Source organism: Triticum urartu, chromosome 3A (assembly GCF_056163025.1).
Source record: "Triticum urartu cultivar PI428250 chromosome 3A, HENAU_Tu73, whole genome shotgun sequence".
NCBI classification, from domain to species: Eukaryota; Viridiplantae; Streptophyta; class Magnoliopsida; order Poales; family Poaceae; genus Triticum; species Triticum urartu.
The window spans coordinates 26,169,255-26,241,343 of NC_141875.1; the positions used below are offsets into that span (position 1 = coordinate 26,169,255).

The following is a 72,089-nucleotide window of genomic DNA, read 5'->3' on the forward strand; positions in this document are numbered from 1 at the left end:
CGGGTGGGCCGTGCCATTGTGCTCTATAAGATTCCTATGCTCGGTGCTAATACGCTATGCGCCGCAGGCGTTAGGGGGGGGGGGGGGGTGGGTGTATTGGATGGCACGATCAATTATCACTGTGGTCAGCGCTTTTGTGAATTTCCTTGAAAATACTTGTATGTATGTAAGTATCGTTGTCTTTCCCCTTGCGTTTAAACTATGCCTCCAACAAAAGTCAAGGACGACTCCATCGCAAGGAAAAACACCGAGCCTTGCATACTTAAGGCCCGTAACCCAGCAACCAATCATGGTGCATCCACAAAAAAAGTAGAACCCATAAAAAAAGAACGGCGCAGCAAAGCGCGCGACAACTTCTAGTACAATGTATGGCTTACCCAAATGGCGATTGCACAAGTTGCTACTGTATGCAGCAGCAAAGCTGCAAAGCAACAAGAAAGTCGCTCCCCGCACTCACCCAATTTCCTACTCCAAGAAATGATGCACAATCTTTCAAGAATGACTCAAGTCTCCGAGTTGAAGAAACAGAGAAACATCAATAAAGTGATGAAGGCAAAATATGGCAGAAGGAAAATATATTATCTTTTCCAGTTCAAAGAAACATCAATGAAGTGATGGATCGCCACGAGCAGAGCTCGGCGAGAAAGAACTTCCCTGACTCAAAAGACGAGGCTGCACCACCACCGGGAAAGTTTGACATCAAAAAAATAAGGTGTCATAACCGCTGCAAAGGGTACTCATTTCCAAAGAAGGCGATGATGAAGGCATGATGTTAATGTGCGAACTGGTGGACAAGGAGACTTAAACAAATGGGTAAATTGTCATGTTTGCGGAATTTTTTTGTCATCATACAGGAACATGTGTCAATGCTACAGACTAACACCAGGTGAAGACGTGTCGTCAAATGTCCATGACACAATGTGTGATGATGTAGTTACGCGAGTAGAGGATGAAGATGCGGCATCAGAAGACCACGACATGAGGCGGATTGGTATAATCGCGTCTGAAAATCATGGCATGCGGTGAGCTGAGTCGCTCGAGAAAGATGAGCGCAATACGAATGCAACGCGTGGCAGTCAGGCAAGGAGTGCTGACGTGGCGCATCACACCATCCAGTCTAGCCACCCGGCGCTCTTGGATTGCATGCAGCTGAGGTGTGTCACGAGCTCCTAGCAGCCAGGGTCCCTCGTTAACAGGAAAGCTGCCAAATCCATTGATTAGATAGGAGAATTACATACGAAAGTCCCAAGTAGGACGCACCCAGCAGACCCTAGCGCAAGAGAGAAACAACAAAAGGAGAAAGAAGAGAACAAAATTATATGTTACAAAGCCTGTTCAGCCGGGATCAAAAGTAGCAGCAGCTCTAGCTAGGTTCCACATGGTGATTTCATATCTCAAAAATCGCTTCAAGCCATTGGAATTTATTTCAGCAAGCTGGAAGACCCGTCTATTGCGTTCGCTCAATATTTCCCAAGAAATTAGCAAGAGAGGAGAGATGACTCCTTTTCTCTTGTCACTTTGTGAGTAGCAGCACCGGACCAGCATGCGCGCAGCCAGTCATTGAGGAAATTCAGATCATCTCATTGATCTTCTCGAAGCGAAGGACAGCCTGTCTTCTCGGCCCAAATTCCTATGCTTTATTGCATAAGAATGTGTAAGGATGTTTCGAGGCTTCGGCGACAGACAGGACAAAAATAATCGTTTGTCTAGCCGTGACGCGTTATTGCATCAGCCGTGAGGATTCCACCAAGAGCAGCCGTCCACAAAAAGAGGCGACATTTTCCAGAAGCCCGGCCGCTCCAAATGGCGTCTCAGCCGCCCCATAGAATTGTAAGCGATATACCGAGCGGGCGGTAATCTCCAATGAATAGCATCTGCCTGATCAGGGTTTAGCACAACATCGGCGAATTTTTAGGCGAGTTGGATGAGCTCTGGCAGCATGTCCTGGGATAGCCCTGTAGCGAGATCAAGCAACCAGTGCTCATTGTTTAGTGCCTCCTGAACCGATATGTTATTCGAGACCTTTTACAGTACATCATATGAATATGGGCTATTTATTTTTTTTGCTTGAATGGCCCAGATGAGGCAATGCAACAGCATATTTTTTGTAGTATATTTTGTGGCCAAGGACATTTCCGGTATACCAATGTTCATCGAATCCGCAAGGCTAGGCTGTCCTCCTCAGCGGATGGCCTGGCCATTTGGTGTGGCCAAGGACATTTCCGGTATACCAATGTTCATTCGGCGACGCGGGAGTCTTTTGTGAAAAATAATTGGTGACGCCAGATGCTCGCCATCGACAGCGGCTGTGCTAGCCGGCAGTCCTCCTCAGCGGATGGCCTGGCCATTTGGTGTTGCCCTCAAACCTACGGGACGTGAAGCGGCTCGCCAAGGCAGACGAATGGCAACCCGTCGCTCCGGCCGCATGCCCCGTCGCCGAGGTGCCGCATGCCCCGTCGCCGAGGTGGTGTTCCTATGTGTTTGCAGCGACGGGGCATAGAGGAATGATAGATGAATTGAGATGAGATAGATGGAATTGTGATTAATTACATTATTTCCTTAATATTTACCTAATAATAAAGCACGGACACACCCGTCACGACATTTTTGCAAAAAAAACCCTGCTATTTTCTGTATTCAACCCGCAGTCCTCACTTAAGTCACTGCCCGAACAGTTATTTTACATGTTTTCGAAAACACCACTGAGCTAATAGATAATTCATCCACGAATCATATTTAAATCAAACAAATGCTTTTCTAAATTATCCATATCTTTTAAACTGTAACTCCTATTTTAACATGTTATATATGAAATTTGATTAGAAAAATATTTAGAATAGGAATATGATGTTATTTTTATCCGTTAAATATTTTTTGAAAGATATTTAGGTTAAACAAATACATTTTTTAATTATTCGTAACCGTAACTTCGATTTGAATATGTTATATATGAAATTTGATTAGAAAAATGTGTAGAATATGAATATGATGTTGTTTTTACATGTTAAATATTTTTAAAATATTATTTTATTTTCAAAGCAAACTTATAATCTATAGCACACAATCCGTTTTTCTTTCGTACCAACGGCGATCCGGATTGCAAATAAACACCCACTAAAACCATATAGGAAAAAGAAAACATCGTTAACTACACGTGCATACCTCTGAAAAATGTCCCAGAGGAAAATAACAGATTTCTCGTCCCAAGATTGAGAGAGAGAGAGAGAGAGAGAGAGAGAGAGAGAGAGAGAGAGAGGAAGGAGAGACGCCTTAGGATTAACAACATTCAAATATGTTTTGGTTTGTGTGAACACTGAAGCCACCGCCGACGAGGGTGAGAAATAGGATAAGAGGCAACACAAATATGATGCCTCGCTGAAATAAAAATGATGGACCTATTGTTTTTGTCTTGAGTGATGGTTGTTAGGTTAAGAGCGTGTGTTATTTTTTCTCCCGTTGTAACGCATGGACTCTTTTGCTAGCGTGTGATTAATTCCCTAACAATTAATTACTGAAATGTCCTACGACAACAAAAATCTGATATTAATACTGTCCATTGGATCAGTTATATACTACCCACTATTTTCGGTAGTATGATATACCGTAAAAACTCTCTATTCCTGATGGAAGTCGCATATAGCGAAGGTTCAATTCCCTTGGGAACCAGCCCCTTAAGCCATTTGTGGTGCCAGAACTTAGCGGTTGCCCAGTCCCCAAGCGAGATATCCGTGGCTGCGTTGAAGAGTTCGCAGTCCACATCATCGCAGGGGAGGTTAGAGCATACCCATGGCCTATTGGGCTCTCTCCATGCGAGCGACTTCCATGCACGCCCAAAGTTGAGGAGGTCTAGGACACCTAGACCACCCAGGCATCTCGGCCGGCACAGTGTGGCCCGTTGTACCCTACAATGGCCGCCGTTGCAGGTTCCTTCACCTCGCCATAACCAAGCACGGCAACATTGTATAATTCTTTTTAGCGCCCAGGCCGGCAGGTTTGTGAATAGTTTGCATATGGGAAAGTAGTGACTGAACCCAGCTCACTGCACCCACGCTACACCCACGCAAAAAAACATACCAAAACATTTCAAAAAAATCTGAAACTTTGTGTAATGATCATCAATAAATGTTAGAGAGGCTTGCCAAGTTTGGTGGTCAAATGACATACAGTGAGAACTATACAAGAAACAAAATTACAAATTTTGGTCAAACAGTGCACATACATTTTGAGTAATTTAGTTTTTTTGTATAGAGCACCTCAGATGTCATTTGACCATCAAATTTTGCAAGACTCTAACATTTGTTGATGATCATTCCCATAAAATTTCAGATTTAAAAAAATGTTTTTGGTATGTTTTTTTTGTGTGGGTGTAGTAGGGGTGCACCGAGTTGGGGTGCAGAAAAACCACTCTCTTTGCATAAAGCTAGAGAGAGCTTTTTTTTGAGCAAGAAGCTAGAGAGAGCTAGCATGACAGTTTTGAGCAGAGTTAGCCTTCCTCCTTTAGGGTGGAGTACCCAGCACGCCACCATGTGAAGGCCTAGTTGAAGGGCTAGAGAGCCCAGCAAGCAGCAGGCATGTGGCTCTAGGAAGCCAGGAAGGCGGCCCATATCCAGGAGGAGAGCGAAGCTCAACTTTGGCAAGTCCACGAGCAAGTGTGTTGTATCCAACAGCCCAGGAGACGACACAGCAATCACCTACATGTTTCTCAAAGAAAAAAGTCGATTTTACTACCCTGAATAAAGTTGGCGATTCACATTACCCCCTCATCTATTTTTATGTTCCTTTCACCCCCTAAACAAACACATGCCGGACGAAAGACCCCCTGGGTGAATTGTCACCACTTGCTGCTGATGTGGCATTGGTCAATGGTGGTTTTGACCTGCGGGTGGGCCTCCCTTGTCATGTGCAACTGAGATTGACGGGTGGGGCCTAGAGGAGGCAAGCCCACCTGGCAGGTCTTATCTCCTTCATCTATCGCTCGCCCGCGGGACAAAGAGGAGCTCGGGCACTCGTCTCGGTGGCACATACCACCCCCGGCGGAGCTACGACCATCCGAGTGACCCCTATGATGCGACGCGTCCTCCCATCCGGTTCATGATGTCTAGGAACAACAGGAGCCACGGCGGGATCGGGCAGGGCGGTTGGCGGCGTCGGCAGATGATGGGCATGGCCGCATCAGCAGAGGCCAAGGGAGGGATGGGGAGATGGCTGGACGACAGAGACGGTGTGGCATCGGAGCATGCCAGTGCACTGGTTGTCATGTTCGACTGCAGCAGCAGGCGGCGGAGCATGGACACGCAGGGAGAGGTCCTCGGGGGCGTGTGGCTCCAAATGGACTAGCCTGTCAGCTTTAGGGGAGCGCCATGGTGACTGGGAACCAGAAGAGGAGAATCAGGTGTCACTGGAGGATGAGATCAAGGAGGCGGCGCTCGATGTCGGGGGCGGGAAAGAAGACATGGCAAGGGCAATTTACAGCGATTCAAACTAATTCCTTTGGCATGAATGTGTATTAGATCAAGGTGAAGCTCTCAGACAAGGTTTCACATCGAGGAGGAGGCACTGGACGCGCGGACAAATAACTACAGCGGGCACCAGAGCTTGGCCATGCAGGAAGAGGTCCTTGGGGACGCGCTGCTCCAGATGGAGGGGATGATTAGCTTCAGGGGAGCACGATGGTGCTCGGGAAGATGAGGAGGAGATTCGGGGGTCACCGGACGAAGATATCGAGGTGGCAGTGGTCGATGCCTGAGGCAGGGAAGAAGACATGGGAGACGGTGATTTGCGGCGACCAGAAGAAATTCATTTTCCAGGAATGTATAGCTGAGCGAGGTGAACCTCTTGGACAAGATTTCAACATGAGGACGAGGCGCTAGCCGCGCAGACGAAGAACGGCAACACCATCAGCATGAACTGAGCGCCGGCTCCGTTCTTCACCTGACCACAGGGCCCCGTTGGTCAACAAACCATTTTGACAATGTCCACGTCAGCAAACCACCCAAGAAAATCCGCCCAAGATTATTTTTAAACGGTACTGGATAGATCAGGGGGTTAAGTGAACCAAAAAAGTTCAAGGGGTTATGCGAACAACCCATTTTCTTCAAGGGAGTAAAATGGACTTTTTTCTTTCTCAAAAAGAAAAAGAAAAATCAGTCACTGTAACACCCACGATGCGGCTATATCTCCCACGTATCGAGGCTAGACTTAGAGGCATAACCTCATGGTGGTTTAGTCGCAAGTGGGCTAATCTTCACACAATCCCATGTACTGAATAAGAAAGGGATAAAGAGTTGGCTTACAATCGCCACTTCACACAAATGACAAATTAAACATACATCATCCAGAGTACAATCAACCTCCGACTACGGAACAAAAATAAAAGAAGACAACCCCACATGTTAGACCCCCGATCGTCCCAACTGGGCTCCACTACTGGTCACTCGGAAAAGACGTATAACAACGATCAAGATCTTCATCGAGCTCCCACTTGAGCTCGGTCGCGTCAGCTGCACTGGTATCATCGGCACCTGCAACTATTTGGAAGTATCCGTGAGTCACGAAGACTCAGCAATCTCACACCCGCGAGATCAAGACTATTTAAGCTTATGGGTAGGATAAGGTAATGACGTGGAGCTGCAACAAGCGCTAAGCAAAATATGATGGCTAACATACGCAAATAAGAGTGAGAAGAGAAGCAACGCAATGGTCGAGAAGTTAGAAATGATCAAGAAGTGATCATGAAACTACTTACGTTCAAGCATAACACAAGACCGTGTTCACTCCCCGAACTCCGCCGAAAAGACACCATCACGGCTACACACGAGGTTGATTCATTTTAATTAAGTTAAGTGTCAAGTTCTCTACAACTGGATATTTATAAATTCCCATCTGCCACATAACCACGAGCATGGCTCTCGAAAGTTTATACCCTGCAGTGGTGTCCCAATTTAGCCCATCACAAGCTCTCATGGTCAACGAAGGATATTCCTTCTCTCGGGAAGACCCGATCAGTCTCGGAATCCCGGTAACAAGACATTTCGACAATGGTAAAACAAGACCAGCAAAGCTGATAACCCACAAGTATAGGGGATCACAACAGTTTTCGATATGTAAGAGTGTCGAACCCAACGAGGAGCTAAAGGCAGAACAAATATTCCCTCAAGTTCTATCAACCACCGATAGAACTCTACGCACGCTTGATGTTTGCTTTACCTAGAACAAGTATGAAACTAGAGGTACTTTGTAGGTGTTGTTGGATAGGTTTGCAATACAATAAAGATTACGTAAACAAAAAGCAGGGGCTGTTTGGGTAAAGACACAACTAAGTTAGTTTTAGTAAAGAGCTTTTTGTTACGAGAAAGTTATTTGTCCCTAGGCAATCTATAACTAGACCGGTAATCATTATTGCAATTTTATATGAGGGAGAGGCATAAGCTAACATACTTTCTCTACTTGGATCATATGCGCTTATGATTGGAACTCTAGCAAGCATTCGCAACTACTAAAGATCATTAAGGTAAATCCCAACCATAGCATTAAAGCATCAAGTCCTCTTTATCCCATACGCAACAACCCCCTTACTCGGGTTTGTGTTTCAGTCACTCATGCAACCCACTATAAGAGAATCATGAACGTATTGCAACACCCTACAGCGGGGATCCGTCACGCTTGTGCGACACGGAGAGCACCATAGGACAGCACCAATAATAAAACATGCAACTCAAACCAATCTTGATCATCAAATAGCCCATAGGACAAAACAGATCTACTCAAACATCATAGGATAGCCATACATCATTGGGAAATAATGTATAGCGTTGAGCACCATGTTTAAGTAGAGATTACAGCGGGTAAGAGAGAGGTTACACCGCTGCATAGAGGGGGGAAGAGTTGGTGATGATGGCGGTGAAGTTGTTGGTGAAGATTGCGGTGATGATGATGGCCACGGTAGCGTTCCGGCGCCACCGGAAGAGAAGGGGAGAGGGGGCCCCTTCGTCTTCTTCTTCCTTGACCTCCTCCCTAGATGGGAGAAGGGTTTCCCCTCTGGTCCTTGGCCTCCATGGTGTGGGAGGGACGAGATCACCAATGAGATTGGATCTGTCTCTCTGTCTCTCTCTCTGTTTCTACGTTCTCAGATTCTACCCTTTCATCGTTTCTTATATTTCCGGAGATCCGTAACTCCGATTGGGCTGAAGTTTTAACACGATCTCTATCCAGATATTAGCTTTCTTGCAGCGAAAGAAGGGCATCAACCGCCTTACGGGGTGGCCACGAGGGTCTGGGGCGCGCTCAGGGGGTGGGGCGTGCCCCCCTGCCTTGTGCCTCCCTCGGGCACCGTCTCGCGTGGATTTTTCTTCCCAAAAATCATATATATTCCAAAAAAAACTCTGTCAATTTTTATCCCATTTGGACTTCATTTGAGATGGATATTCCGCGAAACAAAAAACATGCAATAAACAGGAACTGGCACTGGGCACTCGATCAATATGTTAGTCCCAAAAATAGTATAAAAAGTTGCCAAAAGTATATGAAAGTTGTAGAATATTGGCATGGAACAATAAAAAATTATAGATACGACGGAGACGTATCAGCATCCCCAAGCTTAATTCATGCCCGCCCTCGAGTAGGTAAATGATAAAAAAGATAATTTTTGATGTGGAATACTACCTAGCATAATCTTGATCACATATCTAATCATGGCATAAATATTAAGATACGAGTGATTCAAAGCAATAGTCTATCATTTGACTTAAAAACAATAATACTTCAAGCCTACTAATAAAGCAATCATGTCTTTTCAAAATAACATGGCCAAAGACAGTTATCCCTACAAAATCATATAGTCTGGCTATGCTCCATCTTCACCATGCAAAATATTCACATCATGCACAACCCTGATGACAAGCCAAGCAATTGTTTCATACTTTTGATGTTCTCAAACCTTTTCAACTTTCACGCAATACATGAGCGTGAGCCATGGACATAGCACTATAGGTGGAATAAAATGGTGGTTGTGGAGAAGACAAAAAGGAGAAGATAGTCTCACATCAACTAGGCGTATCAACGGGCTATGGAGATGCCCATCAATAGATATCAATGTGAGTGAGTAGGGATTGCCATGCAACAGATGCACTACGAGCTATAAGTGTATGAAAGCTCAAACTGGAAACTAAGTGGGTGTGCATCCAACTTGCTTGCTCATGAATACCTCGGGCATTTTAGGAAGCCCATCATCGGAATATACAAGCCAAGTTCTATAATGAAAATTACCACTAGTATATGAAAGTGATAACTCAAGAGACTCTCTATATGAAGAACATGGTGCTACTCTGAAGCACAAGTGTGGTAAAAGGATAGTAACATTGTCCCTTCTCTCTTTTTCTTTCATTTTTTTGTTTATTTTGGGCCTTCTCTTTTTTGGCCTTTCTCTTTTTTTTCGTCCGGAGTCTCATCCCGACTTGTGGGGGAACCATAGTCTCCATCATCCTTTCCTCACTGGGACAATGCTCTAATAATGATGATCATAACACTTTTATTTACTTACAACTCATTATTACAACTCGATGCTAGAACAAAGATATGACTCTATATGAATGCCTCCGGTGGTGTACCGTGATGTGCAATGATCTAGCGTAGCAATGACATCAAAAACGGACAAGCCATGAAAACATCACGCTAGCTATCTTACTATCATGCAAAGCAATATGACAATGAATGTTCAAGTCATGTATATGATGATGATGGAAGTTGCATGGCAATATATCTCGGAATGGCTATGGAAATGCCATGATAGGTAGGTATGGTGGTTGTTTTGAGGAAGGTATATGGTGGGTTTAAGGTACCAGCGAAAGTTGCGCGATACTAGAGAGGCTAGCAATGGTGTAAGGGTGAGAGTGCGTATAATCCATGGACTCAACATTAGTCTTTAAGAACTCACATACTTATTGCAAAAATCTATTAGTCATTGAAACAAAGTACTACGTGCATGCTCCTAGGGGGATAGATTGGTAGGAAAAGACCATCGCTTATACCCGACCGCCACTCATAAGGAAGACAATCAATAAATAAATCATGCTCCGACTTCATTACATAACAGTTCACCATACGTGCATGCTACGGGAATCACAAACCTCAACACAAGTATTTCTACTAATCCACAACTACCCACTAGCATGACTCTAATATCACCACCTTTATATCGCAAAACTACTGCAAGGAATCAAACATATCATATTCAGTGATCTACAAGTTTTATGTAGGATTTTATGACTAACCATGTGAATGACCAATTCCTGTCATCTCTCTAAATAAATATAAGTGAAGCAAGAGAGTTTAAATCTTTCTACAAAATATATGCCCACGCTCTAACAAATATAAGTGAAGCAAAAGAACATTCTATAAATGGCGGTTCTCTATGTAAAGAGAAACATGCAATCCAAACTTCAAATGATATAAGTGAAGCACATGAAGCATTCTATAAAGCCATACTCAAAACATATAAGTGAAGTGCAATGAGCATTCTATAAATCAACCAAGTGCTATCTCATACCAGCATGGTGCATCAAAGAAAAGTGAAAACTAAATGCAAAAGACGCTCCAAGATTGCACATATCGCATGAACGAAACGAATTCGAAAACATCCCGATACTTGTTGAAGAAAGAGGGGATGCCTTCCGGGGCATCCCCAAGCTTAGACGCTTAAGTCTCCTTGAATATTTACTTGGGGTGCCTCGGGCATCCACAATATTGAGCTCTTGCCTCTCCTCCTTCTTCTCACATCGAGACCTTCTCGATCAGCGAACACTTCATCCACACAAAACTTCAACAGAAAACTCGGTAAGATCCGTTAATATAATAAAGCAAATCACTACTCTAAGTAATGTTGCAAACCAATTCATATTTTGTTTTTGCATTATAGCTACTGTAATATAACTTTTCCATTGCTTAATCCACTGATATAAATTGAAAGTTTCATCAAAACAAGCAAACTATGCATCAAAAACAGAATCTGTCTAAAACAGAACAGTCTGTAATAATATGAACATTCACCATACATATGTTACTTGAAAAATTCTGCCAAAATTAGGAAAAATAAAAAAAATTGTATATAAAGACAGTGAAAAAGAAACAGAACCATTTGACGTTCCAGTAGAAAATGTAAAATCGCGCACTACGGCCAAAGTTTCTATCCTGCACCGTACAAACCAACAAGCAAAGTAAACATCCTAAAGGCAAATCTTGGCACATTATTTTTACTTTTAAACCTTATAAAAGAACACAACATAAATAAATGACTCTCTAAAACTTCCGGGTTATCTCCCTGACAGCGCTTTCTTTAAAGCCATTAAGCTAGGCATATAGTTCTCGAGTAATGGATCCACTCGGATCCCAAGGTATATCAAAGCCAATTTTAATTAACAATGATTTATAATTTAATAGTGAGCACAAAGTAACATATATCATGCAACAACGAAGTCTAACTCTCTTCCTATGCATCGGCATGTCATAAAAGAACAATTCATGCACACATAGTAAAGGCCAATGCATAGTATAAACAGTTTCTTGCAATTTTATCGTATTGGAAACATAGAGAGGTGGATATATAGTTTCTCTCTCATAATAATTGCAAGTAGGAGCAGCAAGCACATACATATTATATTCATCAAAATCATCATGTGTAATAGTAAAACGCAACCCATCAATATAATCCTTAATAAGTGCAAACTTCTCCGATATAGTGTAGTCGGGAGAATTCAAAAAGATAATAGGACTATCATGCGTGGGTACAATAGCAACAATTTCATGTTTAACATAAGGAACTATAGCAAGTTCATCTCCATAATCATAATTTATATTGGCATCTTGGCCACAAGCATCATCAAAAAGGGATATTTCAAGAGAATCAATGGGATCATAACAGTCATCATAGCAATCATCCTTCGGTAAGCACGAAGGGAAATTAAACAATGTATGAGTTGAAGAGTTACTCTCATTAGAAGGTGGGCACGGGTAGCTAATCCGCTCTTCCTCGTTTTGTTCTTCGCTCTCCTCGTCATCTTTTTTATCCAATGAGCTCACAGTTTCATCAATTTCTTCTTCCATAGACTCCTGCAAAATATTAGTCTCTTCTTTGACAACGGTGGAGTCCTCAATATATGGTTTAACATAGGCATTAGAAGCATAATTATCATAACAATATTCAAGTATGGCAATATTTTCAGACTTGTAAAGAGTAGCATCATACTTTTCAATCAAAGAAGCAATTTCATAAGCACCCTTATAAGCAACAAATTCTTCAATTTGTTGAACATCATAGTAATTATAAACACCCTTAGCATAAGAAGATACGATTCCATTGCCACTAAACAAACATTGGTAGGGAAGATGTTTCTTAGGGTATCCAGAACAACAAGTATAATCATATATTTCGCATAAATTCCAAGCATAGCATTGCAAACGATGAATTTGATCCAGTAAACGTTTCCCTTTTTAAGATATGTGGTGTCGCACATAACAAGCATGCTCATCTAAAGATTTGCCCTCAACTAAGCTAGTTGGGGTTTCAGCACGAGCACATAGGGATCGAAGATGATCCAAGTAATAAGCTTCAGGAGTGTGATAGATTTTGAGTGGTTATTCAACCATTGGTTCAGTAGGTACAACTAAGTTTTTTGGTATTTTGCGTTTCCTACCCATAACTAAAGATAAAAAACAACTAAGAACACTAAATAAAAATTACTTGGTGATAAAGCAAACAAGCACACACGAGAATATTCACCCCACGCTATTGCTCCCCGGCAACGGCGCCAGAAAAAGGTCTTGATAACCCACAAGTATAGCGGATCGCAACAGTTTTCGATCAGTAAGAGTGTCGAACCCAACGAGGGGCTAAAGGCAGAACAAATATTCCCTCAAGTTCTATCGACCACCGATACAACTCTACGCACGCTTGATGTTCGCTTTACCTAGAACAAGTATGAAACTAGAAGTACTTTGTAGGTGTTGTTGGATAGGTTTGCAAGATAATAAAGATTACATAAATAAAAAGTAGGGGCTGTTTATGTAAAGACACAACTAAGTTAGTTTTAGTAAAGAGCTTTTTGTTACGAGAAATTTATTTGTCCCTAGGCAATCGATAACTAGAGCAGTAATCATTATTGCAATTTTATATGAGGGACAGGCATAAGCTAACATACTTTCTCTAATTGGATCATATGCACTTATGATTGGAACTCTAGAAAGCATCCGCAACTACTAAAGATCATTAAGGTAAAACAAAACCATAGCATTAAAGCATCAAGTCCTCTTTATCCCATACGCAACAACCCTCTTACTCGGGTTTGTGTTTCAGTCACTCACGCAACCCACTATAAGAGAATCATGAACGTATTGCAACACCCTACAGCGGGGATCCCTCATGCTTGCGCCACACGGAGAGCACCATAGGACAGCACCAATAATAAAACATGCAACTCAAACCAATCTTGATCATCAAATAGCCCATAGGACAAAACAGATCTACTCAAACATTATAGGATAGCCATACATTATTGGGAAATAATATATAGCGTTGAGCACCATGTTTAAGTAGAGATTACAGTGGGTAAGAGAGATGTTACACCGCTGCATAGAGGGGGGGAGAGTTGGTGATGATGGCGGTGAACTTGTTGGTGAAGATTGCGGTGATGATGATGGCCACGGCAGCGTTCCGGCGCCACCGGAAGAGAAGGGTGTCGGTGTCAAAACCAGCGAATCTCGGGTAGGGGGTCCCGAACTGTGCGTCTAAGGCTGATGGTAACAGGAGGCCGGGGACACAATGTTTACCCAGGTTCGGGCCCTCTCGATGGAGGTAATACCCTACTTCCTGCTTGATTGATCTTGATGATATGAGTATTACAAGAGTTGATCTACCACAAGATCGTAGAGGCTAAACCCTAGAAGCTAGTCTATGATTATGATTGTTGTTGTCCTACGGACTAAACCCTCCGGTTTATATAGACACCAGAGGGGGCTAGGGTTACACAGAGTCGGTTACAGAGAAGGAGATCTACATATCTGAATCGCCAAGCTTGCCTTCCACGCAAAGGAGAGTCCCACCCGGACACGGGACGAAGCCTTCAATCTTGTATCTTCATAGGCCGACAGTCCGGCCAAAGTATATAGTCCAGCTATCTGAGGACCCCCTAATCCAGGACTCCCTCAGTAGCCCCTGAACCAGGGTTCAATGACGATTAGTCCGGTGCGCAAATTGTCTTCAACATTGTAAGGCGGGTTCTTCTCCAAATCCCGAGTACCTGCTGTAACGAGCAGTGTCCGGCTTCCCATGAATGTTGCACTCCTCGGATTCTGTGATTTAATAATGGTTATCTTCCACGTGTCGAGAGAATGCGAGAATTCGGGGCATTTTTACATTTGCCATCCTAACCATGTAGGTAAATCGTCTATTTAAAGAGTCGGGGATTTTCAGATCCAGATCACACCATCCTCCCACAGCGAGTATCCATCGGAGCGCGCCCGAAAAAGTCCATCCCATCATGGCCGGCCCTCGCCGCTCCTCCTCTCGCTCCCGTAGCACTAAGCCAGGCAATTGGGAGAAGTGTTCCATCCCCCACAACCAATTAGTAGAGTTGCAGACCCAGTGGTTTCTCCCTCCTGCGTATATGGTCCCCGTCCGAGCCAGACTAGCCACTTATAATGGTGGGGACCCATCCAGGGGGGCGGGTATGCCTTGTCCCTTACTTATTAAGGGGACTCGGATTTCCAATCCATCCGTTCCTCCGCGGGCTCCTGGAGTTCTATGGCGTCCAGCTGCATAACTTTACTCCCGCCTCCATATTACACATCGCTGGCTACGTCGCCTTTTGCGAGCTGTTTCTGGGCTGCGAAGCTCATTTCGAGCTATGGAAGAGGCTATTCTGCCTCGTACCCCGTACACAGGAGGGGTCGAAATATGGCGCATCGCCGGGACCGGATACCTGTTCGGTACTCCGAAGAAGACATCCGAAGACTGGCCTTCGGAGTGGTTTTATATGGAGGACGTCCCCCTTCCGGACCCTATTCGGATGGGTCTTCCTGAGTTTAATAATGCCCCTTTGAAGAAACGCTGCAACTGGCGCCCTCGGAGCCCCCAGGACAAAGATAATAGAGAGGTCCTTTACCTGATGGGCAGGATAAAAACGCTGGCCAAATCAGGACTGGCAATAATCGAGGTTATGTCAATACGTATAATGCGGGGGGTGCAGCCACTTCAGTACCGGGGGATACCCATGTGGCACTTCAATGGAGAAGACGATGCCACCCGCTGCGGCCATAAAAGTCCGGACTCCGCCGCTGCTCTAGCGAAAATACTGTCCAATTTATACAAAGGAGAGGAAGAGGAGTTCATCTGCATTAAGCCACGGGATGGATTCTCCATGTACAACCCCCCAAACTGGGTGAGCTGCTACCTTTTACTCCAGACCTTCCCGCATTCTTCATCATAAATATCTACCTTTGCTATTTCATAGCAGGAACTGTGAAAAGCTGTGAGGGAGGTCCACAGCCCGTCTCCAGAGCCAGAGGACCCTGACTGGGCCCTCGACCCCGGACTCGAAGAAGATCCGGACATATTTGTGGAGCTCATCGACATGACGTTCTATCAGTTAAGCTGCGACGGTGCCTTGGTGGCCATCATAGCCGATTATCCGGGCCTACTCCCTGCATCACATGTAAGTAAAACCGGAGTCCCAACTTCTGAGAAGGATCCCTTTTTTGCACTTCACCCACCGCACACATATGGTGTCTTACAGGGAAGGCCCTCGGGACGCCATGCCGAACCCGCGGTGACTCACCAACAAGGGGCGCCGAAGACGGCTAGGCTTAAAAGGAAGGCGGTCAGGACTGAGACGCCGTCACAGAGGTATGAAAAAAACCTGCTCCGTGGTTGTTGTCTTTAAAATATAATAACGTCCATGGTTCCTGGCAGAAAAAATGCTCACCGGACCGGGTCCGGAGAGCCCACCGGCCACGCCTCCACCAGCTGGACTTAGGGGCAGATGCTAACATGGGGACAACACTAGATGTTCCTCCTATAGAGGATGCGGATAGGTTGTCCGCTACAAATTCCGAAGTGGAGAGTGGCATGAATCACAGGCGTCGCCGGGCCGTACTCCGTGACACTGGTTTCTCCGAAGAGGCGTTTGATGCCTTCAACTCAGGAGACGCGTCCATCCGAGCTGCTCAAAATGGCCTTGCCAGAGGCACAAACCGGTATGTAAAGGATATACGGGTAAGAAAATCTGATAATTATGTTGGGGAACGTAGTAATTTCAAAAAAATTCCTACGCACACGCAAGTTCATGGTGATGCATAGCAACGAGAGGGGATAGTGTGATCTACAAACCCTTGTAGATCGACAACGGAAGCGTTTGGTTGATGTAGTCATACGTCTCCACAGCCCGACCGATCAAGCACCGAAACTACGGCACCTCCGAGTTCTAGCACACGTTCAGCTCGATGACTATCCCCGGACTCCGATCCAGCAAAGTGTCAGGGAAGAGTTCCGTCAGCACGCGACGTGGTGACGATCTTGATGCACTACTGTCGCAGGGCTTTGCCTAAGCACCGCTACAATATTATCGAGGACTATGGTGGCAGGGGGCGCCGCACACGGCTAAGAATATGATCATGTGGATCAACTTGTGTTCCTCTGGGGTGCCCCTGCCTCCGTATATAAAGGCTCAAAAGGGGGGGGCGGCCGGCCTAGGAGAGGCGCGCCAGGAGGAGTCCTACTCCCTCCGGGAGTAGGATTCCCCCCCCCAATCCTAGTTGGAATAGGATTCGCGGAGGGGGGAAAAGAGGAAGGGGGCCGGCCCCCTCTCCTTGTCCTATTCGGACCAAGGGAGGGGAGGGGCGCGCGGCCCATCTCCGGCTGCCTCTTCTCTTTTCCACTAAAGCCCACTAAGGCCCATATACCTCCCGGGGGGTTCCGGTAACCTCCCGGTACTCCGGTAAAATCCCGATTTCTCTCGGAACACTTCCGATATCCAAACATAGGCTTCCAATATATCAATCTTTATGTCTCGACCATTTCGAGACTCCTCGTCATGTCCGTGATCACATCCGGGCCTCCGAACAACCTTCGGTACATCAAAACGTATAAACTCATAATATAACTGTCATCGAAACCTTAAGCGTGCGGACCATACGGGTTCGAGAACAATGTACACATGACCGAGACACGTCTCCGGTCAATAACCAATAGCGGGACCTGGATGCCCATATTGGCTCCTACATATTCTACGAAGATCTTTATCGGTCAGACCGCATAACAACATACGTTGTTCCCTTTGTCATCGGTATGTTACTTGCCCGAGATTCGATCGTCGGTATCCAATACCTAGTTCAATCTCGTTACCGGCAAGTCTCTTTACTCGTTCCGTAATACATCATCTCGCAACTAACTCATTAGCTGCAATGCTTGCAAGGCTTAAGTGATGTGCATTACCGAGAGGGCCCAGAGATACCTCTCCGAAGATCGGAGTGACAAATCCTAATCTCGAAATACGTCAACCCAACATGTACCTTTGGAGACACCTGTAGAGCACCTTTATGATCACCCAGTTACGTTGTGACGTTTGGTAGCACACAAAGTGTTCCTCCGGCACACGGGAGTTACATAATCTCATAGTCATAGGAACATGTATAAGTCATGAAGAAAGCAATAGCAACATACTAAACGATCGGGTGCTAAGCTAATGGAATGGGTCATGTCAATCAGATCATTCAACTAATGATGTGATCCCGTTAATCAAATGACAACTCTTTGTCCATGGTTAGGAAACATAACCATCTTTGATTAACGAGCTAGTCAAGTAGAGGCATACTAGTGACACTTTGTTTGTCTATATATTAACACATGTATTATGTTTCCGGTTAATACAATTCTAGCATGAATAATAAACCTTTATCATGATATAAGGAAATAAATAATAACTTTATTATTGCCTCTAGGGCATGTTTCCTTCAGTCTCCCACTTGCACTAGAGTCAATAATCTAGATTACACAGTAATGATTCTAACACCCATGGAGCTTTGGTGTTGATCATGTTTTGCTCGTGGAAGAGGCTTAGTCAACGGGTCTTCTACATTCAGCTCCGTATGTATCTTGCAAATCTCTATGTCTCCCACCTGGACTAGATCCCGGATGGAATTGAAGTGTCTCTTGATGTGTTTGGTTCTCTTGTGAAATCTGGATTCCTTTGCCAAGGCAATTGCACCAGTATTGTCACAAAAGATTTTCATTGGACCCGATGCACTAGGTATGACACCTAGATCGGATATGAACTCCTTCATCCAGACTCCTTCGTTTGCTGCTTCCGAAGCAGCTATGTACTCCGCTTCACATGTAGATCCCGCCACGACGCTTTGTTTAGAACTGCACCAACTGACAGCTCCACCGTTTAATGTAAACACGTATCCGGTTTGCAATTTAGAATCGTCCGGATCAGTGTCAAAGCTTGCATCAACATAACCGTTTACGATGAGCTCTTTGTCACCTCCATATACGAGAAACATATCCTTAGTCCTTTTCAGGTATTTCAGGATGTTCTTGACCGCTGTCCAGTGATCCACTCCTAGATTACTTTGGTACCTCCCTGCTAAACTTATAGCAAGGCACACATCGGGTCTGGTACACAGCATTGCATACATGATAGAGCCTATGGCTGAAGCATAGGGAACATCTTTCATTTTCTCTCTATCTTCTGCAGTGGTCGGGCATTGAGTCTGACTCAACTTCACACCTTGTAATACAGGCAAGAACCCTTTCTTTGCTTGATCCATTTTGAACTTCTTCAAAATCTTGTCAAGGTATGTGCTTTGTGAAAGTCCAATTAAGCGTCTTGATCTATCTCTATAGATCTTTATGCCTAATATGTAAGCAGCTTCACCGAGGTCTTTCATTGAAAAACTCTTATTCAAGTATCCCTTTATGCTATCCAGAAATTCTATATCATTTCCAATCAGTAATATGTCATCCACATATAATATCAGAAATGCTACAGAGCTCCCACTCACTTTCTTGTAAATACGGGCTTCTCCGAAAGTCTGTATAAAACCAAATGCTTTGATCACACTATCAAAGCGTTTATTCCAACTCTGAGAGGCTTGCACCAGTCCATAAATGGATCGCTGGAGCTTGCACACTTTGTTAGCTCCCTTTGGATCGACAAAACCTTCCGGTTGCATCATATACAACTCTTCTTACAGAAATCCATTCAGGAATGCAGTTTTGACATCCATCTGCCAAATTTCATAATCATAAAATGCGGCAATTGCTAACATGATTCGGACAGACTTAAGCATCGCTACGGGTTAGAAGGTCTCATCGTAGTCAACCCCTTGAACTTGTCGAAAACCTTTTGCGACAAGTCGAGCTTTGTAGACAGTAATATTACCGTCAACGTCAGTCTTCTTCTTGAAGATCCACTTATTCTCAATTGCTTGCCGATCATCAGGCAAGTCAACCAAAGTCCATACTTTGTTCTCATACATGGATCCCATCTCAGATTTCATGGCTTCAAGCCATTTTGCGGAATCTGGGCTCACCATCGCTTCTTCATAGTTCGTAGGTTCATCATGATCTAGTAGCATGATTTCCAGAACAGGATTACCGTACCACTCTGGCGCGGATCTTACTCTGGTTGATCTACGAGGTTCACTAGTATCTTGTTCTGAAGTTTCATGATCATTATCATTAGCTTCCTCACTAATTGGTGTAGGTGTCACAGAAACAGGTTTCTGTGATGTACTACTTTCCAATAATGGAGCAGGTACAGTTACCTCGTCAAGTTCTACTTTCCTCCCACTCACTTCTTTCGAGACAAACTCCTTCTCTAGAAAGGATCCATTCTTAGCAACGAATATCTTGCCTTCGGATCTGTGATAGAAGGTGTACCCAACAGTCTCCTTTGGGTATCCTATGAAGACACATTTCTCCGATTTGGGTTCGAGCTTATCAGGTTGAAGCTTTTTCGCATAAGCATCACAGCCCCAAACTTTAAGAAACGACAACTTTGGTTTCTTGCCAAACCATAGTTCATAAGGCGTCGTCTCAACGGATTTTGATGGTGCCCTATTTAACGTGAATGCGGCCGTCTCTAAAGCATAACCCCAAAACGATAGCGGTAAATCAGTAAGAGACATCATAGATCGCACCATATCTAGTAAAGTACGATTACGATGTTCGGACACACCATTACGCTGTGGTGTTCCGGGTGGCGTGAGTTGCGAAACTATTCCGCATTGTTTCAAATGTATACCAAACTCGTAACTCAAATATTCTCCTCCACGATCAGATCGTAGAAACTTTATTTTCTTGTTACGATGATTTTCAACTTCACTCTGAAATTCTTTGAACTTTTCAAATGTTTCAGACTTATGTTTCATTAAGTAGATATACCCATATCTACTTAAGTCATCTGTGAAGGTGAGAAAATAACGATATCCGCCACGAGCCTCAATATTCATCGGACCACATACATCTGTATGTATGATTTCCAACAAATCTGTTGCTCTCTCCATAGTACCGGAGAACGGTGTTTTAGTCATCTTGCCCATGAGGCACGGTTCGCAAGTACCAAGTGATTCATAATCAAGTGGTTCCAAAAGTCCATCAGTATGGAGTTTCTTCATGCGCTTTACACCGATATGACCTAAACGGCAGTGCCACAAATAAGTTGCACTATCATTATCAACTCTGCATCTTTTGGCTTCAACATTATGAATATGTGTGTTACTACTATCGAGATTCATCAAAAATAGACCACTCTTCAAAGGTGCATGACCATAAAAGATATTACTCATATAAATAGAACAACCATTATCCTCTGATTTAAATGAATAACCGTCTCGCATTAAACAAGATCCAGATATAATGTTCATGCTCAACGCTGGCACCAAATAACAATTATTTAGGTCTAATATTAATCCCGAAGGTAGATGTAGAGGTAGCGTGCCGACCGCGATCACATCGACTTTGGAACCGTTTCCCACACGCATCGTCACCTCGTCCTTTGCCAGTGTTCGCTTAATCTGTAGTCCCTGTTTCGAGTTGCAAATATTAGCAACAGAACCAGTATCAAATACCCAGGTGCTACTGCGAGCTCTAGTAAGGTACACATCAATAACATGTATATCACATATACCTTTGTTCACCTTGCCATCCTTCTTATCCGCCAAATACTTGGGGTAGTTCCGCTTCCAGTGACCAGTCTGCTTGCAGTAGAAGCACTCAGTTTCAGGCTTAGGTCCAGACTTGGGTTTCTTCTCTTGAGCAGCAACTTGCTTGCTGTTCTTCTTGAAGTTCCCCTTCTTCTTCCCTTTGCCCTTTTTCTTGAAACTAGTGGTCTTGTTGACCATCAACACTTGATGCTCCTTTTTGATTTCTACCTCCGCAGCTTTCAGCATTGCGAAGAGCTCGGGAATAGTCTTATTCATCCCTTGCATATTATAGTTCATCACGAAGCTCTTGTAGCTTGGCGGCAGTGATTGGAGAATTCTGTCAATGACGCAATCATCTGGAAGATTAACTCCCATCTGAATCAAGTGATTATTATACCCAGACATTTTGAGTATATGCTCACTGACAGAACTGTTCTCCTCCATCTTGCAGCTATAGAACTTATTGGAGACTTCATATCTCTCAATCCGGGCATTTGCTTGAAATATTAACTTCAACTCCTGGAACATCTCATATGCTCCATGACGTTCAAAACGTCGTTGAAGTCCCGATTCTAAGCTGTAAAGCATGGCACACTGAACTATCGAGTAGTCATCAGCTTTGCTCTGCCAGACGTTCATAACATCTGGTGTTGCTCCAGCAGCAGGCCTGGCACCCAGCGGTGCTTCCAGGACGTAATTATTCTGTGCAGCAATGAGGATAATCCTCAAGTTACGGACCCAGTCCGTGTAATTGCTACCATCATCTTTCAACTTTGCTTTCTCAAGGAGCGCATTAAAATTCAACGGAACAACAGCACGGGCCATCTATCTACAATCAAACATACATAAGCAAGATACTATCAGGTACTAAGTTCATGATAAATTTAAGTTCAATTAATCATATTACTTAAGAACTCCCACTTAGATAGACATCCCTCTAATCTTCTAAGTGATCACGTGATCCAAATCAACTAAACCATAACCGATCATCACGTGAAATGGAGTAGTTTTCAATGGTGAACATCACTATGTTGATCATATCTACTATATGACTCACGCTCGATCTTTCGATCTCAGTGTTCCGAGGCCATATCTGCATATGCTAGGCTCGTCAAGTTTAACCTGAGTATTCTGCATGTGCAAAACTGGCTTGCACCCGTTGTAGATGGACGTAGAGCTTATCACACCCGATCATCACGTGGTGTCTGGGCACGACGAACTTTGGCAACGGTGCATACTCAGGGAGAACACTTTTATCTTGATAATTTAGTGAGAGATCATCTTATAATGCTACCGTCAATCAAAGCAAGATAAGATGCATAAAAGATAAACATCACATGCAATCAATATAAGTGATATGATATGGCCATTATCATCTTGTGCTTGTGATCTCCATCTCCGAAGCACCGTCATGATCACCATCGTCACCGGCGCAACACCTTGATCTCCATCGTAGCATCGTTGTCGTCTCGCCAATCTTATGCTTCCACGACTATGGCTACCGCTTAGTGATAAAGTAAAGCATTACAGCGCGATTGCATTGCATACAATAAAGCGACAACCATATGGCTCCTGCCAGTTGCCGACAACTCGGTTACAAAACATGATCATCTCATACAATAAAATTCAGCATCATGTCTTGACCATATCACATCACAACATGCCCTGCAAAAACAAGTTAGACGTCCTCTACTTTGTTGTTGCAAGTTTTACATGGCTGCTACGGGCTTAAGCAAGAACCAATCTTACCTACGCATCAAAACCACAACGATAGTTTGTCAAGTTGGTGCTGTTTTAACCTTCGCAAGGACCGGGCGTAGCCACACTTGGTTCAACTAAAGTTGGAGAAACTGTCACCCGCAAGCCACCTATGTGCAAAGCACGTCGGGAGAACCGGTCTCGCGTAAGCGTATGCGTAATGTCAGTCCGGGCCGCTTCATCCAACAATACCGCCGAACCAAAGTATGACATGCTGGTAAGCAGTATGACTTATATCGCCCACAACTCACTTGTGTTCTACTCGTGCATATAACATCAACACATAAAACCGAGGCTCGGATGCCACTGTTGGGGAACGTAGTAATTTCAAAAAAATTCCTACGCACACGCAAGATCATGGTGATGCATAGCAAAGAGAGGGGAGAGTGTGATCTACGTACCCTTGTAGATCGACAACGGAAGCGTTTGGTTGATGTAGTCGTACGTCTCCACGGCCCGACCGATCAAGCACCGAAACTACGGCACCTCCGAGTTCAAGCACACGTTCAGCTCGATGACGATCCCCGGACTCCTATCCAGCAAAGTGTCGGGGAAGAGTTTCGTCAGCACGACGGCGTGGTGACGATCTTGATGCACTACTGTCGCAGGGCTTCGCCTAAGCACACGGCTAAGAATATGATCACGTGGATCAACTTGTGTTCCTCTGGGGTGCCCCTGCCTCCGTATATAAAGGCTCAAAGGGGGGGTGCGGCCGGCCTAGGAGAGGCGCGCCAGGAGGAGTCCTACTCCCTCCGGGAGTAGGATCCCCCCCCCAATCCTAGTTGGAATAGGATTCGTGGAGGGGGGGAAAGAGGAAGGGGGGCCGGCCCCCTCTCCTTGTCCTATTCGGACCAAGGGAGGGGAGGGGCGCGCGGCCCATCTCCGGCTGCCTCTTCTCTTTTCCACTAAGGCCCACTAAGGCCCATATACCTCCCGGGGGGTTCCGGTAACCTCCCGGTACTCCGGTAAAATCCCGATTTCACTCGGAACACTTCCGATATCCAAACATAGGCTTACAATATATCAATCTTTATGTCTCGACCATTTCGAGACTCCTCGTCATGTCCGTGATCACATCCGGGACTCCGAACAACCTTCGGTACATCAAAACGTATAAACTCATAATATAACTATCATCGAAACCTTAAGCGTGCGGACCCTACGGGTTCGAGAACAATGTAGACATGACCGAGACACGTCTCCGGTCAATAACCAATAGCGGGACCTGGATGCCCATATTGGCTCCTACATATTCTACGAAGATCTTTATCGGTCAGACCGCATAACAACATATGTTGTTCCCTTTGTCATCGGTATGTTACTTGCCTGAGATTCGATCGTCGGTATCCAATACCTAGTTCAATCTCATTACCGGCAAGTCTCTTTACTCGTTCGTAATACATCATCTCGCAACTAACTCATTAGCTGCAATGCTTGCAAGGCTTAAGTGATGTGCATTACCGAGAGGGCCCAGAGATACCTCTCCGATGATCGGAGTGACAAATCCTAATCTCGAAATACGTCAACCCAACATGTACCTTTGGAGACACCTGTAGAGCACCTTTATGATCACCCAGTTACGTTGTGACGTTTGGTAGCACACAAAGTGTTCCTCCGGCACACGGGAGTTACATAATCTCATAGTCATAGGAACATGTATAAGTCATGAAGAAAGCAATAGCAACATACTAAACGATCGGGTGCTAAGCTAATGGAATGGGTCATGTCAATCAGATCATTCAACTAATGATGTGATCCCGTTAATCAAATGACAACTCTTTGTCCACGGTTAGGAAACATAACCATCTTTGATTAACGAGCTAGTCAAGTAGAGGCATACTAGTGACACTTTGTTTGTCTATATATTCACACATGTATTATGTTTCCGGTTAATACAATTCTAGCATGAATAATAAACCTTTATCATGATATAAGGAAATAAATAATAACTTTATTATTGCCTCTAGGGGATGTTTCCTTAAAATTATGTATATCAGTAGCCCCTGAGACTTGAAACAGTTGGCACAACTGATTTAAGGATCATTATATGTGTAGGTTCTTACAGAGAAGAATACCCAGTTGTCTCAAGAGCTGGAGGAGTGGAAAGCCCAGCTACGGGCCGCAGTTGCCGGAATCGAGGAGTCCAAGAAGGCCCCATCTGGTAATACTTGTCCTCATCGAAAAGAATGAAATGACATGTACCAGTTAGTATTCGTCATGCATGCAAATCTAACAATATATTCTGCAGATGATCCCGGAGTGAATCCGAAGATCTTGCGAGGGGATGAGCAACGTGCTACACGACAGCTAGAGGCTGGCGACCGCGTGCTTACGCGGGTTAGGCGGGATAAAAACGATCTCCAAGATGCCAATACCCGGCTGGGCATTGAACTGAAAGATGTTCGGGCCCAGCTAGCTGACTCCGTAAAGGAGAATAAGAGGCTTCGATGCGGCATTTTTAGTAAGTGCTTGAACGAACTTTTATAGAATTCGGCGAAGAAACCGGCTAACAGAGTTATATCTGTAGGTATACTGACGGGTCGTCCCGATGAGGAGATGCCCGGATCTGCGGGCGATCTTCCGCCGGAGCTCTCACAACTGCACAAACAAGTTCGGCAGGTGATGCAGGGCATTGCCTAGGCCTTGTGGCCATCAGCCTCCCTGCCAGGAGGCATGGGGGAAGTCGGAGAGATGCTCAAGGGAGTGCGGCGACCCTTCCGATTATGGTAGATTTCTACTTGCCGACAAGGTGCAAGGGAAGCCCGGGCCATGGTGAAGACGCGATATACCAAGGCTGACCCGAACCACATGGCCGAGGTCGGACCTGTAGGGTCTGATGGGAAAGAGATCCACGTTAGTCTGGTATATGACCAGGTAAAATTAGCCGCAAAGTATTCACAACAGGATTGTAGGCTAGACAACCTGTTGGATGGTATAGAAGAAGAATTTAGCCAGTCTAGGTGACTGTGTACTTCAAGTGACATATTTTGTCCCTAGCCGGATTGTAAATCATTTGTCATGGCGGACCTTTTCGCTTCGACCTTCGGACCCGACAGTCCGGAGTGTATCCGAATACCCGCTTAGTTATGTAAAAACCGGGGTACGCGTGGAAACCAGGCATAGGGGTCATAAGTGCTTGAACAGACAAGTACCCAACTAGCTATGTTATATTACATGGATAGTAAGAAACATCTTCCAGGGAGAATAGTTTCGTTAAGGGTTCCTTTCCCTGGGTACGCATGCATTAATGTGCATGTCCGAACTACGAAAGGAGACGCGGGATATAAACATCTGGGGGCATGTATTGCAATAAGTAAAAGTCATCTTTTGTTCACCGACCGAATATTCCCTTAAGAACGCTAGCTTTCGGCTTCACCCAGTCTGAGGTACACATCCGACTGACCTGGCAGTAACAATCGCAGAGGTGCTCCCCTTATTCCCTAGCCAAATTAACGGGAACGTAGGGCATAAACACACGAGCCAGGCAACCCAGCTTGGCCAAACATTAAGTCATATCGATGCATATAATGGCAAAGAAAAGGTACATGTGGAAAAGTAACACATGTGCAGGGGGCATAGAGCCCGGAACATAATTATATTAAGCTTCTGTATAAGAAGCCCCCAGGTGTAATGAGCACTCATGGCGCGTCAAGATTGTGTAGAAAGAAAGAAAAATGGAAGAAATAAAGAAACAAAGACAGATAGCGGATATATATATATATATAAAAAGGCGGAGGTAAGGAGACGAACACAGAGTCCGGCACTAGGCGTAGAACCTTTGGGGTCTGGCCGCGTTCCATGGGTTTGGCTCGAGTTGATTGTCCGATGCATCCCGCAGATGGTACGCTCCACCGGTTAGAACTTTGTCAATGACGAAGGGACCCTCCCATTTGGGCTTGAGCTTGTCCTTTTTCTTCTCTGGTAGGCGTAGAACGAGTTCGCCAACGTTATAAGTTTTGGCCCGTACTTCTCTGCTTTGATACCATGGAGCCTGTTGCTGATAGAATGCGGAGCGAGCTTTTGCAACGTCACGCTCCTCCTCCAGGGCGTCTAAACTGTCCTGCCGATCAAGCTCGGCTTCTTTCTCTCCGTACATGCGCACTCGAGGTGAGTCCTGAATGATGTCGCAGGGCAGTACCACCTCTGCGTGGTACACCATAAAAAACGGTATGTATCCGGTAGTGCGATTCGGCGTGGTCTGCAGCCCCCATAGTATGGAGTCGAGCTCCTCAACCCGGTGCGTACCTGATTCCTTCAAGGATCGCACTAATCTGGGTTTAATGCCGCTCATTCGACTTGACCGTTTTGTTTGGGGGTGATAGACGGAGGCATAATCGAGCTTAATGCCAATGTTGACGCACCAAGTTTTTACCTCGTCAGCTGTGAAGTTCGAGCCGTTATCGGTGATGATGCTGTGGGGGACACCATAACGGTGTACAACCCCTGATATGAAGTCTATCACTGGTCCGTACTCGGCCGTTTTAACTGGTTTGGCTTCTATCCATTTGGTGAATTTATCCACCATGACCAATAGGTACTTTTTCTTACGCCCTCCTCCTTTAAGGGGCCCGACCATATCAAGCCCCCAGACCGCAAAGGGCCAAGTAATGGGGATTGTTTTGAGAGCGGTAGGTGGCATGTGGCTTTGGTTTGCAAAAAGATGGCAACCGACGCAATGTTGGACGAGGTCCTGTGCGTCTGCTCGGGCTTTCGGCCAGTAGAAACCTGTACGGAAGGCCTTGCTTACAAGGGCACGAGCTGCGGCGTGCTGGCCGCCGAGTCCAGCATGAATTTCTGCCAAAAGTTTCCGTCCTTCCTCTTCGAAGATGCAACTTTGAAGTAATCCGATAGCGCTTTTCTTATAAAGCTCTCCCTCGTGGACCTTGTAGGCTTTAGACCGCCGCACAATGCAACATGCCTCGTTTGGGTCCTCAGGGAGTTCTTGCCTATTTAGGTAAGCCAAGAAGGGTTCTGTCCACGGGGCGATGACAGCCATTATCACGTGGGCCGAAGGTGTTATTTCGGTGGTGGAGCCTCCGATTACGTTAGAGTGTTCGGGATCTGGTGTTGTGGACGGATCCGAACTGTTGTTGCCGGTCTCCCCTTCCGACACCATGGATGGCTTAAACAGCCTTTACAAGAAGATATTAGGTGGGACAGGGTCGCGCTTAGCGCCGATGCGGGCGAGGATATCCGCCACTTGATTGTTTTCTCGGACCACATGGTGGAATTCGAGCCCCTCGAACCGAGCTTAGATTTTGAGGACGGCATTGCGGTAAGCCGCCATTTTTGGGTCCTTGGTGTCAAAGTCTCCATTTATTTGAGATATTGTGAGGTTTGAATCCCCACGCACCTCTAGGCGTTGAATGCCCATGGAGACTGCCATCCGGAGACCATGCAAGAGGGCCTCATATTCTGCTGCATTATTGGAGTCTATGTATAATATTTGGAGTATGTATTGGACTGTATCTCCGGTGGGGGATGTCAGGACGACGCCTGCCCCCAGACCAGCCAGCATCTTAGAGTCGTCGAAGTGCATGATCCAATTGGAGTACGCGCCGTACTCTTTAGGGAGTTCGGGTTCTGTCGATTCAGCGACGAAATCAGCCAGTACTTGCGACTTAATGGATCGCCGTGGTTTGTATGTTATGTCGAACGGGAGGAGCTCAATAGCCCATTTAGCAATCCGGCCCATGGCATCGCGGTTATTTATTATGTCTTTGAGGGGTATTTCAGAGGCCACCGTAATTGAACACTCTTGAAAGTAGTGTCGTAGTTTTCGGGATGCCATGAAGACCACGTATGCTATCTTTTGATAATGTGGGTACCGTCATTTGCATGGAGTGAGGACAGTGGATACATAGTATACCGGCTTTTGAAGCGGGAACTTATGTCCGTCCGTCTCTCGTTCGACGACGAGCACTGCGCTTACAACCTGGTGTGTTGCCGCTATATATAACAGCATTGGTTCGCCGATATTTGGCGTGGCCAAGATTGGGTTGCTGGCCAAGAGGGCTTTTATTTCTTCCAATCCGGTTGTGGCCGCATCCGTCCACTCGAAGTGTTCGGTGCGCCGAAGAAGGGGATAAAGAGGTAATGCCTTTTTTCCCAATCGGGAGATAAAGCAGCTTAAGGCGGCCACGCATCCGGTTAATTTCTGGATTTTCTTGAGGTTTGTTGGGATAGCCAACTATGATAGAGCTTGGATTTTAGCCGGATTTGCTTCAATTCCTTTGTTGGTGGCGATGAAGCCCAAGAGCTTTCCGGTGGGCACGCCGAAAACACATTTTTCTGGATTGAGCTTGATGTCATATGTTCGGAGATTGTCGAACGTAAGCCTCAAGTCGTCTATTAAAGATTCGACATGTCTGGTTTTAATGACCACATCGTCTACGTATGCCTCAACTGTTTTGCCGATTTGTGTTTCCAACCATGTCTGAATCATGCGTTGATAGGTTGCACCGGCGTTTTTGAGCCCAAAAGGCATGGTGTTAAAACAGAAGGGGCCGTATGGAGTGATGAATGTCGTTGCGGCTTGATCGGACTCCGCCATCTTGATTTGATGGTATCCGGAGTATGCGTCGAGGAAACACAATGAGTCGTGTCCCGTGGTAGCGTCGATAATTTGATCGATTCGGGGGAGGGGGAAGGGATCCTTGGGGCAAGCCTTCTTAAGGTCCTTGAAATCGATGCATAGGCGCTAGGATTTATCCTTCTTTGGTACCATCACCAGGTTTGCTAGCTAGTCGGATGTTTTATTTCTCTAATGAATTTGGCCTCGAGTAACTTGGCTAGCTCTTCTCCCATGGTTTGTCGCTTGGGCTCTGAGAAACACCGAAGAGTCTGCTTGACCGGCTTGTATCCCTTTAGAATGTTTAGGCTATGCTCGGCCAGCCTGCGTGGGATTCCTGGCATGTCTGAAGGATGCGAGGCGAAGATGTGCCAATTCTCACGCAAGAACTCCCGCAGTGCGGCGTCTGTTGTGGGGTTCAAGTGTGCCCCGATGGATGCTAATTTTGTAGGGTCCGTTGGGTGGACCTGGAATTTGACTATTTCGTCCGCTGGTTTAAAAGAGGTGGACTTGCGTCTTTTGTTGAGTATCACGTCGTCCCTGTCCACTGTGGAGCGCAGCGCAGTTAGTTCTTCGGCTGCGAGGGCTTCAGATAACGCCTCGAGGGCCAGTGCAGCGGTTTTATTTTTGGTGCGGAGTGCTATGTCCGGATCACTAGCTAGAGTGATGATTCCATTGGGCCCGGGCATCTTGAGCTTCATGTACCTGTAATGGGGTTTAGATTGGAAGATCGTAAATGCCTCCCGCCCTAAAAGGGCGTGGTATCCGCTACTAAACGGGGCCACTTGGAATGTGATTTCTTCGGACCTATAATTCTCCGGCGTGCCAAATACCACATCTAGTGTGATTTTTCCCGCACATCATGCCTCCCGACTAGGGATGATTCCTCTGAAGGCCATGCTGCTTTGCTCAATGCGGCTCTTGTCTATTTCCATTTTGCTAAGAGTCTCCTCGTAGATGAGGTTTAATCCGCTGCCACCATCCATGAGCACTTTAGTAAGATGGAAGCCGTCCACAATTGGACTAAGGACCAAAGCGGCTGGTGCTCTGGCTGTTCGGAATTGAGGTTCGTCACTGGCATTGAAGGTTATAGCTGTATCGTTCCATGGATTTATTGTTGCAACATGGCAGACTTCAGCGAGGCTGCGGAGTGCTTTCTTGCGCCTATTATTTGAGGCGAAAGTCTCGAAGACTGTCAGTACTGTATTGGTATTTTCCACGGGATGGTGGTTTGTGGTATTGTTGATGAGAAGATCCTCGCCGCTCTTGGCCACCTGCCGGAGTATCCAACATGCTCTAAGGCTATGTTTTGGTATGGTATCCGGTGTACTATGAATTTTGCATGGTCCATTGAGCCATCCCTCCAATACGGCTCCACGCCCTGTAGTGGGCTTTGGTTTCTTTGTAATTGGATCGGGTGACTTACGAGAGTACACCCTTTTAGTTTGGACGGAGGGTTTAGTGAGAGCCAGAGGATCCCAGAATTTTATTTGGGTTTTCCAGGTGCTTTCCATCGCACAGTACTTCTGTACTATGGACGCCAAGTCGGCGAAGTGTGCTATGTCACGGTGACTTATGGCGTTGAGGATTCCCTTGTCCGTGCAATTTTTGCAAAAGAATGAAATTGAGTCTTCCTCGCGACAGTCCTTGACCTTGCTGATTGCAAGGAGAAATCTGGCCCAATAGTGATGTACTGTGTCTTGGGGATCTTGTCTAATGTGGGAAAGATCACTTATGTGAGGGTGGGTGGGTAGATTTAGGTCCAAACCCTGACCCGATCTGAGACCCAGGGGCAGAGGAGTTTCCGAGCTTGGCAGTTCGGGCTCCTGGACATTGCCCAATAGTTCTAGCCCGCTGTCCGATTCTAGGTTCGAAGCTTGGGCCATGTCCTCCCATAGACGGATATCCGGCTCAGAGAGCTCGAGAATCCAGACATAGTTCGTCCTCAAAATAGAGGAAGAATCGCTGCATTGCTCCTCCACCACCGCTATCTGGTGGGTGACCAGCGGAGAGTTAATCTCGCTTTGGTCGGGTTTAAGCCCGATCCGATCATAGTCCATAGCGACTCCCAAGGCGGCGATGCGATCCAAGAGCTCATTCAAGGAAGAGAGCTCCATTGGATCCATCTGCCCGGTGAATGCCGAGCCGACGTGCAGGCTGTTTTTGATAGCCCGAGAAGTCATCATTGGCACGACGGCCGAACGGGTGGTCATGACGAAGCCGCCTAGTCGGAGAGTTTGTCCTACAACCAGGGCTCCCCCAGAGGTAATGTTGTCCTTGAGAACAAGACGAGCCATCAAGTCTTATCATGACGGCACAGTGGAACTCTCATTGAAAGCACCAATGTCGGTGTCAAAACCGGCGGATCTCGGGTAGGGGGTCCCGGACTGTGCGTCTAAGGCTGATGGTAACAGGAGGCGGGGGACACAATGTTTACCCAGGTTCGGGCCCTCTCGATGGAGGTAATACCCTACTTCCTGCTTGATTGATCTTGATGATATGAGTATTACAAGAGTTGATCTACCACGAGATCATAGAGGCTAAACCCTAGAAGCTAGCCTATGATTATGATTGTTGTTGTCCTACGGACTAAACCCTCCGGTTTATATAGACACCGGAGGAGGATAGGGTTACACAGAGTCGGTTACAGAGAAGGAGATCTACATATCCAAATCGCCAAGCTTGCCTTCCACGCAAAGGAGAGTCCCACCCGGACATGGGACGAAGCCTTCAATCTTGTATCTTCATAGTCCAACAGTCCGGCCAAAGTATATAGTCCGGCTATCTGAGGACCCCCTAATCCAGGACTCCCTCAATGGGGAGAGGGGTCCCCTTCGTCTTCTTCTTCCTTGACCTCCTCCCTAGATGGGAGAAGGGTTTCCCCTCTGGTCCTTGGCCTCCATGGCATGGGAGGGGCGAGAGCCCCTCCAAGATTGGATCTGTCTCTCTGTCTCTCTGTTTTCGCGTTCTCAGATTCTACCCTTTCAGCGTTTCTTATATTCCTGGAGATCCGTAACTCCAATTGGGCTGAAATTGTAACACGATCTCAATCCGGATAATAGCTTTCTTGCGGCGAAAGAAGGGCATCAACCGCCTTACGGGGTGGCCACGAGGGTCAGGGGCGCACCCAGGGGGTGGGGCGCGGCCCCCTGCCTCGTGCCTCCCTCGGGCACCGTCTCGCGTGGTTTTTTCTTCCCAAAAATCATATATATTCCAAAAAAATCTCCGCCAGTTTTTATCCCGTTTGGACTCCGTTTGAGATGGATATTCTGCGAAACAAAAAGCGTGCAACAAACAGGAATTGGCATTGGATCAATATATTAGTCCCAAAAATAGTATAAAAAGTTGCCAAAAGTATATGAAAGTTGTAGAATATTGGCATGGGACAATCAAACATTATAGATACGACAGAGACGTATCAAAAGCCGCCCGATGTGCCGACAAATCTCGATAGGGGTCGCACGTATCTCGTTCTCAAGGCACACCAGATGAACACTACATACGGCAACCGACGATACCCCAAGTTGCCTAGGGGCGGCTCCGCAAGTGGCTCTGTTTTGGGCCAACACTCAGAGGAGCACTGGCCCGGGGGTTGACACTTGAGTCTGCAGAACCCAAGGAAAAAAGGCTTAGGAGGAAAATTTAAAACCAAGGTTGGGCCTTGCTGGATGAGTTTTATTCAAAGCGAACTGTCAAGGGGTTCCCATAACACCCAACCGTGTAAGGAACACATAATCAAGGAACATAACACCGGTATGACGGAAACTAGGGAGGCAAGAGTGGAAAAAAACACCAGGCATAAGGCCGAGCCTTCCACCCTTTACCAAGTATATAGGTGCATTAATTAAATAAGAGATATTGTGATATCCCAACATATCCATGTTCCAACATGGAACAAACTTTAATTTCACCTGAAACTAGCAACACAATAAGAGGGGCTGAGCAAAAGCGGTAACATAGCCAAACAACGGTTTGCTAGGACGGTGGGTTAGATGCTTGATATGGCAATATGGGAGGCATGATATAACAAGTGGTAGGTAGCGCGACATAGAGATAGAGCGAACAACTAGCAAGCAAAGATAGAAGTGATTTTGAGGGTATGATCATCTTGCCTGAAATCCCGCAAGGAACAAGAACGAGTCCATAAAGAAAACAAATGGACGTAGTCGAACGGATCCTTAGAACTCCGGAACAAAACCGAAGCTAACGAGAGAAGCAACCCGGAAAGAAGCAAGCAATATGGTAAACACACAAGAATAAACATGGCATGATGCACAAATAAGTATGATGCATGTCCGGTTTAAATATGCATGGCATGGCAGGACGCATAAACAATACTACAAACTAAGTGAAGCTCAATATGCAACGAGTTGCATATTGACGAAACATCACATTCATTTAGTTAGTTCTCTCCGGTTTTATGTACCCAACAATATTAAATGTTATTAGACATGGCAAGAGGTGAAGCATAAGTAAACTAAACATTTAGGCAAGTTTAAATGAGGCCAGAAATAACAACAACCATTCCAAAAAAATCCCCATGTGCATAAGCAATTTAATGCAACAACAATTTTAAACAGTTTAAATGTTATTATCATGTTGCAGATGACATGTTCAAGTTATATGCAATTTTATGAAGATGTTGGCAAGTTATAAGATGTGGAGCATTTTGGTTACCACGGCGGAAAGAATGGGGTGCCACTGCAACGACAACAAAAATGACGCACGACAACATTTCGATGATCCGACAACTCGTCGAGATGTCGGTGCAAAAGAAAGTGGATGTGCAAAACATGCAAGAGTGACGGGGAGTGATCCCGATAACCGGGTTCCCACGGGTCAACGGCAAAGCAAACGAGGAGGAACGTGCAAGCGACAGTTCGGGCACGGTGCAAACACGGGCATCTCATACAACACACATGCATTCGTTCTCGAAAGGTCGTCTCGGCGGTTATACCTTCGAAGCATGCGTTTTCAAAGCGGATCAGGTTTGATGCGGTGTAGGGGAAGTGGATGTTCTCGAGACGGTCGTGGTGGAAGTAGTGGTTCACGAGTCGAAGAGAACTAGTCATTCATGTCCATAAATGTTCGGGGTCACAACAAGGAACTTACGTCCACAGGGTCTTCCCGGGTCGACGGTAGTGGTACAGGGTGATCGAGGAACTTGACGAATCTGTGGTCTTCGAGGTTCGGCGGTACAGGTACTTACGTTTCGTTCAGTACTCGTTCGAGCATCCGTGTAGTCTTGCCGGTGGGATACTTGGCGATATCAGCAGGAGCACGCGGAGGTGCACCAGGACAGCGGAGACCACGGGACTCGGGCAGGAGGTGAAGAAGACGCAGCGACGCGATCTTCGGCGAGAAGGCGAAGCAGAGGAGGGCAGCGGCAGTGCGCTTGAGGCTGAATGGAGGGAGGAAGAGGCGCGGGCGCGAGGTGGCCCTCGGCTGCCATGGACGGAGGCGAGGTCGGGGCAGAGGAACGCGGCGCAGCTCGACGGCGGCAAGGCGGCGCCGGACTTGGGCTCCGGTGGGGCAAGGGAGGTGAGGAGGTTCGCCGGGGAGAGTGGCAGTGGCGTGCAACAGCAGGAGAGGCGCACGAGGTAGCAGGCCAGCAGGGGTGGCTGGAGGGTCAAGGAGCTCCTATCCATGGCGGGCAGAGGAGCTCCAGTAGGGCCGAGGCGGCGGCAGGGGAGGACCCCGGCGAAGCGCAGCCTGATCCGGCGGCGGCGACGGGCTCCGGAGGCCAGCTGGTGGTGTGGAGGCGACGTGGTCGACGGGGAGGCGCGGGGTCGCGTGGGCTTGAAGGGGAACGGGGGAGACATGGCGCTGAGGGGGAGCGAGACGAAGGGGGATATGGGGATCGTGGGATGGGGTTCTGGCGGCGCGAGGGGAGACGAGGGAGTGGGAGAGAGTGGAGGGATCTCTAGGGTTACGGGGGCAAGACTGGGCCTTGGGCCACTGGAGGCTGGGCCTGGGAGGTCCAAGAGGTCGGACTGGCTGCTGGGCTCTCTCTCCCTTAAGTCTTAAAAAAACCTTTTCAGAAAACAGAAAATCGCAAAGAAAGAAAGGAGAGAAAAGAAAGGGTTAGAGGAAGGATTTGAGCACGCGAATTATTTTCCCAGAGTCGCAAAAATGTGTATGATTCCAGAAAAATGGAGTGGCAAGATTGCAAAAATTGAATTCAAATTCATTTGAATTTAATTCAAAGGATTTGAACAAAGTGTAGGATTTATAAGTGTCTAAAAATGTTGAGAATTTTGCTGGAGCTCCGGAAAGTGAAGAAAGAATTTATAGGAAAAGTTTGGGGACCAAACTTAAAGCAGAAAAAGGCATGTGATTACTTGCAAGTGTGTTTATGGGTGATTCCACAAAATAACGGGATATTTATTATAGCTCCTAAATATTTGGAGGATATGTTTTAAAGAGAATTTCACCATGTGAATTTCCCTCGATTTAAATGGATCCGAGATCCATGCAATCTATTTATTTGAGTTGCAAAAATTAATGATATGATACATGATGACATGATGCAATGCAAAATATGCAATGATGAATGCAACAAGAAAAACAAAACACACGACGAAACTCGAAATCCAAGGAAGGCATCTGGAGCACCGGCCTCGGGACGTTACAACACTCCACCACTACAAGAGGATCTCGTCCCGAGATCTAGGATGGCACTGGAGGGAAACGGAAGAGGAAGAGAAGAGGTAAAACTAAGTTGCTTCTTGGACAAACGAGTGAAACCACGAACCTTGTGAGGTTGAACAAATTGAAAGAAAGAATGCATCGAAGATGAACAAAGTTGAAAACACTCCGGTAGAAAAGAGGAACATGGAGCTTTACTAGAACCTTATAGGTTGAAAGACATAAGAAAAGGGTTGCAATGGACAAGAAGTACATGCAAGCACTCCGGTTGAAACGAGATGTACAAGGAACGATAAAGATCAATTATGACAACACTTTGGTTAAAACAAGATAGAGAAGGAATGAGAATGATATAATTTGGATAGCACTCCGACTGTAATTGGAAGGAATGAACATGAACTTGACAAGATGAGAGGATACTTGATGAAATCAACAACACGCTGCCTTCGGAACTATTGAAAGAATGGCACAAGGGGTAAGAAAGATCTCAAACATCACTCCGTTTGAGAAGAGATGCAAGACTTGATGAGATGAAAAGAACTTGAGCAGATGACACAACCCTTAGATTAATTGGATAAGCACGAAATGAACATGATCCACACAATTCGAGATGATGAGTGAAAAGAGCAACATCACAAAGCCTCCGGGAAAAGAATAGAGGATCGATCATTGGAATAAGAATGGAGAAGAAAAAGCCAACTTCTGCCACAAATGAGCTTGGAAAGCACCCTTCCAAGAAGGTTATAACGGAGTTGTTGGAAAAACCCGTCAACGAAATGAATAAGCTTGTAGTGGGCTTATGGACAACTACTCAAAATTATGAGGTGAAATTATTCCACTAACAGAAACGATAGATTGGATTGACATGAACAAGGAAACGAGAAAATTATTTCACCAGGAGGATAAATGAAGAACTTGGGTCATTTACAAGCACCATAAGTAGCAACAATCCTTAGGGAAAGCTTTACGTGAAATATAACCCAAGATAACTCCAATGACGAGATTGATGGGTTTCAAAGGATCTCATGACCGAATTGAAAATGATGGGTTTAAAATATGTCATTCCGGACAACTTGTGAATCATGAAGCATGAAGGGAAACTGTCAAGAATGACATAACACCACCTCAACAGATAAGATAGAAAGAGTTGCATTTCAGAATGCAAGATGAAGAATGCTTGAACTCCTCAAAACAAGACATGTGTTGAGCACCATGTTTATTTGAGAGTATAGCTTGGTGGATCATAACTTCGAGAGAAAACTTGAGGACAATTGAAGAATGAAAAAAAACCTTGACGAACCACCATGAAGAAAATTCTCGAAGAACTCTAGATAGATAAAAAGAAGGTCGCAAGGAAAAGAAGCTTGAAAAGAATAAGATGAATCCTTGCATTGATTAGATGGATCTTCACGATGATATAACCGAGAAAACTTGGAACTCTGGAAAGAAAGACGAACAAATGAAATCAAGAATTTTGATGAACCTTTGGAATAAGGAATTAATCACTTGGATGAAACAAGAATAAGGATTACATTATGCTTATCCTTCTTCAATTAAATTGATGACAAGCAACGGATTTGGCATACTACTCATTCTCATTGGAAATGATAAAGAAGAGATATAGCGTAATCTTGGGAAGGTCTTGATGGAACCGCCGATGGGATTTGGAAACAATGAATGAATTGGTATGATAATGAAGGAAGAGAAATGTCGAACCATACCACCGTAAGAATTGAAAATGAAGGTAGCAAAGGAACAATTCACCGAGAAGAATTGGAAAATGAATGAAGATACTTGAGGGAATTTAGATCCATGAGAACGAAGAGATCACGAACTGATTAGAGAATACTTGAATGATGCACCGGTAAGATTTCGAGAACAATAGCTGAAAGCTGAGAATGAATAATTCTGAGATGATGGGCTCCGGAGAATCAAACTAAAAAGACTCCTGAATTGCTCCGGATGGGTGAAAAGAATTCTCACAATCGAAAAACAATTATGAGAGGATGGCATCAAGCTTGAAGTATACATCATCAAGAGAATGGACAAGATTAAGAGAAACTCTTCTTCGATCTTCAAAAACCGAGAATGACGATGAGAAACACTACCAAAATTGTTGAGATACTCCCGGAGAATGAAAAACAAATAGGTTGAACAAACAATGAAATGATTTCAAAGTGATCTTGGAGAAGTTATCTGACTGATGATGATTCATTCTTACGTCAAACTTTGAAAAGATTTTGAGATTAACTCCGGAAAAATTAGAAGAGTCAGGTGAGATCCTAGGAAAGGACCTATGGGTTAGGGCCCACTCGAAAAAAACACCATTGAAATGATTTAAAAGAGAGATTGCACCAGTTGAATTAAATGGATTGAATGAGATAACAACCTCGAAATGGTTGAACGGATCTTGAATGAAAAGACGAGTCTTCTGAGATATCTTCAGCACTCCAGAACAAATGAATAGCGAGAAGTGGATGATTAAGAGGTGCACCGGCATGAGAAAACATTTGAAAGGAGGAAAAGGGATATGATCAACACCAAAAGCTTGAATTGAATCCACCGGAGAAGAAAACGAGTGAAGAGTGACGAACTTGAAGCTTCCTTAGTATCTTCCCGAGAATCACCGGATAAGAATATTGAAAGAAATGAATGAAGAGACTTCACATCAAAAAAAGATACTTGATTAAGAAATCTGAGTCCAAGAAGAAAAGGGCGGGAGGGTGGGAAAAACAAAGACAACTTGGGATGGATGAAACAAACACCGTTGAGAAAACTTAGAGTTGATCTTGCGGACTTTGAAGGGATCGGCTTAACTTCAAGAGAAGCAAGCTGGTTGAGAAGAAATTGAGATGGCAAACTTGATGATCGAAAGGATTTGCTTTCATATCGAAGTATGAGAACACCGCATCAGAAAGGTGCGGAATCAACACTTGACTTTGAAGCAACTCGAATACCACAATGAAAACAAAAACAAAGGATTTGGCTTGCAGAATAAGCCGGAAACAAACATATGATAGATCCCATATCGTATCATGTGTCTGTTGGAGAGATATTCTAGGAGCTACTTGAATTCCCACTTATAAACTCCCAAAACTTTCTGGTTATGCAATCAGGTGTTGGGGATACAGGGGAAGCATAATATCTCAGCCAAACTAACAATCCCTACATCCAGCTGTATCCATCCTTCAACACATAACCAAGAAACCTTTGGAAATCATGTACCTCAACCTTCGAAAAGCATCCATTATACGAGTTATGGCAATACCCCCAAACTCCCGCCCCAGTACTGGGTGGCGTCAAGGTTATCTCACCAACAACTGCATAAAAGAGATTTTCGATGTCGGCGAACTCAGGTATTCCACAACTGCAACGATAAAATTGTGACGACAACACCTCGGAGCTCAACTCCCCGGGACATTGCCACAACCCCTAAATGTCAGGAGGCACCAAGAACAATGTTCTCGTCACAAGAATGTCGGAACGATTCCAAAATACCCGCGTGATCCTATTTTTTTTGTGAAATTTGAGGAGAGGAAAGTCAAAACTTCTACGTCAGGAGGCCTCACCAGAGCGACGAAAGGACTGAGGAGTAAAAAGAATCCTACTCTCCGATATATATAATCCTAAGACTCAAAACATTTTGTTCTAGACTCAACAACGTCAGCGATTCGATCAAGCAGGGGGCTCCTAAGTCGGGGATGGCTCTGATTACCAACTTGTAACACCCACGATGTGGCTATATCTCCCACGTGTCGAGGCACGACTTAGAGGCATAACCGCATGGTGGTTTAGTCGCAAGTGGCACTACAAGGATACCCCCTATAAAGCAACACATGTTCTACAATGTTTTAACTATATGGTGCAAAAATCATGATAGATACGAATATAAACGATGCAACATATGCGTTGTAGACTTGCAACTCGTGAGACCCTATTGCGTGCAACAGATCTTATATGTTGCCATTTATTGTTGCAAATTATATGTGTTATAAAACTACAAATATACATAATTAAAAATAGAAATTAATTCAGAGAAAAAAAAGGACACGCCGGTACACATGGTTAATAATGTGGCGCGAAAATCCGTGCTGACCATCCTAGACAAACCAAATCGCGCGAACAAACAAATCTTCCTCTTCTATTCTCCGATCCAGATTTGATATTGCCCTTCATATCCGAATTGATCTAGGTCTCTCCCTCCGACTACGACACAAATCAATCATCCAATCTCCTCTCGTTAGGCTTGAAGGCGGACGGAAAGGGGAGCGGCGAAAAGGCGGTGACGGACTGGCGAGCGGCGGGAAGGCGGCGATGGACAGGGGAACGGCGGCTTTGCGGACATCACAGAAAGAAGAAGCAGCAAGGCCGCGCTAGGAGGGCTGGAAGTCGTCTGCTGGCGTCCACTGCTCCTCCGGCCACCACTCCGACCTGCCCGCCGTTGGTGCGCTGCTCCTCCGGCCGGCCATCTTCTCCCTCGCCGTGCAGGACGGCAAGACTGACCACCGAGGTAACCCTCCCTCCTTCCCTTCTCCTCTCATCTAGTCAACTTATTTGTGCGCACCTGGAGACATGGCCGTGGGATGTAGGGGGATTTGGTAGATGACGAAGGGGATGAATTTCAGAGCTGTACAGTACCACCTGGACTATGTTCAGTTGTTTGGACTACCCTCGCTGTTCAGACCAATTCCAAAAGTCCATGAAGGGACTACCAACATAAGTTATATAATTGTTTGGACTACTCCGTCAGCTCCCGTGACTGCCATAATAAGTGCCATAATATTTTTGAAGCTAACCTGACTACCCTGGCTGTGTTGTTTTGTTCTGTAGTTGCTTTTTGTGTGTAGATTACTACTGGAGGTAGTATTGTAACTAAATGTGTTACCATCTGAGTATTTCACACTGATGTTATTTGGGTACTTCTGACTAGATTATAGATTTTTTAGAAACATCTCTATTGCTCTGCTCTTTGTAGGACTTCAACTTTGACGTAAGTGAATTATAGCTGTAGCTATGTAACTAAATCTGTTATTTTAGAACACCATTGGCGTTAATTGGGTACTGTCTTCTCGAAAGTGCAGTCGACTTCAGATTTTGGTTGTATTGATTTTCTGAACAATTGGAGAAATGACTCATATGATTTTTTGAGGAAAATGTCTAGTCAGATGCCAATGATATGGTTTGTGTATAGTTTCCGTTGATATTTTTTCTCCACATTTTAAGCTTGTTGTTCCAGTTCACAACTGCAGTCTGCTAGGCAATGGTTTGACTGCTTCTAAACTCGTGTTTGTTTCCTAATCAGATACTACAAACGATGAATGTGCCACTTTTTTTTTTCTAGTTGCACTTTGAGTACAGATTACAGAAGAACGTGTCCACTCTGTTTGTTTCTAATCTCTTATCTTTTTTAGGGATTTTCTAGCCTATATTGATCTGCTCTCTCCAGAACTTCAAGCCTAGATGTTCCAACTCCCAACCGCAGTCTGTTAGCCTAGTACTGAAAATGGACATTGGCTGACGATTTATCCGCGCTTTATTGATGTCAGAAAATTAATGCCTTAGATGATGCTATTTCATTGACAGTAGTGACTTATGCCTGATGGATTAACAAGTGTTACTCTGAATTGGCTAACATAGGCATCGGCTACATGATCTTGTCAGTTTGTTAGCTGCCTTTCGAGATGGAATTGCTGCTGTAACTACATCTGTTATGTGCTTGCATCATTGATGTTATTTCGACACTGCTGTAAAAGGATTCAGATTGTACTATATGGTCTTTGGGACTAACTGGAACTTTTGCAGCTGCTGCTGGTGTTGTATCATGGTGAAAATTCAATTGGTCAACAATTGAATTGGAGTATTTGAACTTGCTAGCTGCTCTCGTACAAGAGGTGAATGCTAGTTATACTATTTGTTGCTTGTGGTGTATCATGTGTTCACCGATTTTACGTACCCGTACTATGCGCTCACAAATTTACTGTCATTCTGTGTTGTTGGATGTCAAGTTCACATTGTTAGGAAATAGTGTACAATCTGGTTGCCTTTTCTTTGAACCAAAGATATATTAAGATGACTTCACTAGTTTTGTAGCCTAAATAACTTGCAATCATGTTTGCCTATAACATGTAGTTTATGAACTGGAAACAACTATACATTTCTTATATATTGTTGAAAAATGATATAATTTTGAATTTATGTTGTACAACGATAGGAACTTAAATCGCAAATCAGATATTTAAGCTAAGCTTTTGCAATTACGTAAGCGTTACAACTGCAGTAATATTTGTTATTTTTATGCAGTGTGCAATGGATTTAGAATCCACCAAATTACTATTGAGATTTCCAAGGGAAAGTACACAATACTCAGCTGGTGTAGATGAATTTCTGGAGTTTGCATATAAATATATACCAGCAGAAGCAACGATCCGATGTCCATGTGAAGATTGTGTTCACACTTCAGTACTATCAAGGGACGATGTCCGTGGCCATTTGATGTGGTATGGAATGCTTCAGAGCTATGACAAATGGGTTTTTCATGGTGAGTCTTCATCCGATCACAATGATGATCAACAACCACAACCTGAAACTGAAGGAAATGCTAATATGCAAGAAATGATTATGGATTCAATTAGGAAAATATATGATGGTGATGTGCCTATGAGTGATAGTACAAAATTTTCAAATCCACTTCCAGATGAAGCGACTAAAGAAGCAGAAGCATTGTACAAATTAATTCAAGATTCAGAGAAGCCTTTGTGGCCAGGATGTGAATTGTCTCACCTTTCCTTACTTGCGCTTCTGTTCAATACAAAATCCATGAACAAATGGTCTGATAAGTCATTTGGAGATCTACTTAATATTCTGCACATGGCTATTCCAAATGGAAAAGATCTGCCCCAAAAATTTTACGACGCCAAGAAGATCATATCGAAGTTTGGATTAGGATATCAAAAAATTCATGTGTGCCCAAATAACTGCCAGTTGTTCTGGAAAGAGACAGAAAATGATGATTTTTGCTCTAAATGCAAGGATTCTAGGTGGAAAGATAAAATGCCTGAAACCAAGTTAACTAAAAAGGAAAGAAAGAGAGCTACGCCAATGAAAGTTCTGAGATACTTTCCAATCAAAGAGTGGCTGAAAAGGATATTCATGTGCAAAGAAACAGTAACTCTAGCTAGATGGCACGATGAAGGGCGCACCAAGCAGCATGGAGTGATACGGCATCTAGCAGATTCCAAGGCATGGAAGAAATTTGATGAGAAGCATGGATTTGCAGATGATTGTCGTAATATTCGGTTTGGAATAGCGACAGATGGATTTAATCCATATGGGATGCTGAGCAATAAATATAGTTGTTGGCCAGTTGTGCTAGTCATGTATAACCTGCCTCCATGGCTATGCATGAAGAAATCTTATCTGTCATTGCCTTTAATTATTCCTGGACCTAAGAGCCCTGGAGATCAGATTCATGTTTTTATGCAGCCTCTTTTAGAAGATTTGAGAGATCTTTTTGTGAATGGGATGACAACCTATGATGCATCTAAACAGAGAACATTTAAACTCAGAGCGGCTGTCTTGTGGACCATAAATGACTTCCCAGCATTAGGAATGCTTGCTAAATATATGGTGCATGGAATTATGCATGTCCACCTTGCGGTGCAAATGTATGGACCAAGCGCTTGAAATATGGCAAGAAAGCTTGTTTTATGGGTCACCGGCGATTTCTGCCACCTGATCATGAATTTCGTAATGATGCTTCTGCTTTTGATGGAACAGCTGAGATTAGAACAGAGCCTATAACCTATTATGGCCGTTCCGTATTAGATGACATAGCTGCATGTGGAGATTTTAGTACCTCAAAAACTTACAAAGGAAAAAGTAGTTTATTCACATTACCATATTGGGACAGTAATCTCCTTCGACATAATCTGGATGTGATGCATATAGAGAAGAATGTGTGTGATAATATTTTGGGCACACTTCTCAATTTGGATGGGAAGTCAAAAGATAATGTACAGGCTCGTCAAGATCTTGAAGATATGAACATTAGAGGGGAGCTCCATCCACAGAAAAAACCTTCAGGCAAGTATTACTTGCCACCAGCTATCTTTACCATGTCTAAGGAAGAAAAGCAATTATTTTGCAAAGTTATTTATGGTATAAAAGTTCCTGATGGATATTGTAGAAATATATCGAAATGTGTGAACTTTTCTGAATGAAAAATTCATGGGCTCAAAACACATGATTGTCATGTCCTATTGCATCAATTTCTGCCAATTTCTGCGAGAGTTATTCTTCCAGATGATGTCACAGCCGTACTATTTGAACTGTCGTCATATTTTCGAGGCATATGTTCAAAAGTTCTTCATGTTGATGAGCTTGACCGTTTGGAAGAAAGAATCAAACTTACACTCTGCAAAATGGAGATGATATTTCCTCCTGGTTTTTTCACTGTTATGGTGCACTTAATTGTCCATTTAGCGAGTGAATGTAAAATAGCAGGACCAGTTGCATATCGGTGGATGTACTTCATTGAAAGGTAATTTATTGCATATACATTGATAACTTATTACAATCTTTCTCTCCTAAACTTATTACAATCTTTAATTTTTGCATATGCATTTATAACTTATTGGATATATATCTGCTATAGGTATCTTGGTGAGCTAAAGTCCTTTGTTCGGAACAAAGCTCGTCCAGAGGGTTCAATTGCAGAATCTTTTCTAGCGGATGAGTGCATGACATATTGTTCAAGATATCTACAGGGTTTCTCCACCAAGCATAATCAACCATCAAGGAATGATGACAACCCAGAGGACTCTGAATCTTCAATATTTTCACAACAATCTATGTTGTTTCCTCCAGTAGGGAAACCATTGGGAAGACCAATGGTATACACTTTAACGGATAAGGAGGCAACACAAGCCCACAGATATGTGTTGTTCAACTGTGATGCCGTGAAGCCATATTTGGAGTAAATTTCATGTCACTACCTCTTCATTTGTTAATTAATAAATTTTGAACTGAAATAGTGGTCTTTGTATTTTGTAGAGAACATGGGGCTTATTTGAGAAGGAAGAATCGCAAGAAACGCATAGATCCAAGGACCTTTGAGAAGATGCAACATGAACAATTTCCTCAATGGTTCAAGGATCATGTAACTACAATGATTCTATTTATTTAGGATTAGAATGTAGCTTATGCACTCTATTATTTGTGTTCCTGTAGGTGATGCAGTTGGAGAGGGAGAAAGGTAGTGACAGCATCGATGAGGAAATTAGATGGTTGGCCCGTGGTCCACTTGAGGTTGCAACGAAACATAGAGCATTCAATATTCAAGGATACAGATTTAGACCAAAGCGTTATGACAAAGTAACTCAAAATAGTGGAGTTGTTGTGACAGCAAAAACATCAAGCTACTCTTCTGCATGTGATAGAAATCCTATTCTTGGAAATGTCATGTACTTTGGAAGGATTGTGGACATAATTGAGTTAGACTATTTCCGAAAATTTTCAGTGGTGCTATTTAAATGTGAATGGGTTGATGTTACCGAAGGAAAAGGTGTGCAAATAGATAAGTATGGGTGTAGACTTGTGAATTTCTCGAGTCTAACTCACACTGGTGAAAAGGCAGCGGATGAACCTTTTGTATTTGCCAATCAAGTTGACCAAGTGTTCTACGTGGATGACCATCTTTATCCAGGATGGCCAATTGTTTTGAAGATGATGCCTCGAGATAATTTTGATATGGGTGAAGAATGGAATGATGTGGAAACAGAACCTTATCATGTCAGCAAATTCTTTGAGCTTTTTGATACTGCCCATCAGAAACAAAATTGGATGAGAAGAGATATAGAGGGAGAAACTGTAGATGCTCCTGTAGTGTCAAGTGATGACACAGTACCTGAATAAAGGTCAGGTTCCAATGTGATTCTGTTCTTTACATTCTTAGTATCATTGCTGCAACTTATGTTATTCTGGACATGAAGCTTACCACTCTATTCCTTCTGAATGCAGGTTCGATGGATCATGAAAAGTCACCTATCTGAAAATGTGGAGCCTAGTTGAAGTGACAAACTCATTATTGTTATTGCTATTTTTTCTTTGATGTGTCTGGCAATTTCTGTTTGGTGGTTCAGGGAATTGCGGCTGCAATAGTTGATACCTGGAAAAACCGATCTTGCTCGTTACACATAAGTTCCGAGGTCCCAGGGGACACAGGTCTTTTTTCATATTTCCATGTATCAGAAGGGTCGGATCTTGGAATTCCTGCCCTTACTTCAAAGACAGGAACTGCAATTAAACTGTTTTCTGTTGGGCACACTTGTTCATCATGCTGTTTCTGAACTGCTTATGTGTCATGGTTTGTGGAAGAGAGGCAACTCTCTACTCGATCTAGTTTTCTTCTGTTATTGTTCTCCTTAACACCTGAATATGAAACAGTAACGAGATTCACAGAAAATATATTGTGATAAACATCATAGAAGTGTTAAATAGGCTGGTTCCATGAACTCGATCAATAGATAGGTGTCACGCGCAAGACCAGACATCCTCGCTGTTGTGTCTTCTTCCTTCGATCCAAGAAAAAATAAATAAACAGACATAAATTGAAATAAAAAGCAAAATTAAGAATACTGGACTTCAGTCGTAGACATAATATTCCCTCTGTTTCCAACTTTAGTCGTAGACATAATATTCCCTCTGTTTCCAAATATATGTCTTTCTAGAGATTCCAACGACTACATACGAAGGAAAATGAGTGAATCTATACTTTAAAATATGTCTACATACATATGCATGTTGTAATTCATTTGAAATGTCTAAAAAGACTTATATTTAGGAACGGAGGGAGTATTTTTTAGCGGCAGGGAAATATTACGAGGTCACAAATAATGAGGCATGACCAAAAATAAGAACAAATTTATACTTTTTTAATATGATGCATTAATGGTATTAATGAGAGTTCACTGATATTTTCGCAAAAAAAGTGAGAGTTCGCTGATGGGCGATTTTGAAATCGTACGGACGCGGGAGCGGCGACTGCAAAGGCGCTCCCCATGCCCGTGCGCCCGTCGTTGGTGGCCCTGCCGTCATGATGGAGTCCGCCGCCGCCGCGCCTGCCTACAGGGCCGCGCCTATGGGGCTGCTCGGCTGGGTGGGCCGGCCCATGTGTCCCTAGTGGATGCGCCGATTCCCTATCGGCCACCACCCGCCCATGTGTCCCTGGCGGGATGCTCGTCTGCCCCCGCACCTGCGAGGAGACGATGTGCATCAACTGCGGATGCGCCGGGCACTTCCGGTCAGAGTGTATTGCCCCCTAGGTGCCTCTCCACCCTTGCCTACTTGGGGTACGGGGTGCCTGATGGAGCATTCTTTCTACTACGTGGACGCGACCCTAGAAGATCGGCCCGTTTGGTCTCGCTTGGCCTTGACTGTCGAGGTCATCAAGGCCGAGCTGTCAGCACACGTTGGCGATTACAAAGACAACGTCTTCTCGTGGGAGGTCACTGAGACGGCGGATGGTCTTCTCGGTGCCCTTCCCCTAGGCGGAGATGCTCAACGTTTGCACCTGAGACAGCGTCAAGTGTCCTATCGACAAGTTCACGATCTCTATTCAGAAGGCTGTGGTGAAGCCGGACCTGGTGCCTCCTCTTGAGCGGGTGTGGTTGTTAACCTATGGACTCCTAGAAGAGGTAAAGTAGGAACACATCCTCAAGGCCATGTCGGAGCCGATTGGTAAGCTGTGGATGGTCCATATGGACTCCATGATTGCCGTGTGGCGCCGCCCTCATTGACTCCCCGCTGCCATCACCGCCATGTCGTTGTCCGGATCACCATGAAGCAGAAGCCCTAACTGGCGCTTGATAACGCATGCAGATGCCTTATGCATTACCTGGGACGCGGCGACGGGACAACGTCACCGTAGTGCGACCGAGTGAGCGGAGCGGTGCAACGCGTACCACCGCACCGTGTTCGCGATGTCGGCGGTGGCCGAGTGAGCGGAGCGGTGCAACGCGTACCACCGCACCGTGTTTGCGATGTCGGACATCCCACCGGACTGGGTCCTCGCAACAGCCGTGTTGGCGGAGGCCTGCCATCTGCTGATCCAACACCACCGCGGAGATGTCTGAGTGGCGCCAGTGCCGCCTCAAGGGGAGGGTAGGCGGAACGGGGCGGCGTCCTCGACCAACACGGCCCTGCGCGTGGCGCTGGAATTTATATGACAAATATATGTACAAGTGCGTGTCAAGGGCCAGATGATAATAACAAATAATATAATTTATTTCTCTTCAAATTTTTACTCCCTCATTTTCTTTTTAGGTTTCACACCGATTTTTTCCTTTCCCTCCCGTGTCTCCCGCCAATAGTGACTAATTCTAGTCAGAAGAAATTAAGCTCGCGCGCTTGATTACCATGGCCCCACCTGTCATACTAATTAATGACGGAGACTAACATCAGGTCTCGGAGTTAACTGTGCCATGAAAATAGGAAGCCTCCCGCCCCTCCCCCCATATCAACTCAGATCCCTTCCTCATCTTGTACGAAGGATCCCTCTCTTGAGCAGATCGATCATGGCGTGCCCTCCCTCATGAACCTCATAGCTCCACCCCCATTCCACGATTGAAGGTTGAGGGCAAAGGAGGCGTGTCTTGTTCAGCATCTGGGACGGAAAGCATATCAATCCCCACCCCCGATTTCGTAGAAACAACAGGTAAATACTAGTAAGATTTGAAGATTTTGCCTCCCCCCCTTTTTGCTTGAGATCTGGCCCTTCTAAGCCTTCTAATTACTCTTCTCTTGAGTGAATCTGATAGTGCACACCAAGTGTTTGATAGTTGTCCTCTGTTATTTGTTTAGATTAGAATTTTGGGGACCCTTCAGATAGATGTGGTTGTTCCTGATTCTTCCTGTACTTCTTCTATAAGGTTACACCTTACATATACTTGATTGAAATTAGCATTTTAGAGTTTATTCATTAGTATTTACAAAAACTGCATTAATTTCTCTGTATAAAAAAGAACACTAAACCTCTTTTTTTTAAAGAGAGCAAGCGAAAGAAAGGAGTCCCGTCTTGGCTGTTCCCTTATGCATACGAGATAGCTAGGCTCAGAATCTTGTCTGCAATTATGCAGGCAATAGGCACCCATGTCTGCAATGATTGTTGTCTATATAATGATTCAGAGGCTGTTTTCATCACATTTTACTAGGTGGTAATTGTTTCATTTGATTTTCATCAGATTGCTCAGAGGTCATGTGCTATTTACTCCGCCACCGTCGCTGCCGATAGTCATTATTAGTCTAATCAATCCATAGATTCTAATACCGCAACATGCAACAGGAAACAGTACACAACCGGCCAGCTGCGCTTGTTTTCATTGCTACCACAACGGCTAGGTAGATGCGATTGCCTAACTGGCTAGCCAACAAATGTTACAACATTCTGTACTGTAGTCAAACACGCTGCTCTCTATTCTGAACACTCCAAAAAACTCTGTTAAGCTAAAACCATGGTATTGTGCACCTATTGACTAAAGTACTTGAGTGTAGCTCAGTTCGGTTCAGCTAGCTATCTTCAAGATTATCCATGCAATGAACAGTCAAAACCATAAAACTGAGAAAACCAACACTTGCCAAACACGTTGGTTGTTTTGCTAAAACTGGAAAAACAAAACTATGTTTTTTGGAAAACATAGTATTCATTGCCCACATATTCATGTTGCAGCAGATATGTCATGGACAAGGATTAATGTTGTTGAATCCAGTGAAGAATATATGATGGAAGAACCGGTCGAACATCACAATTCTATTGAAAAAGATGTCGAATCATCTGATGTTCATGAAAGAAGTACTAATGATGAAGAAGGCTTCACAGTTCGTGATGATGCTGATGCGGATGAAAATGAAGATGGTAAGTTTGTTGCTGATTCCTTACCGTCTGCAATAAATGATTATTCATCATCGTAATATATAATTCATGCTTCTATATATTCAGCTGAAAATGCAGAAACAAAAGAGCGTAAGAAGAGGAAGCTGAAATATATTTGGAACCTTCCAAAAGGGAAAAGGATAATGGTTCGATGCAATGACATAGATCAGCCAGTTGGAAAAGAGGCTAAACATCTTGGGGACTTTCTTGGCTCGGTTGCAAGGAATGGGTCATTGTGTTGCTTGAGCTACAAGGATTGGAGATTGCTCAAAACTAAAACAAACGTAAAGGCTATACTAGATCAAGTGAAGGTAAATTTTAATCCACTCAATATCCTTTACTAGCTTGTTCTATGTTGCCTTACATTGCAGTCACCCTATTTATGTTGTAATGGTTCTGTAGATGAGGTTCCTTTATCCTCCTTGCATGGAAAAGTATATATTGAAGACAATTGGAGACAGATGGAGGCAACATAAGTCCGATCTGAAAGCAATTTATTTTGATGAGAAAAAAAGCACCGAAGCCAATGAAAACAATAAACCAAAATGGGTGACTCCGGATCAGTGGAGATCTCTAGTTAATCATTGGACAACCCAGAAAGCGAAGGTACTTACAGAATTCCATTTTCAACTTTCTTTGTTGGACTTTATATATATATATATTGTCTTGCAGATACCATGAAAGATATGCACATAATTGTTTTGATTCAATCTTTGATAGGAAACTAGTGCTACAAATAGGAATAATTGTTCACTGAGGAAGTCTACACACACTACTGGGACAAAAAGTTTCGCTCGACAGAGGGAAGAAATGGTAAAATTCTACTAACTTCATGCATCTCTCTTCCATTCATGTTTACGTTACATATCAACAGAAAGATGCAGATCCTGAAAAGAAGTATCCTCATAGGGCTCACTTGTTCATCCATACGCACAAGCCGAAAACTTGCAAGAACAAACTAATTAATGCTCATGTGGTATATTTACAACTCTCAACCAGTCATTTTTGAATTTGATATTATATATGTTCTTCTTATTTACATTCTTTATGTATATTTAGGAAGAGTTGAAGGATATTATGGGAAAAAACCCTGAATTAGCAGATAACAGTGATGGCAAGATTGCATGGAAAGGAGATGCGTTAAACAGAGTATTAGGAGATGACAAGCCTGGTCATGTACATGGTTTGGGACTAGTTCCATACCCGAAAAAACTTTTTGATGTTTCTACTTCACGTATATTCCAGAATACACATTTTACTTCGGTGGAGGACACACCAAATGAAGATATGCTAGCATTTAGAGTTGAACTGGAAAAGTTACAGCAAGATAAGAAAAATCAAGATGCTAAAATTATGGAACTACAGGAGCAGATGAGAAGAATGGAAAGACAACCAAATCAGGTAAATTTCTATGAACTATAAGCTTCATTTAGTTTGTGGACTAACCTTTCTGAATTTATATCATAGGAAATTTCAGATCCAATGGCTACAATTGGGCTTGAACCTTCGGTTGATGGACATAACTCAAACAGAAAAGTTTGTATCATAAAATCCTAAAATTTCACTCTAGAAATTATGTCTCAACTAATATTTATGTTATGCTATATGTAGAGGGTGCTTGCTCCTCCCGTTGGTGGACTCCGACTTGTTAAAACACGACCAAGTAATTTACAGAACAAGCGAAGTGGTTCGAATGGTGCAGATTTGGAAACATCAAACAACAATTCTGTTTCAGATAAGGTTTGTCTACTTAAGTACTCTTTGGAACCTGTCATTGCTGAGTTTTAAGTTGTTACTCTTGCACTTTTTGCAATTGCATGTATAATACCCAAAAGTTGATTTGTACCATTTTATACTAGAACAAACAAAACTATGGTTCATAATGGTGGCAGTGCACGACAACTAGAACAATGTTCTACTGCACCCAAGGTATCATCATAGTCTCATATCCAAAATTATGATCAAACTATATTGCTCCCATGTTTATGTGGTTACTTGTTGCTATCAGAATGTTGTCCAGAACCATGAAACTTCTGATCATAATTTTAGTGCATGGCAAGGGGAGATAAATTCTGCTGCGCAAAAGGTACATTTCCATTACCATATTCAATATGTTCAAAAAATATTGTTTCCGATGGTTATGTATCTACTGGTCATCGTGCTATCAGAACGCTGTCCAAAACAAAGAAAATTTACCTGAGGATGTCAGTGCGCGTCAGGGGGAAAAAACTTCTGCTTCAAATAAGCTGGTATCTTTTCATAATCACAAACAAATTTGTGTTCAAACTATGGTGTTAGCTGTTTATTACTTCTTCTTTGGATGATGTTCCTCCTGTAATAACCACTATTATACTGTTGTCCATCCCAAAAAACAACAAAAGGTGCTAATGCAAGCAGTAAGAGTTCTCAAAGTGCTTCCCTGAGTTGGTTGGGTGCCAATGAACTACCTGTAAGAGTACTCATTCATTTCATATGCTCCCCTATTCTTTTTTCTGTTTTCTCATATGGTAGCTTTGGTTTTCTCTAACAGGTAGGAACTAAAGTATTCTTGAAGAGCCTGAAAAAACATAACAGGGACGTAGCTCTTGCTACAATTGTAAGTTATGATCCTAAATTTAAACTTGATGGTGCTGAAATTGGAAACGAATTCTGGGCGGTGCATGTCGATATGGCACTTGAGAAAACTGAAAATTTGGTACGGAGTCGCAAAAATTGCAATACTCTCGGTAATGCTGAAAAAACAAAGATTGCATGGCCTTCAACCTTTGTATGTGACTAATCTTGCCTCCGTTAGTACTTGCATCATGTCAATGCATTGTGTGTTAACAATTCATTTTATTTTCTTGTTTGTAGATTCAGAAGATAAATGGATGAGTATATGGGTGTGTGGCAACTCAACTGCAAAGAAAGATGTTGATGGTCTGTTTCGTCATGATGATGATGATGTTGATCGATGGATGCTATCAGTTTTAGTTATGTCGTAGGGATAACGTTCCTGTTGGATGTTGTTCCTTGGTTAAGTTTTAATTAAGTTGTAGGGATGTTGACGGATGCTTTCGTTTAAGTTTCAGTGTCAGAAAATAGTTAGATTATGCATCACATTTGGATGATGTTCTCCTGTAATAACCACTATTGTAATCCGACAATTTTATCTAATATATGATTTCTTTGTCTCGTCAGTATATTCTCTTGTTTTTCCTTCACTTGAGATACATAATTATCACCTCTACATGGAGCATTACTTTAATTGCTAGCAATAATAATAATAATAAATAATAATAGTAATAATAATAATAATAATAATAACACTATATGTACCAACACTTGGAGCGTTGGAAATACTCCGTTGCCAAGCAATGGGATTTTGATTCTTGTACATTACGCACCAACATATAAAAGTGTTGTAGATGTCTGTTTTAACTATTGTAGTCTTGCAACGGTCCCTTTTACCAACGGCAATATAAGCGTTGCATTATGCGCTAGCAACACTGGATAAGGCTACGCATCCCAAACCGTTGGTAAAGACACTGGCAACGCATATATGGAATTTTAGATACGGAAAAATGCCTTGCTATAGGAGGGGTCCTGTTGTAGTGTGGGGTAATCTTCACACAATCCCATGTACCGAATAAGAAAGGGATAACGAGTTGGCTTACAATCGCCACTTCACACAAATGACAAATTAAACATACATCATCCAGAGTACAATCAAGGTCCGACTACGAAACCAAAATAAAAGAAGACAACCCCAAATGCTAGATCCCCGACCGTCCCAACAGGGCTCCACTACTAATCAACCGGAAAAGATGCATAACAACGATAAAGATCTTCATCGAGCTCCCACTTGAGCTCGGTCGCGTCACCTGCACTGGTATCATTGTCACCTGCAATTATTTGTAAGTATCCGTGAGTCACGAGGACTCAGCAATCTCACACCCGTGAGATCAAGACTATTTAAGCTTATGGGTAGGATAAGGTAATGAGGTGGAGCTGCAGCAAGCGCTAAACAAAATATGGTGGCTTACATACGCAAATAAGAGCGAGAAGAGAAGCAACGCAACGGTCCAGAAGTTAGAAATGATCAAGAAGTGATCCTGAAACTACTTACGTTCAAGCATAACACAAGACCGTGTTCACTTCCCGGACTCTGCTGAAAAGAGACCATCACGGCTACACATGCGGTTGATTCATTTTAATTAAGTTAAGTTTCAAGTTCTCTACAACCAGATATTAACAAATTCCCATCTGCCACATAACCGCGAGCATAGCTCTTGAAAGTTTATACCCTGAAGTGGTGTCCCAACTTAGCCCATCACAAGCTCTCACGGTCAACGAAGGATATTCCTTCTACCGGGAAGACCCGATTAGTCTCGGAATCCCGATTACAAGATATTTCAATAGTGGTAAAACAAGACCAGCAAAGCCGCCTGATGTGCCGACAAATCCCGATAGGAGCTGCACATATCTCATTCTCAGGGCACACCGGATGAACACTACGTACGGCAACCGACGATACCCCAAGTTGCCTAGGGGCGGCACCGCATGTGGCTCCGTTCTAGACCAACACTCAGAGGAGTGCTGGCCCGGGGGTTAAAGTAAAGATGACCCTTGAGTCTGCAGAACCCAAGGGAAAAAGGCTTAGGTGGCAAATGTGAAACCAAGGTTGGGCCTTGCTGGAGGAGTTTTATTCAAAGCGAACTGTCAAGGGGTTCCCATAACACCCAACGGCGTAAGGAATGCATAATCAAGGAACATAACACCAGTATGACGGAAACTAGGGCGGCAAGAGTGCAACAACACACTAGGCATAAGGCCGAGCCTTCCACCCTTTACCAAGTATATAGATGCATTAATTAAATAAGAGATATTGTGATATCCCAACATATCCATGTTCCAACATGGAACAAACTTCAACTTCACCTCCAACTAGCAACGCTATAAGAGGGGCTGAGCAAAAGCGGTAACATAGCCAAACAACGGTTTGCTAGGACGGTGGGTTAAAGGCTTGACATGGCAATATGGGAGGCATGATATAACAAGTGGTAGGTAGCGTGACATAGCGATAGAGCGAACAACTAGCAAGCAAAGATAGAAGTGATTTCGAGGGTATGGTCATCTTGCCTGAAATACCGCAAGGAAGAAGAACGAGTCCATGAAGAAGACAAACGGACGTAGTCGAACGAATCCTCACAACTCTGGAATGAAACCAAAGCTAACGAGAGAAGCAACCCGGAAAGAAGAGAGCAACATGGTAAACACACAAGCATAAACATGGCATGACGCACAAACAAATATGATGCATGTCCGGTTTAAATATGCATGGCATGGCAAGATGCACAAACAATACTACAAATTAAGTGGAGCTCAATATGCAACGAGTTGCATATTGACGAAACACCACATTCATTTATTTAGTTCTCTCCCGTTTATGTACCCAACAATATTAAATGTTATTAGAGATGGCAAGAGGTGAAGAATAAGTAAACTAAAACATTTAGGCAAGTTTAAATGAGGCCGCACAACAACCATTCTGAAAAATCCCCATGTGCATTAAGTAATTTAATGCAACAACAATTTTAAACATTTTAAATGTTATTATCATGATGCGGATGACATGTTCAAGTTAGATGCAATTTTAGGAAGACGTTGGCAAGTTATAATATGTGGAGCATTTTGGTCACCATGGCGGAAATAAAGGGGTGCCACGGCAACGACAACAGAAATGATGGACGACAACATTCCGATGATCCGACAACTCGTCGAGATGTCGGTGCAAAAGAAAGTGGATGTGCGAAACATGCAAGAGTGACGGAGAGTGATCCCGATAACCGGGTTCCCACGGGTCAATGGCAACGCAAACGAGGAGGAACGTGCGAGCGATAGTTCGGACACGATGCAAACACGGGCATCTCATACAACACACATGCATTCATTCTCGAAAGGTTGTCTTGCCGGTTATACCTTCGAAGCGTGCGTTTTCAAAGCCCATCGGGTTCGATGCGGTGTAGGGGAAGTAGACGTTCTCGAGACGGTCGTAGTGTAAGTAGTGGTTCACGAGTCGAAGAGGAACTAGTCATTCATGTCCGTAGATGTTCGGGGTCACAACAAGGAACTTGACATCCACGGGGTCTTCGCGGGTCGACGGTAGTGGTACAGGGTGATCGAGGAACCGTACGAATCCACGGTCTTCGAGGTTCGGCGGTAGTGGTACTTGCGTTTCGTTCAGTACTCATTCGAGCATCCGTGTGGTCTTGCCGGTGGTCTACTTGACGATATCCGAGGCATCCTTGACGCATCCGTTCATAGAGCTAGTTGGCGGTTTCGTGTAGTCGGTCTTGCCGGTCTCTGTAGCATAGTTGTATAGGAGCGTCATCGAACTTCTTGAATCCAAACTCTTGGAGGGCCATCGTGGTACTTGGCGCTTGCGATGTGGTGTTTGGCAAAAATAGGGGGTGCTTGACGAAATCTTCAACGATCGAACTTGGCGCTATTCCCTGTTCGTTAGGTTTCCAACTTGGCGTCAACGGCAGCAGCACGCGGAGGTGCACCAGGACAGCGGAGACCACCGGCAGCGGACGGCTGCTACCGGGGCTGTTGCAGGGACTCGAGCAGGAGGTGAAGAAGACGCAGCGACGCGATCTTCGGCGAGAAGGCGAAGTAGAGGAGGGCAGCGGCGGTGCGCTTGAGACCGAACAGAGAGAGGAAGAGGCGCGGGCGCGGGATGACCCTCGGCTGCCGTGGACGGAGGCGAGGTCGGGGCAGAGGAACGTGGCGCAACTCAACGGCGGCAAGGCGGCACCGGACTTGGGCTCCGGTAGGGCAAGGGAGTTGAGGAGGTTTGCCGGGGGGAGTGGCAGTGGCGTGCAACAGCAGGAGAGGCGCACGAGGTAGCAGGCCGGCAGGGGCGGCTGGAGGGTCAAGGAGCTCCCGTCTATGGCGGGCAGTGGAGCTCCAGCAGGGCTGAGGCGGCGGCAGGGGAGGACCCCGGTGAAGCGCAGCCTGATCCGGCGGCGGTGACTGGCTCCAGAGGCCAGCTGTTGGTGTGGAGGCGACGTGGTCGACGGGGAGGCGCGGGGTCGCGTGGGCTTGAAGGGGATCTGGGGAGAGATGGCGCTGAGGGGTGATGTCTACTACGCAAGCTTCTTCTTGTAGACCTTGTTGGGCCTCCAAGTGCAGAGGTTTGTAGGACAGTAGCAAATTTCCCTCAAGTGGATGACCTAAGGTTTATCAATCTGTGGGAGGCGTAGGTTGAAGATGGTCTCTCTCAAACAACCCTGCAACCAAATAACAAAGAGTCTCTTGTGTCCCCAACACACCCAATACAATGGTAAATTGTATAGGTGTACTAGTTCGGCGAAGAGATGGTGATACAAGTGCAATATGGATAGTAGATATAGGTTTTTGTAATCTGAAAATATAAAAACAACAAGGTAACTAATGATAAAAGTGAGCGTAAACGGTATTGCAATGCTAGGAAACAAGGCCTAAGGTTCATACTTTCACTAGTGCAAGTTCTCTCAACAATAATAACATAATTTGATCATATAACTATCCCTCAACATGCAACAAAGAGTCACTCCAAAGTCACTAATAGCGGAGAACAAACGAATAGATTATTGTAGGGTACAAAACCACCTCAAAGTTATCCTTTCTGATCGATCTATTTAAGAGTCCATAGTAAAATAACATGAAGCTATTCTTTCCGCTCGATCTATCATAGAGTTGTACTAGAATAACACCTTAAGACACAAATCAACCAAAACCCTAATGTCACCTAGATACTCCAATGTCACCTCAAGTATCCGTGGGTATGATTATACGATATGCATCATACAATCTTGAATTCATCTATTCAACCAACACAAAGAACTTCAAAAGAGTGCCCCAAAGTTTCTACCGGAGAGTCAAGACGAAAACGTGTGCCAACCCCTATGCATAAGTTCACAAGGTCATGGAACTTGCAAGTTGATCACCAAAACAAACATCAAGTGGATCACGTGATATCCTATTGTCACCACAAATAAGCACATGCAAGACATACATCAAGTGTTCTCAAATCCTTAAAGACTCAATCCGATAAGATAATTTCAAAGGAAAACTCAATCCATTACAAGAGAGTAGAGGCGGAGAAACATCATAAGATCCAACTATAATAGCAAAGCTCACGATACATCAAGATCGTACCACCTCAAGAACACGAGAGAGAGAGAGATCAAACACAAAGCTACTGGTACATACCCTCAGCCCTGAGGGTGGACTACTCACTCCTCGTCATGGAGAGCGCTGGGATGATGAAGATGGCCACCGGAGAGGGATTCCCCCCTCCGTCAGGGTGCTGGAATGGGCCAAGATTGGTTTTCGGTGGCTACGGAGGCTTCTGGCGGTAACTCCCGATCTAGGTTTGTTTCTGGAAGTTTTTGGTTATATAAGAGGTGTTAGAGTCGGGGACAAGTCAGGGGGGTTCCTGAGGCGGCCACGAGACAGGGGGGCGCGCCCAGGGGGTAGGGCGTGCCCCCCACCCTCGTGGTGGCCTCAGGACTCTTTTGGCCCACCTCCGATACTCCGTGGGCTTCTTCTGGTCCAAAAATGATCTCCGTGAGGTTTTAGGTCAATTGGACTCCGTTTGATTTTCATTTTCTTCGATACTTAAAAACAAGGAAAAAACAGAAACTGGCACTAGGCTCTAGGTTGATAGGGTAGTCCCAAAAATCATATAAAGTAGCATATAAATGCATATAAAACATCCATGGTTGATAATATAATAGCATGGAACAATAAAAAATTATAGATACGTTGGAGACGTATCAAGCATCCCCAAGCTTAATTCCTGCTCGTCCTCGAGTAGGTAAATGATAAAAACATAATTTTTGATGTGGAATGCTACCTAACATATTTATCAATGTAATTTTCTTTATTTTGGCAAGAATATTCAGATCCATAAGATTCAAGACAAAAGTTTAATATTGACATAAAAATAATAATACTTCAAGCATACTAACTAAGCAATTATGTCTTCTCAAAATAACATGGCAAAAGAATGTTCATCCCTACAAAATCATATAGTTTGGTCATGCTCCATTTTCATCACACAAGAATGCTCTCATCATGCACAACCACGATGACAAGCCAAGCAATTGTTTCATACTTTAGTAATCTCAAACTTTTTTCAACTTTCACGCAATATTTGAGCGTGAGCCATGGATATAGCACTATGGGTGGAATAGAATATGATGATGGGGATTATGTCGAGAAGACAAAAAAGGAGAAAGTCTCACATCGGCGCGGCTAATCAATGGGCTAGGGAGGTGCCCATCAATTGATGTCAATGCAAGGAGTAGGGATTGCCATGCAACGGATGCACTAGAGCTATAAATGCATGCATGAAAGCTCAACAAAAGAAACTAAGTGGGTGTGCATCCAACTTGCTTGCTCACGAAGACCTAGGGCATTTGAGGAAGCCCATTGTTGGAATATACAAGCCAAGTTCTATAATGAAAAATTCCCAATAGTATATGAAAGTGACAAAACAAGAGACTCTCTATCATGAAGACCATGGTGCTACTTTGAAGCACAAGTGTGGAAAAAAGGATAGTAGCATTGTCCCTTTTATTTTTTTATTTTTTATTTGGCCTTTCTTTTTTTATTTGGCCTTTCTTTTTTTTATTTTTTTTGGGACAATGCTCTATTAATGATGATCATCACACCTCTATTTATTTACAACTCAAAGATTACAACTCGATACTAGAACAAAGTATGACTCTATATGAATGCCTCTGGTGGTGTACCGGGATGTGCAATGACTCATGAGTGACATGTATGAAAGAATTATGGACGGTGGCTTTGCCACAAATACGATGTCAACTACATGATCATGCAAGGCAATATGACAATGATGATGCGTGTCATAATAAATGGAACGGTGGAAAGTTGCATGGCAATATATCTCGGAATGGCTATGGAAATGCCATAATAGGTAGGTATGGTGGCTGTTTTGAGGAAGATATAAGGAGGCTTATGTGTGATAGAGTGTATCATATCACGGGGTTTGGATGTGTCGGGACCGGTTTTCCAATAAAACATTTATTGAAAAGCCGACCCTTGTATTGACCAGTCCAGAAGAATTCTTCTTACTGGCAGACAAAACCTTGATACAGAAGTCCAGCAGTACTAAATATTATAGAAGGTTGAGCTGAGGATGCTCAACAATTTATTACAAGCATGCCGATATTATACATAAAGGCGGATATGACACAAGGGTATGGTGGCATAACTACTGACTCGTAATAAAAGTGGTGGTGGATATGTCACAGTGAAGTGGGTGACATGACTCCTGTATCTTACAACTCATCAAGCGTCGGAGTGAGGCTCGATGATTTTATTTGGGTAGCGGAAGCGTGTATAACACAAGTGACCAATTCCAGGATCGCACGGGACTGATTGGGACTCCTCTAGGCGTCGGACTCGCTATCGAACTCTTCATCCATAAGATCGCCTTCGTCAACATCTGGCCAAATCAACAAGCCAGGTGAGTACTTTGAATGTACTTGCAAGACAGTTTGGACATAAGATATAGCAAATGTAAACATGATGCACATGAGCAGGTTAGTATGCACAATCAAATAATAAATTTTGCTCTGCACGATAAATAAAAGGAAGTCAGGCGGTAGTCCTCCCAAAATCCCATTAAAAATAACTGAAGACCGATCGGGTGTCTGAAGCGACGCCTCGAAAGGTAAAAAATAAAATTAAACATTGCCACAGTAGGGCGTCAGGGCGACACCACATAAAAGGGCTTATATCAAAAGTAAATAACAATAATGCCACAGTCGGACGTCTGGGCGACATCACATAAAGGGCTTATATCAAAAGTAAATAACAATAATGCCACAGTCGGACGTCTGAGCGACATCACATAAAGGGCTTATATCAAAAGTAAATAACAAAAATGCCACAGTCGGACGTCTGAGCGACATCACATAAAGGGCTTATGTCAAAAGTAAATAACAATAATGCCACAGTTGGACGTCTGAGCGACATCACATAAAGGGCTTATATGGAAAGTAAATAACAAGAGTGCCATAGTCGGACGTCTGAGTGACATCACATAAAGGGCTTATATCGAAAGTAAATAACAAGAGTGCCACAGTCGGACATCTGAGCGACATCACATAAAGGGCTTTTATTTCGTCATTCATATTCAACTAGTTCATAAATTTAAATCATCTCAAGGAAACACTCAGCACATAATAATCAATTGGTTGGATCATTCACAGGAATGACGTTCAGCCGGTTTACCACTCTCGATTGTCCTGCTTATACCTCCGGAGACTGACACTGGTGTTGATACCGAGATTGATACTGAGACTAACTCTGACATTGAGATGATGTCCAAGTCCTTGATTGTGGACATGTAAATTCGAATGGTTTTGACTCTGCAGAGTTTGTACTCTTTAACCATAGCCAACGGATTTCAGTAGTCACAAGGACTAGTTCCGTTTATGGTGTTTTAGAAGAAACACATCTGACCAGTAGACACCCATTCCACATTCTGCTGCCAGGGGTCACCCTAGGCAACGTTCAAGAAAAACTTTGAGACAGGGAGGCTACAACCTCGAATAGCATGGGATCAAATTTATATTCGCGCGCTCTATGGGGTGCCCCCCTCTCGGTCCCAACCGGAAACACCCATGCCCGCTGACCGGATGACGGGCTTTAATCCAGGGCCATGGAACCCTCATCACGACCCCCCTATTTGGTGTGTACAAGGAGAGAGGTTTGCAACTTACTAAACCGCATTCTTTGCAGAAAGCATGTGGTGGCACGGACGGGGACGAACGGGAACAGAACTTGTTCCACATTAACACTGGAGTTACGCGGTTGACGTAAGACTGTCATGCTTCAACAATACCAGCTTACAACCTATCATGCCACCACATGATCAGGTTATCTTATCATCATATGGACATATCAACTTCGAAGCTCACCTGTAGCTTGCCTTGCATGCAATATAACATTCACAAAATGCTTATATAAACATGCCATGAGAAAACTACTCAAGCAAACATGCAAAACACTCATCATATCAAAGGTTCAAACATGCTTGCCTGGTTCGGATTAGTCGGAGTCTAGCTCGGTGAAGTTTGCGGTTCCGTCACCTCCTCCGGTATCTATGGTATAAAGAAAGTCGCATACTAACGTAAATACCGTGTGTGTATAAAAGTTGTTCCAAATTTTTTTTCAAATAAATATGACAAAAAACTAGACAGAAAAATAAAGATGACAGAAAAAGAATCAAGTCAAAATCATCTTTTGTTAAAAAGTTATAAGGGTTTTAGTCCAGGGACTTTTCTGTAATGAAATAGAAAGTTTCCAGGGGCTAGATTATAAAAACAGAAAGCGTTTCAGTTATAAATACGCCAGTCCAGAGGGGAGGCGTATTTTGCCCGAAGGCGTTTTCAGAAAACGGTTTGAATAAACAGAATAGAGGCTGACGTGGGGGTCCCACCTGTCAGGTTCAACTATTTGAAAAGAAAAAATGGAGTACGCCGGCGCCCGAAGCTCGCGGTGGTCGCCGGCGTTGATCCACGGCGAGGAAGGGGGATCGGAGGGTACCTACGTGCTCACGGAGCTCTTCCGCACCTGAGGGTGGTGGAGTTGGCCGTCGGCGAGCACCACGTCGGCGGTGGCCTTAGCTCCGGCGGACAACGGTTCGGGAGGTGGTGGATCTCGTAGGGGGAAGTTGCAGACGTCAAATTTGAGGCTCGGGCTAGATGATTGAGTGCACTAGGAGGCTACTGGCAAGATTTGGGAGGCGGGGATGCCCTCACCGGAGCGAATCGTGCCGGAGCCCGAAGCGGATCGGGGCGGACGGAGACGGAGAAGAAGACCTCCTCGAGGTCCTCCTAGTGGCTGGGCGTGGCTCTGGTGAGGTGGAGGACTGATGCTGAGTCGAGAACAAGCTCGAGGGCTCCTATTATAGCCGGTTCGAGGCAGTGCCCGAGAACGGGATAACCCCGGTGATGATTACGGCGAGGAAGTGGTCGGTCAGGTGGATTAGGGGGTTAGGCATCATCGCGATGGTCTACTGGTTCTGTTCAAGGGTTAAACTTGGCCTGACTTGGGTGGTACTCCAAGTCCCCGACGGAACGGCTTCATGGGGCTCGTCGGTGGTAGAGAGCGCGCTCTGCGCCTCTCTGGCTGCGGTGACCATACTGCAGCGTGCACAGGGGAGGGGGTGGACACGCGAAGGCTCCGGGTGGCTTGGGCGGTGCGGGTCGGCGCCGAAAGGCAAGGCTGGCCCCCTGTCGACCGCCATGGGTGGTTCTGCCACCGCAGAAGACGCCGGCGATGAGGTGCCACGTTGCCACCGACACTTGCGCCCGGCCAAGCGACCTTGCGGCGCTCTGGATAAGGAGGAGGAGCAGTGCGCAAGAGGCCAGCGCGAGCACTGGCGATATTGATGCTGCGCTCCGAACGACACCGTCGACTGAACCCGGACACTGAAACCTGAACATTTCTGAATTTTGACAAAAACAGTGCATGCCAAGTGTTCGATGAAATGTTTTTGGCATGTGGAATTTTTTTTTCTGGAGCTGATCTTTGTTGAGGTGACCTCTCAATGCATCTGGGGGCTGCCTGATTTATCTCAGAATTTTTGGAGAAGAAAAACAATGACTTTCATCAAAATTTGTAAATCAGGTCCAAACTTGCAGCAAACATATTTTGAATTTTTTTGAACTGTGGGCCAATGGATATAGATGGATCTTCGTTGAGGGTGCTAAGGACTAGCCAGAGGAGTTTGTTTGGGACGAAAACTCAAAAGGAAACCTGTAGTTCCTTTGTAAGTCACCTAGGCCCAAAATAAATGACAGACATTGTTTTGAGGATAAAATAAATAGAATAAAAATCAAAAATCGGTTGGAACTTGCTGGAGTTGGATAATTGACTTGAACCAAAGTAAGGAGGTGGATTTGGAAGAAGATATCAACATGTGACATGGCAAAAGAGAAATTTTTGAATGGGAAAAGAATAAACCCATAATCCCTAGGGTTTCTTTTTAATAGAAGGAATTTCAAGAACTTTCAAAAATAAATTTGTGTTGAGTCAAGACAAAATGAAAAGCTCTCAAGACCAAAAATCAAGGTTGATAAGAGCACCAAAAATATTTGTCATAAAAGTTTTGAGAAGGAGAGGTTTTTAAAAATTTGAAATAGCCTACTTCAAATCCAATAAAGAATTTGATAAAAACCAAATCAAAAATTTTGGAGTGTCACAACACCTACCCCCTTAGGAAAAATCTCGTCCCCGAGATTTCAGCTGATCCTCAAATAGGTGTGGGTACTCTGCCCGGAGTGAGTCCTCTCTTTCCCATGTTGCTTCATCCTCGGTGTGATTGCTCCACTGAACCTTGAAAAACTTAATTATTTTCTGACGGGTCCTCCTTTCAGACTCTTCTAATATTTCTATTGGGTGTTCCCTGTAGGTGAGGTCTGGTTGCACGTCAATGCTCTCATGTGACACTTGCTACGGAAGAAAAGTAGCTACGGCTAGGGTCTAATGTATAAATACGTAGACTAATTAATAATCTAATTATTTTATCATATTAGTCTAGAAATAATAAACTACGGAAGTATAAAGAAAAATACCTTTATAAGGCGGAGAAAAGATGACTTTAGAGAAAGGAGACAATTTTCAAAAGTCGCGCCGGAGAGGAGAAAAATATTTTTATCTAGTCAAACCAAAATATTGATTTAATCCAAATCGGATGATTTTTGGAGACGCTATGGGTCTATATTTATAGGTAGAAAAAGAGTTTGGAGACGCTAGGCAATGTGGGACTAAATGTAGACGAAAATATACGAAAGATGAAAAGAGACGGCTCGCATCGCATGGGCCTAAAGGCCTTCGGCCGGCCGCGTGCACACTGCGGCTGCAGTTTTTTTAAAAGAAAATTCAGCCTAAAAAATGACAAGGCTGGCTGGGCCTGGCCCATGTAGGATTCAAGAAACACAAAAATGATTGGGCGCCTGATGCCCCTATGCAGCGCACGTGAGCAACAAATAATTATGGCCGCACGTACAGTTTTTTTAAATAAAAACAGAAAGGGAAACTGAATAGCAAAAATGAAATAAAAATTTATATAGGCATATTATATATCAAAATTTTCAGAAAAATATTTTCTACGACATGAACATTTTTCTAACGTCAAATAAGATCCACAAAAATTTGAGTAAATCAAACAGTGTTATTGGTGCAATAAAAACTCAATAAAATCATTTTAAAAACACCAAAATGATTTCAAATTAATTTTTCTCCAATTTTGTATTGTAGGGAATCATGTTACCCTATTTTCCATATATTTTATTTTTGGAGAAAAATAATTTGAATAAAACCCAAAAAACTCCAAATTGACAATAATTTCAAAAGGATTTTAAATTTTGATCGTTTTAAACTCCCAACTCATATCTCATATAATTTGAAGAACTCATTTTATCTTCTCTCATGAAAATCATTGAGTTGCTTGAAGTTTCTGAATTAAAAATATTACCAAATGAAATTCAAATCTTTTCAAAACCCTTTTCACTTATTTAAATGGAAGAAGTCATGTCATCTTCTCTCAAGGGTTTTGTATTTGAAAATAATTTGAATTCACGGAGATAAAAATGCAAAAGGTGAAAGTTTGGGAAAGTCCTTTTATTCCCTCTCATTTAGCTTTCAATTTTTTTCAAATTTCACTCAATCAATCACACAACAATCAAACAATCAATCAATCAATCTATTTATTATAACATTCCAAAATTTAGAATTTTGGGATGTTACAAACCTACCACCCTTAAAATGAATCTCGTCCTCGATATTCGGAGAAGCTAGCAAGAAAGGTTAGGGTTTGGGGGTCTTCTCAAAATCCATCAATCATCACAGGGGTCTGGTGTGCTACCACCCTTAGAAGCATGGTTATGGTTCCATCGAAACTCATATACTTCATCCATATTGTTAACAGTGTCGGTCTTCTTAGATCTTCCGGATAATTCCTTATCTCGGCTCTTCCGGTAGTGGCATAACCTTTACGACAATTCTTCAGTCCTTTCATCTTGGTAAGGTTCTTCCATGACTGGGTCTTCTTAGCTGACGGGTATGGCGCCAATACTAAAAAACTATCGATATCTCATGGCGGTCATCGAATTATGGTTTCTCCTGCAGGGAATGGGTCTAGGCTTCTTTCTCACCGTATGACCTACGATTGGCAACAGCTGCCTTGTACAAGGGAAAATGATTATACCATTCTAAGGTTTAAACAAGGCTTAATATCGTTGTCTCTCTACTATAGGTAAGTCACTCAGATTTACCATCCGATATAGCAAGGCGAATAATAAGAGTAAGTCGGTATGGTGATCAATCCATCCCGCACCCAAATCATTACCTTGTATACGGTTTAGCGAATCTCGCATTCCAACACTCGGTCATCCTCACAAGCATTGCAGAATTTCTCTTGTCCATGAACTGCGTTCGGAATAATCCATTGATTCTGCAAGCCAAACAAACATCTATCGTTCCTTCACAACTCTTAGGTTTTGCGTTACTCCTATAAAATCGTCTGCCGATAAACGTCGTATCTTCCTCCAGGGTTTTTCCATCAGCAAGAATGTGATTGCTTCTTGGCAGGTCCTAGGGCCTGTGGGTTATGGCCCATCTCATCACTTGTAGTCCTTGAACTTATCATCGGGCAACTGATCATTATTCCAACTTCCAACTTCCTAGTATTCTTAAATCCATCCAATTGTACTGTCTTCCTTCCTTCTATTGGCACCAAACTAGGACATGATTACTCAGACTCATCATGGAATTTCCATTGATCCATATTTCCAACATCATACCTCCATTATATCCAATGGTAACTCATCTCTTCATCCTCATGGGATATCCCTCATACCGAGATAAAACTTATACTTATGAAGTCCATATTCCCCTTCGTGGAACATCATTATCCTTTCCAGGGTCAAGCGTCCTTACAGGGGAATATTGGCCATCTTTGCATGGCACTTCTTCAACTAGGAAACGTGAAACACATCATGAACTTCCGACAGTCCTTTGGGTGACTCTAACTTGTTGGCCACTTCTCCCGTACGCTCCAAAACTCGGTATGGTCCTACAATTCTCGGGGCTAACTTTCCCTTAACTCCAATTCGTTTAACTCCTCGCAGAGGGGACACACGAAGACATGCTCTATCTCCAATTTCATATACTACCTCCTTGCATTTTTTAGTCTTTATGACTCTTCTGCCTGGACTGAGCTATCTTCAGTCTATCTCGAATCAACTTAACATTCTCTTCTGACTCCTTGATCACATTTGGTCCAAACAACTGACGGTCTCCAACTTCATCCCACATACTCTTGGGGTATCACACATATCGAGACAAAACTCGTATTCATTTTGTTCAAAATCCACTCAGTGGAGTATCCTTATCTTTTCCAGGGGTCAACGGTTCTTACAGTGTACTACCACCCTTAAAATGTACAAATCTTCCATAGACCATATTTCTCATATCCTCAAAAATGGTCAAAATCCTTTTTCATAGAGTAACAACTCATAAAATCCCTATCAGTACCAACGATGCTAACTTTATTTATTCTCCAATGATTACAATCTCTCGCTCTTCCATTACATGTCTCAACTCAACACCTTGATACAAAAGAGTTGTTCTCACTTCTACTACTATACTTTTCATGTCTCAACTCAACACCTTGATACAAAAGAGTTGTTCTCACTTCTACTACTATACAAAAGAGTTGTTCCATTACATGACTCAACAATTTATCACAAGTCTCCTTCTCTTTGGGACAATCTCTGGCAAAGTGCCCTCCTTCATTACAACGAAAACATATTACTTCTGACAGGTCTTGAGGTTTCCTTTTTGGGCTGGGCAACTGCTGAGGTAGTGCCCTGACTCCTTGCACCTGTAACAAGTGATATGACTCAGGTCCTTCCTGGAATCCAATCTGTTTCTCTTCCTGGACCTTTCCATGCCGATCATGGCTTCTATTTCTTGTGGGTCATATTCTATTTCCTCCGTCGGGAATTCTACTAGATCCCCATTCATACAATTCTGGGAGATGTGTCCTTCTTATCCACATGAATAGCATGACTTGGTGCAGGGTTTAATTAGTTCTTCTTTGGGTGTGTCCTCCACCTCTTCCTTCATCACAGTTTCTTCTAAAATTTCCATGAGGGCTCCTTTCATTACTTCTTTCTTCTGCTGGATGGTTCGTTGTACCATGGGGTAAATGTGATACTGAGCAGGATAGTGGGTAGTCCCTTCACACAAGAAACAAGTAATCTGCCTAGTTGGGAATTCTTCAACTGGGTGACTTCCTTCACAATTTGGGCATTCATCCTTGTGTTCTTTATGGTTGTGTCCTATTTCTCCACAAAGCTTGCATGCACAAGGTTTCTTCATATACTTTCTAGAAGGCTTCAATTTCTGGGAAACGAACCGAGACTTTAGCAAAGTCAACTTAAAATCTTTCCAAGTGGTTACTCCTTGCCATCCATTAATGGTTTGGTACATCCTCCACCAAGTAGCAGCACCTCTTTCAAAGCACCAAAGAGCATGCTGGATCATATCCTTTCCAACTATAGGGTTATTCTTCATATGATCCTCCATGTTCTGAATTCATCGGTCCGTCTCCAATTGACTTATCGGTCCAGGAAAACATGAGTTCATCTCCATTCGTCCTCTATTGGGTCCATGGGTTTGGGGTGAGATAAGAGAGATAGAGAGGGATACACACAATGCAAACAATAGTTTTGAAAAGACAGATTTTTGTTGTGGCTGTCGGAGAAACATCAAACAAATGATAGCTCACAAACGTTGCATCTAACGTAGGCATATAATAGGGGTTGGGTCTTCTAAAGGTCAATATATCTTCAAAGTCATCAAGCTCTACGAGTCTTGTTCATGTCTCCGATGGCTTCTTTCGATCGTGCTTGTCCTTCTCAAGTTCTTTTGCCAGATCATCTCTATTGACACGAAGTCTCTCATGACGTCCTTCAATATTTCTAGAGTTGTGTTCCAAACTTCTGGGTTTCAACATCCTTGGCATGAGCCATGGTCCTACTGTCCTTCAGTTCCTGACAATTCTCCGGTATCTCGAGGTTGTAGCTCCTCCAGCTTGGCTACTTTCAGCTTTTGGTTCCTGAGTTCTTCACGAATGGCCTCCTTGTCAAATATGACTTCCTACAAGTCCATCTTAAACTTCTTGATGTATTACTCCAGATCCTGGTGATACACCGGCTAAGGTTAAAACTTCATCTTTTGCTGATAGGTGCTCCATCAGCCTTCTTCCATCCAATCCATTCTAAAGAAATGCATCCTTAACTCAGCATGGTGACAATAGCATCAACGGGCGATATCATCAGGGATAGCCATGTTTCTTCCCTTGTCATTGCCATGAGCTATCTTCCATAATTGATATCTCCTGCCTTAGGGTTTTCTTGACAAAACTTTGAGTTCTTATGCTCCATGTTCCGGTCTTTCTCTGATACACATTGATCTCGGGTATTGACAGCTTCAATAGTCTGCCAAGTTCCATAAGTGGTGCCTTCCTAGGTCATACAAATCTGAAAAATTCTACAGGGCCTTCAAATTCTCCTAGTCTTTGGAGTCTTCAACCATTGTACTTTCCATTATTATAATACACAGTAAAATCCTCTTCATTTCGAAGTGGTCTTAGTTGTCCGATATTTTGTACTTCTTGAAGTGGTCTCATCAGGCGAATCTTCGTGTGGTCAAAAGGGGAAAGGGATATGGTCTCACTAAAGGGAATATTTGAATAAGCTCAGAAGAGAAGAGAAGTAAAAGATCTTTTGAAAATGAAGTTGTAGAGAAAATCTTTCATATGGGCTTGCCAATCTCTAGGGTCACGTCCTAGAGTCAACATGTGCTTTGATACCATCTTGCAGCGACCCGACCCGAATGGATCAAGTCTCTGTGCTTAAGTGTCATCCCTGGATCGGTATGCTGACACACACACACAGTACTCAAGGATTTATAACAGAGGTAAACCCCATGTAAAAGTAACGTAATTACTAATACCTCAATCCAAATAGCGGAAGTAACAAGGTTGTGGATTCCCATCAACACCAACGGCAAAGTTGAGTGTAGAAATCGTAACCCTAACATATCACTTACTCATCGTAAGATTTCCTGCAACATGAGACGTTGCAGCCACAAAGGGTCAGTACATTGAATGTACTGGCAAATTCACACCAGAGGATAATGATGAATAAAGGCTATCACTACATGCATATTTGGCTGGTGGAAAGGCTCTAGGGTTATAATGTTTTTGCGAAAAGCCAATTTTTCCCTACTGCAAAGGAATACATTTTAATTAACTATCATGGTGGTTGTTGAACATTGAGAATGGTTGACAGCATTCTCAATCCCAAATAATAACATCATTAAAACCCAACAAAATTAATTAGAGTAACATGATGAGATTCACATGATAATCCAAGTACTAGATACTCAAGATGTCCATAACCGGGGACACGGCTAATCATGATTAGTTTATACACTCTGCAGAGGTTTGTGCACTTTTCCCCACAAGACTCGATCGCCTCCGTTTGATTTCTCGCACTACATGGTGTTTGAGAAACGGATGACCGAGACATAGTCTTTCAGAAGCGCCAGCACCTTACGATCGGGTAGACCGTTACACCTACTTTCCCCTACATCTGCTAGTCTACCACTGTAAGAGTTCACATGACTTAATCAACTATGCTAGAGCCCATAGTAGCTTGTGGCTGCACACGGAAGTTTCTAGTATGAATAATCTCATGATCCCTTTGAGCCTGGGTGGCGGTCCATAAAAACAGGCAATCGCTAGAATACCCAGGTGCCTAAACAGGCAATCGCTGGAATACCCAGGTGCCTCAATCCACCCAGATGTGTGTTAAAGTTGCCACCTTAAGTAAACCATTAATTAACAATCTCACATCTGTCATGAATACTCTCAAACCCAATCCACGTCTACGAGCATAGCATGGCAATATAAGCATAACGTAAAAGTAACTCCCAAGGTTTGAATGCAAGGCAATAGGTTCCTACCTCATCAACTACTTCCCAATACCCACATGTTATCAATCCTACTCATGCAATGTTTGAGGGTGAAACTAATGCATAAAAACTGGGTATGAAGGGGATATGATCAAAGTGTGAACTTGCCTGTACTGTTGATGAAGATGATTCGCACTCAAAACTCTTGATAGTTCTACTCGTCACACTCCGTTCAATCTATCATGAGCAAGCAATAGTAACCACACATAAGCAATCACTCAGAAGATCGGGAAGAACGAAGAAGACAGTTCGGAAAACATCAAAACCAAGCAAATAACTCTTGCAACATAAAACAATTTCTAACAGTACCAAAATTATGTCAATTTGGCCTTATCAGAAAGTTTAGGTCAAGAGCTTCGTTTTGCAAAAAGAATCAACTAAATCGGAGTTATAAAACTCAAGTTATGTTCAAAAGAAGTTTGAATATAAATCTGAACAAAATTTGAAATTTGAAATTTTCAAAAAGTTGATGTGGCAGGTTCACTGGATAGGTAAAAACAAGACGAAGCTATAGGTGTTGGTTTCATCTAATTTGGATAAACGAGTGAAAAGTTATGGCTATTTGAAAAATCAGGGCCAAGCTGTTTTACGGAAGAAAAATAGCTACGGCTAGGGCCTAATGTATAAATACGTAGACTAATTGATAATCTAATTATTTTATCATATTAGTCTAGAAATAATAAACTACGGAAGTATAAAGAAAAATACCTTTATAAGGTGGAGAAAAGATGACTTTGGAGAAAGGAGACAATTTTCAAAAGTCGAGCCGGAGAGGAGAAAAATATTTTTATCTAGCCAAACCAAAATATTAATTTAACCCAAATCAGATGATTTTTGGAGGCTCTATGGGTCTATATTTATAGTTAGAAAAAG

General features: G+C 43.8%; 2 protein-coding genes and 1 pseudogene across 2 annotated transcripts; all 3 read left to right on the top strand.

The window, feature by feature from the left end:
- Positions 1-42,676: 42,676 nt before the first annotated feature.
- LOC147978100 (uncharacterized) lies at positions 42,677-44,335 on the top strand (annotated as a pseudogene).
- Positions 42,677-46,084, top strand: LOC147978101 (uncharacterized). The gene is made up of 4 exons (XM_087516507.1): positions 42,677-44,711; positions 44,826-45,146; positions 45,224-45,329; positions 45,401-46,084. Exons 1-4 carry the CDS (start codon positions 44,593-44,595, stop codon positions 46,082-46,084), a joined length of 1,230 nt encoding a protein of 409 aa, XP_087372633.1. The 5' UTR covers positions 42,677-44,592.
- Positions 46,085-49,900: 3,816 nt separating this feature from the next.
- On the top strand, positions 49,901-53,223 carry LOC147978102 (uncharacterized). The gene is made up of 14 exons (XM_087516508.1): positions 49,901-50,081; positions 50,166-50,410; positions 50,502-50,705; positions 50,820-50,912; positions 50,974-51,075; positions 51,159-51,500; positions 51,567-51,635; positions 51,711-51,853; positions 51,959-52,028; positions 52,108-52,185; positions 52,268-52,350; positions 52,464-52,548; positions 52,630-52,866; positions 52,953-53,223. The coding sequence occupies exons 1-14, from the start codon at positions 49,901-49,903 to the stop codon at positions 52,971-52,973; spliced, it is 1,953 nt and encodes a 650-aa protein (XP_087372634.1). The 3' UTR covers positions 52,974-53,223.
- The last annotated feature ends 18,866 nt before the right edge of the window (positions 53,224-72,089 follow it).

What these genes read in the sequence shown, in the direction of transcription:
- LOC147978101 (XM_087516507.1), top strand. Translation starts at nt 44,593, where the DNA reads ATGGAGATGATATTTCCTCCTGGTTTTTTCACTGTTATGGTGCACTTA. An exon ending in TGGATGTACTTCATTGAAAG is followed by an intron (nt 44,712 to 44,825) that starts GTAATTTATTGC and finishes TATCTGCTATAG; the next exon opens with GTATCTTGGTGAGCTAAAGT. An exon ending in GCCGTGAAGCCATATTTGGA is followed by an intron (nt 45,147 to 45,223) that starts GTAAATTTCATG and finishes TGTATTTTGTAG; the next exon opens with AGAACATGGGGCTTATTTGA.
- LOC147978102 (XM_087516508.1), top strand. Translation starts at nt 49,901, where the DNA reads ATGTCATGGACAAGGATTAATGTTGTTGAATCCAGTGAAGAATATATG. An exon ending in TGCGGATGAAAATGAAGATG is followed by an intron (nt 50,082 to 50,165) that starts GTAAGTTTGTTG and finishes CTATATATTCAG; the next exon opens with CTGAAAATGCAGAAACAAAA. An exon ending in TGGAAAGACAACCAAATCAG is followed by an intron (nt 51,501 to 51,566) that starts GTAAATTTCTAT and finishes TTTATATCATAG; the next exon opens with GAAATTTCAGATCCAATGGC.